This window comes from Pezoporus flaviventris, unplaced genomic scaffold (assembly GCF_033815535.1).
Source record: "Pezoporus flaviventris isolate CSIRO_AGI_PZ_B2104156 unplaced genomic scaffold, CSIRO_AGI_Pfla_v1 ptg000002l, whole genome shotgun sequence".
NCBI lineage: Eukaryota > Metazoa > Chordata > Aves > Psittaciformes > Psittacidae > Pezoporus > Pezoporus flaviventris.
In genome coordinates, this window is record NW_026892550.1 from 37,765,498 (window position 1) to 37,837,586 (window position 72,089).

Here is a 72,089-nt window from a genome sequence, read left to right on the forward strand (position 1 = left end):
AATGTGCAACAAAACCACTGATGTGGTGCTTCAATTTCAAAAGCCTAAGAGAAATTGTTGAGATGTCACTAGGAGCTAGACCCTCAATATACGTTGAATACAGCATTGGGAAAAAAACCCCAAACCCACAGCTAAAGGGAGATATGCAACCCAATTTTCAGTATATGCCCTTCAAAATGCTTTATTCTCTCTGTGGCTTTCCTCCTTCCCTCCCTTCCCGTGACAAGAATGCTAGTGTCTGTGCTCTCTTACTAATGTAACACTAGTGCACGTGCTGCTGTACTGAAACATCAACACCCTGCTCCTCGTCTCTGAGGCTTCATTGAACCCACTGCCTGAGCCACTCCCATCCCCATCCTCCCCCCCCACACCCACCCACCCAGGTGGCACTTCTCTGAAGGTCTGCATTCCTGAAGATACAGTACGTATGGCCAGACTTTGATAACAACAACTGTCAAATGACAGGTATCCCCCAACTTCTTAATGTGTTCAGGAACATTTATTTAATTTCAGCCTATTTTAGTACAGCTACCTTCCATTTCACTCTCTTGTCATTTCTCAGATTTTATTCTACCAGATATTTTGTTTTCAGAAACAGAAAAATGTTCTGATTCACTGCTGCTAGCAGTAGAGACAGATGTTTGACTTAGCTGTTCCGTGTCGGAATCGCTGTCACTTGGCAGTCCTCCTATCTTTTTTACCATGAACACAGAAACTCCTGAAGATGGATCATTGCATGCGCCAAGACCAGAACAAGATGCATTCTGACATGGTACAGACTCAGGCTCATCTTCCCTTCTAGGACAGGAACAGTTGTTTTCAGCAACAGTTTCACCTTCTTCCTCTTTTACTTTTGTTTCTGGTTTTGTTGCTGTAGGAAGTTGAGTGGAAGATGCATTCTCATATTTAACAGGAAGGATGGCTGAAGACAAAGGCTGACTACAAGAATTACTACCATCAGGAAGTGTCCCTGCACTTTCAGTTTTCTTAGATGAGTTCATAGGAAAGAGTGAACCTTCACAATTTGATTGACTCTGTCTAGAAGCAGGCTCCACATTCTCTGGAGATACAGGCTTCCCTATATTCAGAGGTGTTTCGTCAGAGTTCATCTGCTCTTCTTCAGTACCATTTCCAGGCAGAACCATGCAGGAAGTCAGTGAACCAGAGGTATTTCTGGCAGTATTTCCAAATGAAAACACTGGTGAGGGCAATGAGAAACAGGTATTTTTGAACGAAAATACAAAATTAGCAGGGAGGACGGGAGACTTGGTGGCATTCACCCCAGCTGCAGTCTTGGTCTCTGAAGTATTACAAGCTACAGCTGTGGCAGATTCTGAGGTGTTGGCTTTTTGTTCCCCTGAGACACATGGTTTCTGTGTTCCATATCCTGCAGTTTCCTTTGCAGAAAGTGTTATTTCTCTCACGTGAGATGATGTTTTTTTGTCAGATGGCTTCTCAGATTGGCTAAAAAATGGGGATTGTGGTAAAACCTTAAATGAATTGCTGACTCCTGATCCTGCAGAACCACCTTTTACTGAATTGCCAAAGGGAGATGAAAAGCCTGGCTTCTTGCTTTCTACTGAGTCTAAATCAGGACTGGATGAAGCATCAGAAACTGTGGGTCTGGCGAGAGGACCATGTTTTCCAAATTTGCTTTCATCCTGGTTGTTGGTTTTATCGGCATGATCACATTTTCCAGGGTAAAACTGAGGGAAAACGAATTTTGTGTCTTTGATTTTAAAGGAAAATGTACCTGCATCTTTAGTAAATGTGGGTACCAAGTTGTTACAAGCACCAAAAGTAAAAGGTGAAGGTCCCTCTGCAGAAACATCTAGACATTCTGACTTTGAAACAGTACCAGCTGCTGAGGCTGCTGGGTTTAAGCCAAATGAAGTGCTAGAATTTGTGTCTATATCATTGGAAACAGTAACTGCTGATTCCTGCATTGGCAATTTTTCTTTAGGTCCTAAGTCTTCAGAGCTTTCTACGGCTGGAGTGGCTGCTTCCTGGGAAATTCTCTCAAGAAATGATTTTAAGTCACCATTTGTTTCAGAAGAGTTCATATTTGTGGATGGGATGTTGTGATGACTGGCTCCAGAAAAGCTTTTCTCAAAGCCATCTGCTCTTTGCAGGATTCCAATTTTCACTTTATCTGGACTATTTGCCTTGGGAGGTGAAGATGCAAAAGGAGTTCCTGAGGATCTAGCCTTCAAAGCCCCAGCACCTCCAAATTTATACTTTTTATTTCCAGATAGAGTTTGTGTCTTGACCTCACTGGTGAGCTTCTGATGTTCCGTATAGAATTTGTAACGTAACTCCTACAATCACAGCAAAGAATCCCATTAAGTAAAAGGGCATTTGTGGATTCAGGCATTGCAAAACTCACGTAAGACTGAAGAAAAGATTTCATATTTCTCTAGCACCTATGATGTATATTTCCATTGCTGCTGGAAGGCAACAGAGCATGAGTCACGATGGGAAAACCTTGTTTTAAAACAACTGAACGAGATGCACATGAACCATGATGAAAGTAGTTTTAAAATAGAAGACTACAGAAAACCGTATTTAGTCAGCAACAAAACAAAAAATAGCTAAAAAATACCATCTTAGACATTAAGTGACACATTCTCAAATTGCCATGAAAAATAACCACCTGAGACAAATGTAAATGATGTTTTGGGTTTGTGGTGTTCAGCAGTTTTTTGGTGTTTTTGTGGTGGTGGTTTTTTTGGGTGGGGGTCTGTGGGTTTTCTTCTCCTAGATACAATAAGTATATAACTGGCATTCTCAAGAAGCTCAAAAAAGAAATGCAAAAGAAAAATAATTCTGTCTTTAAAGGACCAAAGTAGCTTTTCAATTTAATCACCTGCCACTGGTGTTCTTGGTACATGCATCATGTGATGCATTGCCAGCCAAGCTTTACCAACTATAACTAGAGTCACTCTGTACAGACAAAAATTCACTCAGCCACCCATATGGAACTCTTAAGTGAAAAAAATGCAGTTGTACAACTAGATCATTGGAAATGAAACCAAAAGAAGCTGGATTCAGTTTCATTTCAAATTAGTAGGAATTTAGGTACTCATAGAAGAATAAATTCTATTTTCTTCAGAAAATAGAACACAGGCAGATGACTTCCTCTTTCTACAAACTGAAAATGGCTAGACAAAGTTGTGTCATAATAAATAGCAAATTGGCCATATTTATAACAGATGTTCAATCATACCTCATGACTCATGTTTTGAGACGTGGACATTTCCGATATCGACATTAGGCGAGTACAAATCCTGCTGCCATCTGCCAGTGCTTCCTCCTGTCCTGCTAGAGGCTGAAAAGTGTTTTGCAGCAGACATTAGAATTCATAGAATCATAGAATGGTTTGAGTTGGAAAGGACCTTACAATGACCTAGTTCCAACCCCCTTGCCATGGCTAGGGACGCCTTACCCTAGACGATATTGCCCAAAGCTCTGACAAATTAGTAGAGTCTTGTAGCCTCATAGTCAGTAACTTACAAGAAACATGTTGGGTGTGTTCTTCTGGTCCTGCCATTGCTTTATGTTATTTTTAAATAGAGTCTTTTTTGTCGAGTCCTCATTTCCCCCAGAAGGTAGATCTAGTACAAAGAAAAGAATAGTGATGGAGAGCATATTAAGTATAGAAAATACAGTAAGGTTCCCGTGCATCTAAAACAGATTCCAATTAGTAAGTACTAAAAGTACATTGCATGAAGTGAGACCTCAATACTTGTCAAACTTTTGATATAAAGCCAGAGGCCTACGTAAGGCATTCTAAATGCCTAGAGATCTGTGCCCTAATAAAAAACCTATTGTTTTGTCCTATGAGGTAAAAGCATTTAATCAGAACATAGTTAACATCCAATTACACTACAACAGATGCCCGTCAGTTCAGCAACATGTTCCTTACAGGGGCAATACTGGTTATACAGGATAATAATAATATTTCCCCCAGGTTCCAAAAATGTAACTTAGGGACTTTCTAGAGAAAGCACATTCATAAAACATATTTAAAAGCCCTTGATTAATTTATCATCCATTAATTTGCTCAGATGCTTTTTAACAACTTCCTTGCTTTTGCCATGCAGATGGTTTACTAGCAATTCGCTCCACAAGTTGCAGGTTCCTATCACAGAAGAGTTAGGGTGGGAAAGGAACTTAAGATCATTTAGTTCCAACCCCCCTGCCATGGGCAGAGACACATCCCACTAAACCATGTCACCCAAGGCTCTGTCCAACCTGGCCTTGAACACCGCCAGGGATGGAGCATTTACAGCTTCCTTTGGCAACCCATTCCAGTGCCCCACCACCCTTGCAGTAAAGAACTTCTTCCTTATATCCACTCTAAACTTCCCCTGTTTAAGTTTAAACCCATTACCCCTTATCCTGTCACTACAGTCCCTAATGAAGAGTCCCTCCCCAGCATCCTTATAGGCTCCCTTCAGATACTGGAATGCTGCTATGATGACTTCCCAAATCTTGTCCTGTATTAGGTCCTTCTTCCCTACCTTTATCAGTGCCTTCATTAACAGGCATTAACTTCAAAGCCAAGATTTTATTAACCACAGGTTTGATATCCATCTTCTTTTGAGTACACTCTGGTGTTTTTTCGTAGCTGGATGCTATGTTCATCAGGTCAAGCTGAGTTTTCATTCTGGAAAAGAAAGAAAAAACAACACAGAACTTAAATGCTTTTCTTAAGGTTCACATGCCAACAACTAAATTACACCTGCCTATTTAATAAAAGAAATAAGTTTGAAAAGAAAACACAAAGGGGAAGAAGAAATCAGAAAAAGTCTTCAATTAAGCGTCCAGTTTCCTAAATCTTTTTTCTTAAAACTTACTATCTGACAATTCCCTTGAATTAGGTTTCATACACAAAGTTGCAAGATGTAGTGCCTGAAGCTAAGCAGAGATCAACACTCCCTCCACCTGTTTTTCTTAGTATGCTATACCTGAATCTAAATTATACCTTTTCTTCAGAGGGCATTGTTAATGTTAGTCTGAATCACAACATATTTTAAGGAACTCCTTTTCCAGTATTCTTTCTTAAACTCTGCTTAAAAAGTCGTAAGAAATGTAATTAAGAATCTTTAGGAAGAAATATACAGGGTATTTGCACTGCAGACAAAAATGAAGACATTGCAGGATCTCCATACATGCTCTTAAACTCAATGATTTTGGTTAAATCTGCAGGGATGCTTCAGTGTTCCTGAGTTTAAATAAGATATCTAAAAAATATTCAGTCACTGTGTATAATGAATTTCTAGACTCAGTTTTTTGCAGGATGCAGCTCAAAAGATTATCTCTAATCCTAGATAGCACACCACTAAAATTCTTGACAGATTTCCTAAACTTTGCAATACTGAGCATCCAAAAATCTGAAAGCATTATAACGTCTTAATTACTAAGTATTACTTTCATTTTAAGTCACTATATCTGACCATATCCAAAGTAACTATTTTCTTAGCTATTAATGTTAAAACTAACAAAGCATGAAAAAAAAAATATATACCTTGCATTCAAGCCACAGGCCACCTATAAATAAAACAAGAATTTGTAAGATACAAATTAATTTTACTCGAGCTCTCAAAAGATTATTGCCTTATCAAAACACTTCAGAGACTGAACTTGCATTTTCATTTCATAGAACTATAGGAAATAAACCTGTTAACATTTAAGAGGAAAAAGGAGAGCATCCAAATGTAAAAATAAAGAAGTGTGTCTGGGTCAATGATATACTTTGTAATATTTTGTGTTAAAGACAAAAAGCACTACTTCAGAGCCAAATGAAGGTATTCAAATAATGAGTCATGAAGTGTATGGTTCTCATTCATTTTGGATACTCAGGTATTTGTAAACATTCAAATGAAAGACCACTTTGTATTTCTTGGTGAGGAAAGCATCTGCTACCTGCTCTAATGGCACTGTTACACCAAGACTAAAAAAAAAAAGCTGTCTTTTAGTCTGAAATCGGCCAGATAAGGACAGTATGAAGTGCACTGCGTTGTAGTCAAATGACACTTCCCAAAGAATGGGCAATGAAAAGTAGAAAACCAAGTGGATTATAGACTGCTTCCCCCTAAAATCCTGGTAATTTCACTGTACTAATTCTTAAATAACAAAACCCCACCTCACTGAGTTGTGTGCTGTTATGGGGGGCAGGTAGAAGGTAGTGAATTTAAAGCATACTACTCACTGGAGTCAGAATATTCCTTCCAAAAGTGGAAGTCGCTTTTACTTTGGGTAAAAGTAAAATTTTCCTCAATAAGTTGTTACCAGAAACTTGAGCAAACTAAGTACTTTCTTAGCTTCAGATTTACCTGAAAGCAGCAAAAAGACCCACTACAGGAAAGAATATGCTGCGGTTTCTTAGGAAAGCACAAACCTTGAAACTGAACACAAAATTCAGTAGCTATTAAAGTATTTTGCTCCTTATCTACCATCTGCTTAAACTCTGTACAACTGCAGCCAGTGTTGGACATAAAACGTTATGAAAAGATGTCTCCTAGCTTAGGTAACAGTGAAGATAAAGCTTGTGTCTTGCGTTCCTCTAGCATTCATCTCTAAATCAGATTGTATGTTTTTTTCCTGCACTTCCCCTGAACACTGTGAGGGAGACTCAGGGTCACTTATACAGAAGCATATATACTACGTAACACACTGTATGTCAGAAGTACCTAAGCTAGCCTTAAATAGGCTGAGTTATTTCCACTGCACACATTTGTGCAAAGTTCACAGGTTTCAGAATCAATATAATTGCCTTAGTTTGGGTAACCCAACATGGTATCCTGCTGTGCAGCACTGACAAGTTACCAACCTGCCACCAATCTTTCCCCAAACAGCATTTTTAGTGTCTTACAAGTTCAAAGATGCAACAGAAGTGCTTAATTAACAAAGCACTTGAAAATAAATATTAAAAAGCAAGTAAATGGGAGAATTTTGAATGCAGTACTAGAAAATTACTCCCTATCTGCACCAAAACTTTCACAGCTGCTAATATAGCAAGTGTTACAGCAGCCCCTTTACAGTCAATTTAAGTAGTTTTCAGTGAACAGCCTAAATGTCTACTGAACTCACTAAATATAAGCTGCAAAGACAGTTTTTTCAACTTTTCTAAAATAAAAAATATGAAGTGTTAAATAATTTTAGTCTGTATTTTTCGTTTGCTGAATTTGTTTTCCCTGATCCAGTAATTTTCATAATCATAACCTACAATACAGGAGGCTATATTTGAGGTTCATTATACAACTGATACTAAATGATAAGAAAAAAGGCCATCACCTCTAGGAAACGCTGAGGATCACACTCATGGACAAGCTCCTCACAATCTTTCAGAAAATTTTCTATGGTCTTCTTGTGAGTTTCCTTCATTTTCTTCCAAATCGCAAATTCCTTTTCTTTTTTACTTCTTTGATTTTCAACATCTTCTAGCAATTGCTGTTTCTTCATTTCCAGAGTCTTGAAGATTTCTCCGAATTCCAGTGCAATCATGTCAGCGTCCTTGTTCAGCACCATCTAGAAGCACCAAAACATAAAACCAGATGAAAACACAGTAATAATGTCTTTAGACACTTTCCCTAGTCAGGATGAGGAGTCACTAGGAGTCACTTCCCTGAGGAAGCTCAGAGCACATTTATGCCACAAAAAAGCACCAGTATGCCCCATGTTGTGATTAACCTACCGTAAGAAAAGAAACAAAGACACACACATATATATATAATACCCAGCATCTGTAACTCACATCCATATCATTCAGTTGATTTGAGATTTCATTCGTCAGCTTCTCATTTATTGTTCTCATTTTTTTCAGACTGCTGAAGAAGATTAACTGCAAGACAATTGAAATGCTTATCATTGCTTTATCTACTCCATAAAGTAAATACATCTCAGTGGTTATCTACGATCATATCATGGCATGCTCTGTACAACACATTAAAGAAAGCCTGTGATTCAAAAGATCTCTTAATAGCATTTAGCGCTTTCCTGGTTCAGTACACAAAATTCTTTTGCTATTTCTCTCTCCAAGGAATGCTCACCTACAATACATATTGCTAGACTTGCTACAGGGTTATAGTTAAAACATTGATTCCCTCAGCCTTAGTTTTCCACCTCTCCCCTCACACACGTATCTATCTCAATGTAAGTGTTAACACTGTTATTCCAGTTCGACAAGCAACTAAACCATATTCACAGGCTTTTATGCTTCACACTGATAACACAGAAAGCTGTGCACAACTCAGTTACTGTTTGGTTTTGAACTAAGATTATCACTGTGTTTTCTTCATCTCACTACAGTGCCATTAAGATTTAGGTAAGAAGACTACTGCAAAGACTATTTCCCCTGGGTTTCCAGAGTGAAGTGTAATTGGTGATCGGAGAGGCGGGAGAGAAATCAGTGCAAAAGCAGCTCTTGGCTTAAAGAATAGTCAGTAGTGTACTTAAACCTTTACATCTATATGCTTCATGCAGCAGCTTCCATTACTGCATAGCAGAACCGATGCACGCCTTGCCACCCTGCACCCCATTTGCATAGGGCACAAAAAGCTCATTCTACCTAATTTTGGCAAAAAGCACAACCACTTGTCACTACAGTCAGCCAACCAAACATTAGGCAAGGCAGTTGCTTTCTTCATTCATTCACACAGGAGTGCATTTTGGTTTTACATTTATTATTAGTTACCTAACCCATCTGTTTCTAAATATGTAATTATCTGTGACCCAAATTACCTACGCCAGCTTAGACAGCCTATAAACAAAGTATCTGTGGGTGGGGCTTTTGTTTTGAACTTGGAAAAACTGGATCTGGACATGCAATAAACTTTCAGCATCGGTGTGTTTTATCAGCGAAGAATGCAGGTCTGTATGTTAAAACAAGACACTCCCTCCTTCATTCCCCTCCCCCGCACTTTTCAGATGCTTTTAATTTGGGTTCAGATCTGTTGGCACTGTAAATCGCCTGGTCCCCTGTATGTGGTGGATGACGTCTGACTGCACACCCCGGTATCCGCAAGCAAATCCGACCACCTGGTTCAAAGAGGCACAATCCCTCGCTGCTTCTCGCCTGCCCACTGCACAGCATTTTCCCCTGCATTTCTGAGTAGAAGCACCTCGGGCAAGGAAGGATACACTGTAGGAGCGCCCAACCTCCCAGCTGGAGCCCTGGCGCGGAGAGGAAGCGCCGCACTTACTTTCTCTTCCTGGTACACAGCGTCTATGAGGTTGACGGAGTGGAAGATGCCTTGGTGCTCCTTAGAGACGCACAGCCCACATCCCGCCTGCCGGCACATCCGGCAGTAGAGCTGCACCAGCCGTCCCGGATGTTTCTGGCAGGTTCCCCCGAGAGCCTGCAGGGAGAGTGGAAACCCCGGCCCCTGCTCTGCCTCTTCGGCCTTGGCGGTCCCGGCCGTGCCGGATCGGTAGAGCCTGACCAACTCCGCCAGGGTGGTGTTGACAGGCAGCGCGGCGGCACCGCCCCGGGGCAGCGGGCAGAGCTTCCTGCACAGCGGGCACGACACCCGGGCGCCGGCCACGTCGTTGCCAGCGCCCGAACCCACCCGGGAGTGGCGGGACTGCCCCTGACCCCGCTGCTGCTGCAGGCGGGCGGCCTCGGCCGAAGCCAGGCACTCCAGCACGCAGTCCCGGCAGAAGTTGTGCGAGCAAAGGGGCAGCGTCACCGGCTCCTCGAAGAGAGACAGGCACACGGCGCACGTCAGGCTGGCCTCCATCTGCAACAAGTAGGTGGGCAGCCGAGAACGGGGCCGCCACTCCTGCTGCCTGGGCTCGCAGGCGACCCGACTAGGCGTTCTCGACTCGCCCCGCTGCACCGGGCCCGGCTCGCAGGCTGCCCCCGGCTCGTCGCGCCGTCCCGCCGCCTCCAGCGTGGCGGCGGCGGGCCCCGGGGAGAGACCCCGATACCCCTCAAGCGTCCAACTTCAACCTCCGCTTCCAACCGCCAACTTTCCAGGAAGTGGAACCCGGCCGCGAGGACAGGGGCAAGGAGAGTCGCGCTGGCGATTGGGGGAAAGGCGAGATTGACACGGCTGCTGTCCAGTCAGGGCAGCCGGGGCCGTGCGGCACCGTGGGGGCGTGGCGCGGGGTTGTCCGTGTGTGACCGCAGCCCCGGCGGGGCGGTGAGTGCTGGGACCCGCCCCCTGACAGGTGCGTGAGGGCCGCGTGCCGGGCCCTGGCACCGCCGCAGCCGTGCTGAGACAGGCGCTGTGCGGGGGTCCTGCCTCGAGCGCTGAGAGGCTGCCTCGGGCTGCGCTCTGTGGAAGCGCGGCGCGAACACGGCGGTGGCGGTTGGGAGACGTGCGAGTGCGCAGAGCTAGAGCCGAGTAACTCCACAGGGCTGAGGTACGGCTGGTGTTAACTGCCTGGAACTACAGCTGTAAGATCATAACGTAATTTAAGATTGGGGTTGTGTTAATGCTGACATATTGGCATAGACTTACAAACTCATCGAAGGGTGTTGGTTGGAAGGGACCTTTAAATGTCACCTTAACTCCCTAGTTGTGGACAGGCGCATCTTTCATTAGGTAAGGTTTTTCAGACGCCCATCAGGTCTTTAACGCTTCTGATAATGGAGCATCCACATCTTCCACTAACAGGGAAATCTATTCCAGTGTCTCAGAACCCTCATTATAAACAGTTTCTTCCTAATGTCCAATCCAAGTCTTCTGTCTTTCAGTTGTAAACCGTTGACTCTTGCTGTGTCACTACAGGCTTTGGTAAAAAGGCTCCCCCCATCTTTCTTACAATGCCCTTTATTTATTGAAAGGCCGCAACGAGCTTTCCGCAGAGTCCTCTCTTCTTCACACTGAACAATCTCATTTGGAGGTGTGTTACCTACTACTATTCATCTCCTTAATTATACCATCTGGGGCATCCTGGAAATACCTCCGTGCTCTGAAGGCTGATACTCAGTTAATTATTAAAATGAGAGAAATGCAAATGGAATTTAAATGTTTAATCTTCCTAGAATTCTCTCAAAGCTATATAATGCTTCCTCTTCCAGGGGTTTCCAGAGCGTGGCACTAAATAAAGAATTGTTTGGCATACTTGATTTCAATATTTTCTTTAGTTTCAAATGGAAAGAAGGAAATGTTAGTAACTATGTGAATACAAAAGCACTCTTAATAGAATGGGGTAGGTTCATAGTTTGGTAGTAACTAAATATTTAAGAGCATAAAACATGAGGTATAAGAACCGTGAAAGAAATTACTTAAAGGGAGAAATTGTGCTGCTAAAAGTAAGTAAAACAAAGCTTTTCTTCAGTATGGAAGTGAGTAGGTTCTTCCAGAGACTATTGTCATGTAAAGTTTGGGAAGTTGTGAGACTAAATGATAAACATACTTTTACATGCAGTTATTTTAATTCTTGCTTCATTAATTTACATTAATCATAGAAACAGAAATATTCATCAGAACCGGAGATAAGAATCATGATCCTGCCAACATTTTTTCCTATCTCAACGAAGATCTAATATTAGCAAATGTATAGCAGTGATTTTTTCTGTTTAAAAAAAATCAGAACTACTCTGTTCTCATTTTTTAGAAACAGAATAGGGATCTCTTACAGTTAGTGTGTTATGAATAGCTTCAGTTTCTATTTAGAATAGATTTATACAGTCTTCAAAGTTCATCTTCTTTAGTAATCTTCAGCATCACCAGCACATATGGCAAGTAAAGCACTCTCATAATGCCCTGAAGCAAAATGCTGCAAGAAAAAAAAAGGAACATTTCTGTAACTGTATGTTTTCTTAATTTTCTTGGTGTGTGACAAGGACTAGACTGATGATGTGAGGTTTTGTAAAATACTGCACTGTTTCCCCAAGAATTCCAGGCTAAGATTGTTTTTAATTTCACATACCTTGGGCTTTGTCTGCTTGGCCACCTAGAGGCATTCTGCCTCTGAAAGGTAGGAGCAGATCTGTTTAATGCTTCTCAAGTTCAATACCAAAACATCACAAGCAATTTCTTAGAGTTACTGCACGCTTACAGTTGGATTAGAGCAACATAAAAAAGGTAAAATGTCTTAGCAAGGGTCATTTTTGTACAATTAAACAGTGTCATAGCAAGAGTACAAGAGGAATAATTCTTCTAAAGATTGAGACTACATAAATGCAGATTTTTATCTCAATTTTGGACAAAAGTGATCTCAAACAAACTTTACCAGACTGTGTGAAAGAAGGTGGTACCAAGTAGTGTAGAAACTATTAATGCAGGCTACTCCTCACCATATACTCTCCTACCCTGTTTATATCCTCCTCTTGCTATAGGGGAGGGACAAAATCACACAGAATGAGAGTAAGTTGAGAATTCACTGTGCCCTGACTGAAGTCAGCTTCAGGCACTGAGAAGATGGGTGGCATGTTTTAGAGTGAGGTGTCCCTGCCTGTGACAGGAGGGTTGGAACTAGATGATCTTAAGGTCCTTTCCAACCCTAACTATTCTATGATTCTAAGATACACTATTTTTTTTTACACATTGCTCTTTTTTATTTTTTTTTTTTTTTGTAAACTGAGTGATGGAAGGGAGATTAGCCCTCTGTATTTTTGTGGTAGGGCTTGGCACAGCCTCTGTGGTGCCATTGCCGAGTATACTCAAAGGTGTTTAAAAACTTACTTTAATGTCATGAAAGAGTGATTTCCCGTATCTCTCTTTGTATCGCTGTCGTATGGTCATCAGGTCAATCTCACTCCTGGCAATAAGAATCCTTATAACTGTTTTATTGTGAAACCCAAAATCCTAGAAAGAAAAGAAGATGAGAGCATACTTGGCAGTTGGACAATATGTGTTTGCCTATCTATATATGCTCATATTAATAGCTAATACGTAAGCCAATTAGTTAGGCTATCCATAAAGAGATCCAAGAAAGAGTCTAAGCATTCAAAGGTTTTATCCTACAGAGTTTTCACATACTCAAATAATATAATTCATGTTACTGGATAACAGAGATTCACCACATATCAGTGATTTGACCATGAATTGAAACTTTTGAATAGGAACACCTTATGAACTGTTGTCAATAGTCTTAGGTACTCTGTTTGTAGGCAGCTGTTGTGACTGTCGTGCAGTCCATTCAAACTATACTGAAGCCAGTAATCTAGCTCACAACTGCTGGCAAATGTGAATGCAGATCTTAAACCAGTGATTTAGAATTTACATGGCTTGTATTCAGCTATGTTTTATATTAACTGTGTCCAAATAATTTGTCATACTGTGGAGAATAGAGACATCTAGTGACAATGAAAGTCATAAGAAAAAGATTTAGGGTTTGGGCAACTGACGAACAGTTTGCATCGTTTAAATCGTAGTTTTATCAACAGCCATTGATTCTGAAATCCTGTTCTCAAAAAAAAAAAAAAGTGTTAAAAAACTGCATATAGAGAATTCCATACATATTTGATGCCTATGTTAAATCTGTCTTATAAACCATTATGGCCTATACACTTAAAAGATTAGCCTTCACAAAGTATACTTTAATTTTACGTAACATAATGCCTCATTATTTTCACTAGTGAATAAAAAAAAAAACAAACAAAAACAAAACAAAAAAAAAAGAAAATGTCTTCAGTGGCCTTTAATATGAAGACTTTGTAGGTGTTTCTTTGCATTTACCCACATTTCTTCTTCTCTCTCATTTGTTTTAGTATGTTAGCACATACACACGAAAAGAACCTGGGACATTGAGTCCCAGAAGAAAGTATGACCAATTTTGTTTATGTAACATTAATTTATGATTTGATTTTTAGTGATACTTTTGAAAACTAGAGACAAAAATTGCATAGTAAGAAAAGTGCACTTTGAGTTCTGCACAGCAGGGGGAGATATAATCCATAGAAAAGAAAGGTTTTCAAGTCAGAAAAAAAGAGGACGAAGTTACCAGACACACCTTTTTAAGGAATCTAAATATTTATACTTTTATTGTTACTGTTACATCCTAACTGTTGCTTAGGCACTGCTGCTTTGAAATTTATGTGTGCAACAATAGTTTTAAAACACACAATCACACCTTAAAGATTGATTGGTCTGATTTGTAAGTTCTTAAGAATAATCAACCAGACATAAAGATAGGGAAGCTAATTTGTGTGATAGGTGAAGAAGAAAGACTACTTACATGGATTGCATTATGAAGCCTGTAAGCAAAGTAGGCAGGCTTGTCACGAACACAGAGAACTAGGAGAGAAGAGTTGCAACAAGTAAACATAAGATTATTATAAAACAATTTCTGTTTGTTTTGGGCATCTATGATGTCATGTCCAGAGATATTTTGTAATTCCTGGAAAACTTGGGGAAAAAGAAAATCTTGCTTTATTCTAGTTCATTAATAATAGTCAGTACAAAGCTGGGTAGTGTTGTCCATGACTCATCTTAAAATCATTTACCTGTCTTCACAAACATAACTACATTTGTAATTTTAAACCTTTATTTTGGGTGGGTGCCCATTGCTGTTGCATCAAGGGACTTACTAAGTATCAGTGAATATACTCACATGATGTCTTTGTAGAAATATTATCATTATTCTATAAATGGAAAACAAAGGCACATAAAGCTTGGAACTTTTTTATATACCACTGAAGTCCTGAAAACTTTGCCAGTTTATTTAATGTGTAGATTCAGTTGGTTATGCAGTTATGATCAATCACACAATTTGTAATCAAATAGCAGATACCAGTTCTGCTCAGTGTGAAGCTAGTGCTGCACATATATGTTTTCAGATTTACACAAACGTGGAAAAATAGTTCACATATTCCTTTCTAATGATCTCTGGAAATCTGGTTACACAATATATTAAAGTGAATAAAAAGATCAGAAAAAAATACATTTAATACATCAGAGATACCATACTAGATTTTAAGAGATTACTGCTGGTGTAAAATAATATTTTTACGTTACCTATTGCAACCAGTAATTCTTGAAAGTATCCATCATAACATTCATTAATGGCATCTACGATGTCTTGCCCGGAGATACTTTGGAACTCCTGGAAAACTTGGGGGGGAATAATCTTGCTTTATTCCAGTTTATTAGTAATGATCAGCTTGCTTTTGTTTTCCTTCTTACCCCCAGTATTATAACTATGGAGTTATATATATACACCCCACCCCACCCCCGTTTATTCTCAGTGTTTCATTAGGCTTATACTCCCCAGGTGAGGCAATTTAAATAAATAGCCTGAAACCTGCCTTCCACGACATTCTCTCTTTGGGTTCTCCAGTAGACAATGAGTGCATGCCAAAGCCTCTGTTTCACTGGGGGCTTCAATAAATTCTCTATCTAGCAACCTCTGTTTACTAAACTTGTAAGAATGTCATGTCATTAAGACAACTTCCTTGCTCAGGTTGGCTAAAATTGGCATAATGCAGGTATCCAGACACACAAATACACAGGGCTTGCTTTCTGCTTTAGGAAAGGGGGAAAATTTTCAACTCACTGTTTACTAGAAAACTTACGGAGGATTGTATTACATGCAGAGCCCTCAAATCACTGTTGCAGAAAGAGAGCAGATCATGACAGAATTAAGTTGTTGATCCATGACAGCAATGTAGTTCTAAGCTACCGTTAGAAGTTGACATAAGAAATAGATCTGGCTGCATAGTGATAAACAGACTATTTTTCCACTGCAGAGCAAAAGACTTTTTGCCACCGACAAGGTACAACAGGTTTCTTTTCTACAGTGGAAGATCTGGATGATCTCACATAAATTTCTTGCAATCTGTAATTATGTCTGATTACTTATTTTAAATAAAAATGTTCCATTATGCTTCTGTTTCTGTGTGTATGTTTGTTACAACAGAGCAGATGTGGACCCTGAAGTGCTTCCATCAAAAACTTCTTTGAAACTTCCAGGGAAAAGCTACGACACAGTAACGTGTTTTCACATACAAACATTTGTTGAAGATACTCCAACTGCCTCTCCCAAGGTGTTTTCCCTCATAACAGAGTTACTTATGAAGAACATAAGAAAAATCTGCCTCATCATGCTGCGTGTAAACTCAGTGCACGCATAGCATATGCTTTTCTTTAGTCATGCATTCTTCTCTCTGTTACTGGGCATCCCGATGTCTGTCCTATCTACAGATGTCTGAAGTCATCAGGCTAAGTTTCAGAATTTTGCATTACTTCCAAAGTCCCATTAGTATCAGTGGGAGTTTGGGAACTCCAACAGTTCGCACTTAGGTTTCAGGCTAATACCCTGCTGCATACTGAGCTTCTTGGTGTGTAAACTGTAGTTTTACTAGATAGTGAGATTTTTCCTTTCCACTCTTTTGTTCAAACAGCTGAACTGCTGGATTACCCATCCACAACTGCTGGTAGCTCTTGTTGCAGAGAATCATTTGCAGCATGTTTTTATGTTCGCCTGTTTTTCGCTGACATGCTTCCCATAGAATCTAACATAGGGAAAAGGGAAACAAATGCAGAAGATTTTAAGTAAGTCCTAAATCACTTCAACATTCATAATTTTTTTTTTTTTTTTTGAGAGGAGCACATGTTTACCATTGCATCCTGAGCAGCTGTAGAAGGATCTGCATAACCTTCCATCCTTGTTCCCTGGGGGGAAAAAAGATACACATATGGGCTTTTAGATTGGATCAGTATATTCAGTGGTTGAATTTGTAACTGTAGAAAATACCTTCAAGTTGTGGTGTTGTATCTTCGCTTCCTTCAAGAAGAAGAACTCTGGAATGACCCATGGTCTTATGAGTAGAAGAAATGGAGGAAGTGGGTAAGCCTACCCCTTTTTTAGTCCCATTGTAAATGAGCTTTTACTTTACCACGCCCATCCCATCACCATTTCCAGTATTACTGATGCTATATTGTTTACTGTAATATATAACTATGAGGGGAAAACAAGGGTAAGAGTAACATTTGCCATTCACTGATTATTTCTTATCAGAGTTGCCCCAGACCTCTTCATCAGTATTTGTGCTGTAAGAAAATAAGGACTAATAATGTAGTCCCAGATAATTTAAATGTGTTCTTTTGATGAGTAAAATGTGTCTCATTTATTTAATATACATGAGAAGTGAGGTTGCTTAACCTGTAGCTCTTCATGTTTAAGCAGGGATAAATTTTCATTACTGGGGGAAAAAACATCCAACATTAGAAAATAAATGCTTCCTGTTTATAGTTTCTACGTTTGAAACATTTGCTCTTTATCTCTCTATCTCAGTAAAGTCTGCTGCTATTTCAGGTCTTACTGTTTTCCCCAGACATATATATTATGCTATACCTTGTGTATGCTGTTATCTCCTGGCAGTCTTTTTTTGTCACTATACTTTTGTTTAAAAAGGACTTTTAATATAATGAGCACAGTGACTATAGTGAGAATGGGAACTCAGTATCTGACAAAGTTGACCAGCATTGTAATATAATACTCCAAGTTGGTAACTGCCAGAGTTGGTGTGTTGATAGTGAGAATTTGACTCCATGCAAAAGTATTGTGATTTAGCATAGGCAGTAACACAAAGAACATAATGTTTTAAAAAACTATTTAATGCTTACTTTCATAGTCAAATGTGGATATATCTCCTTTTTTACATAATGCCTAAACTGAATTATGAACTGTATATCCTAACGATGGAGAAAAGAGGTCTTTAAAAATGAGAAGCTCATTTGTACATGCACACAGACTCCTTTTGAGATGAGACAGGTTGAGCAGAGGGCCAGCAGTTGAATATCCAGGGACTTACTCAATAAAATAGTCTGTTGACCTTTGCCTCCATCTGAAAGCAAAAGTCAAAGTAGATGAAGGAATTCAAGTTCTCTTCTTCTTTTGCTTTCCACTTTTTTGTTCAAAAGTGTAGCCCTATTGAACTAGCTGTAACCACAGTCACCTTAAAATTTAAGACTTCTTAAATATTATCAAAAGTTATGAATTTTTTAGAAATGCAAGTATACTACTTGTTCTTACGGTACCTGAGCAAGGTTCATGAGTGTATCTCTGAAGTGGCCTGAAGTCTCAGAATCGATATCTTGTTGAAGATCATTATTATATTCTAGGGTGAACCAAAAAACATATAATCTACATCACAAATGAACATATTCTGAATAGCACTAATCTAGCAAACAAAGGAAAAATAAACAGGGTGCAAATACTTGTCCATTTTCTGTGGTGATTGTTCCACAGTAACCCAAAGCAGGTTCTACATGGAGCTAGGTCTGTCTGGGCCCTGCCAGGTGCTTCTGCCTGCTGGGGGGCCTTAGCCTGTGCTCTGCCTCACCTCTCCACCCACCCATGGGTGCTGTGTGGTGGCAGGATACTCAAATGTCTCATCAAGGCAGGTGAGTGGAGCATCCAGCCTGAGTAAGGACTTTTTGAAGGAAAACAGGTACTGTACTTTTTTTGAATAAAGTATGCAGAAGTCTCTGAAAAGCCCCAAATGTGTCTTCAGAGTATTTCAAATGTCATAGGCAGCAATACACCTCAAAATCCCATGGTGTATTTTCAAATTAAAACATTCTGCTCCAGCCTTTTGAATATAGTTACGGGAGGAAGGGAACAAGTTAGTACTGAGAAATCATTTTTGTAGTTCAGTTCCTTCATATGTGCTAATACTTTGGGAGAACACATAGTATAACTACTACTTTGCACTTGTAAGACACTTTACGCATTAAGTAGGCTTCTTTCATCTGGAAGATCTCCATATTTGTTCTTGAGGCTAGTATATCAATTAGGCATTTTTCTTCTGTGTCTACTCCCTGTGTGGAAAGAATTAAGTATGAAAAGTTGTTAGCAGAAACCACAGCCTTTAGAAGACAGCAGTACTGTGCTTATCAGAAGTAACAAAACAATTAAAAGCAGTTTCTGTTGGAGCAAAGCAGAGTGTACTTTTTGCATAGTCTACCTGTTTAAATAGAAAATGATTTCAGATGAATAATAGAGCCCTGTATTTCAAATATATTCCTACTTGATCTGAATTTCAGCATGTAGATTAACAAGGGGAATGAAGTAAGACTGGTGTTGGCAGAAACATAATAGGTAGAATTTTAGAGCTTTAGTAAGAATTTGAAAGAAATCAGATTCAAAGATTGAGCATATATCCCCAGCAAGCAAGTGTTCAGGCAATCTGAAGTAGATATGAGCACAACTATTATGTTTTGCTTTTTTTTTAATTTTATTTTTATTTATTTAGGAATATTAATGGACTCTATGTCTACTGCAGAACTTGTTATTTAAGGTAAGCAGTATGGCCATGTATGCAGAGCTGCAAATCACTGTATTTTCCCATAAAATCTGAGTTAATTTTATAAACTTGAATTGACACAAAATATGCTGCTTCTAATAGACACAGGTGTGGTGTTGGTGAGTATTCTGTATTTAGGATAATGGGGAGAACATGACATTGGGCCTGAGCCTGGAGACACACATGGCCTGTTTTTCACTTTGGCTGTATAAATCCAGGTCAAGATAGAAAGTTAAAATCAAGATAAGAAAAATATAACTTTAGCAATCTTGTCAATAGTTTTAATAAAAATCCTGCCTGCAGTGCTACCAATGATATTTCACAATTCTTTAATGCCAACCACAATTAAAAATGAAGCAGTAGTCCTAAAAAATGCGTTGGTTTAAGTGTCTGAAGGACAAGAAAAAAACTGTTTTCTTTTTTGAGGTGTTTCTCCAATTAATTTTGTTTGTGACGTACATACATGCTTGCAGGATCAGGGCTTTTTCCCTGTATAAATATTTCTTCAGTTACTGAGTTTACCATGGGTATTAAATCGGTTGTATTTATTACATGACAAGGGTATTATTGATGGTGGTTTTAGCATACCGTTGAATAAACTTCATATAGCACTGTATTTCTGATGACCTAGAGTACTATGTAGTAGTACACTATATGTAGTAGTACACTATCTAGTGTATTAACTTCCAGCTGTTTATCAACTGTTTGAATGTAAAAAAAAAATAAAATCAATTTAACCTGTTCAGCACTATAATTAGTGACTGAGACTCTTAAGAAACACTGAATTTGACAGGTACCTTCAAGGCATGCCAGAGCTCGTGGGCATCATAGGAGGCAGGTGGATACATCAAGCCAACCATGACTTCTTTCAGGTGATGAGAGAGATTCTCCTTTAGGTCCGTTATCAGATCCTTGAAAATAAAAAGGCGTAGACAGGATCATTTCAGTAGTCACACTTGATTAGGACAACTTTAAAAATGTATCTGTGATTTTCTCTACAAATGAATAAAGATGAGCTATTGAAGATTAATTCTGGCTAAAATTAAGTAAGAAAGATATTCTTTTAAATAGTACCTGCTTCTTCTAATAGTATGGATGAGATGACAATAGATACACAAGCCAGCAGACCATATAGGATTGTTGATTTTTTGGTTCATTAGAAGACAAAAGAAAATTCAGGGCTTTAAGTGCTACTACTACTTAAAGGCTTGTCAGCTTGAATACCACTGCAAAGCATCTGCAGCTCCCTTGGCACATTCCCTGTGTGAATCCGTGGGAGCAAAGCACCTTTGGAATTCAAATCCCATGAACACAGGCAGTTTCTTCTGCCTTTTTCAGTGTTATCTACTATATGAATAATTTAAATCATCCATATTGCTTCTAATACATAAAAACACCTGCTTTGGATTACTGGTTATGTGCTCCAGTTTGTGTGTATATTACACTCAAAGTGAATTCACACCTTGTGACAGATGCTAAAGTAAGAAAAAGGAACCCTCTTCTTCCCCGGCATGTGTCTCGGTACTTGCTTGCCAGGTACCAGAGTAATGGATGGGAGTTTCCTTCTCACTCTCCCCTTTCCCAATAGCATCCTTCAAAACAGTGCAAATGCCAAAGCTTGTTAGTTACACTGTTACAGTTTCTGATTAAGAGGATACTTGTGCACTAATTTTTTTTTATGTGTCTTGCATACGGTGCTAGGCAGCTGTCAGATATTTTTGGACCTAAGTCTGAATTTAAAGGCGTACCAGAAACAGTTCCCATTATAGAAACTATTGTTTTCGGAGCTGCAGCTTTTTCAAGCCTGTAATTTGGTTTTGATACATTCTGAATATAATTAAATTAGTAGCTAGAACAGCAATGCATGGGGACATATCCACATTAAAAATTGAATTTATGATGAAGAAACATACGCAGTCTTCAGTGAAAGCACATTGGATGCATTTGGCAGCCACTAAATCACACATGAAGTAGGAATTCATTCATTAAGACTTTACTTCTGACTACATGCCTGTGGGAAGATGGATTAGTAATAGTTAAAAATTACTCCTGCAATCAGAACTAAGGGAAATACTGAAAAATAAGAGAACTAAGTTGTCATTAGTAACATTTCCTAATCATCTCTGTTGTAGAGAGCCTGGAAGACTAATTGTAAGAAGAAATCTTAGGGCCAGTTCAGGGTTTTACTTTCTTTTTCTATATTTATTTCTACTTCTGACGTGTCACGCTTTACATTTGTCAAATGAATGAGAACAGTAGCAACCATATTGAGCAGACTGAATTGAAATTAAAGAGGGTTTAGGATTGAACTGACAGGTTTACCATAGATGAAACTGAGAATGCTATAGTTGTTACTACATAGCTGTGTCTTCTCTGTTGTGCAGAGTTTGCCACTCATAAACTGGGACTGCCAAATGGCACATTTGCCCAATGCAGTGTGTCCCGTAATATGGATTACAGCCAGTGAAATGCTATCACCAGTGTGTGCTAAACTGTCTTCTGAAGTGTAAACTGTAGCATGTCAGGGCAAGACACATCCCATCCTAGAAAACTGCTCAGCTATCCAAAAAAGAAAATACACCGTTCAACTGGTGAACAGACAAATGGTGTAACACGCTACCACATCAGCAGTTACTGTGGAGTTTGTGAATGATCCATTTCTAGTTAACTCTAAGGCTGATGGCTACACGGTAGTATTTCTGCAGACTCACTGTCCTCACTCATGCTGATGGATTCAGTGGCAACTATACACTGACCTTCAAAGCATTTTCCAGTGAGCCATTAGGTTTTCAGTCTTCAGGAGAAGAAAAAAGTTGGATTTTTTTTTTTTTTTTAATTTTGGCTGTCTTCTGTGAGGGGAAGGGCATGTCTGGTCAATTTAATCAGAGCATTTTCTTTACCTTTCCAATACAGCACTTTTCATCGCTAGATTTCACAGGGATTTTACAAAAGGTGTTGCTGTTATTTTTGTCCTTATATACTTATTTTGTCCTTATATAGCTGAGGTAACTGAGGAAAATGCAGGCATTTTAACATTCCCAAATTCATTTAGTTAGCAATAGTAGATCTAAAATAGAATGAGGATAACTATCTCTGTGTATGTTTTTATATATAGTAAATATGGGTAATTTTTTGGGGGGTTTGTTTTGGTTCTTTTTTTTTAAAAAAGCTGTCTTTTTATGTCTTGAAAGAAGCTTATGGAAGGTGGAAGGGAGGACAGACAAGCTGGGAAGAATACAGGGACATTGTCTGGAAAGCTAGGAATCAGGTCAGGAAAGCTAAGGCCCAGTCAGAATTGAGTCTGGCCAGGATGGCCTCACGCAAAGAGTTACGGTCAATGGCTCAATACCCATTAATTGACCAGTAATAACTTGTGTCCCTCAGTGGTCTTTTGGTGACATCTTTGTTGGTGACATGGGCAGTGGGATTGAGTGCGCCCTCAAGCAAGTCTGCTGATGACACCAAGCTGTGTGATTCGGTTGATACGCTGGAGGGAAGGAATGCCATCCAGAGGGACCTCGACACGCTTATGAGGTGGGCTGATGCCAACCTTATGAAGTTTAACCATGCCAAGTGCAAGGTCCTACACCTGAGTTGGAGCAATCCCAGGCACAGCCATAAGTTGGGCAGAGAAGAGGTTCAGAGCAGCCCTGCAGAGAAGGACTTGGGGGTGTTGGTCGATGAGGAAATGAACATGAGCCGCAGTGTGCGCTTGCAGCCCAGAAAGCCAACCATATCCTGGGCTGCATCAAAAGGAGCATGACCAGCAGGTTGAAGGAGGTGATCCTGTCCCTTTAGTCTGCTCAGTGTTGTGTGCAGTTCTGGTGTCCTCGACATAAAAAGGACATGGAACTGTTGGAACAAGTCCAGAGGAGGGCCACGAGGATGATCAGGGGACTGGAGCACCTCCCTTATGAAGATAGGCTGAGAAAGTTGGGGCTGTTCAGCCTGGAGAAGAGAAGGCTGTGTGGAGACCTCATAGCAGCCTTCCAGTATCTGAAGGGGGCCTACAAGGGTGCTGGGGAGGGACTCTTCATTAGGGACTGTAGCGACAGGACAAGGGGTAATGGTTTAAACTGAAACAGGAGAAGTCAGAAATAAGGAAGAAGTTCTTTTCTGTAAGGGTGGTGAGGCCCTGGAACAGGCTGCCTGAAGAAATGGTAGATCTCTGGCAGTGTTCAAGTCCAGGTTGGACAGAGCCTTGGGTGACATGGTCTAGTGTGAGGTGTCCCTGCCCATGGCAGCGGGGTTGGAGCTAGATGATCTTAAGGTCCTTTTCAATCCTAACCATTCTATGTTTCTACGATTCTAAATTTTTTGAAACACCTTTTAGGGATTCATAAATTTAACATTAAGCAGCTCAGACAAGTATTGTGCTTAGATTATGAATGGAATTACATGGTATGATGTCTGAGAATGTTGGTGCTTGAGATAAGAATATAAAACAGTGCATCAGATACAACTACTTGTAATTGCTGGTATGGTGTTTCTCTTTGGTGTTTCAACCCAAATGCAATACTACTTTACTATGTGTTCCAAAAAACTTTAAGAAGTAATGCAGAACCCTGCAAAAGCATATAGACAAAGAAATAAGTCTGTCCAGAAATTCTGCTTTGGTCAATAAAGGAGGGGAATGAACTAGGAACTGGTCATGTCCCCTTTCTTTAACTTTGTGAGTGGCAGATGTACTTCTGCTGTTATATAGATGACAATATGAAACTTTCAGAGGTATCAGTAGTTACATGAGCAAAGTTGTGTGCCAGTCTGTTGGTGTCAGCCAGCTGCCTGACAGGCTTTTGGTTCCAGTGACTGACCTGAGAGAAGGGCTGAGCAACTGCACTGGATACAGGAGAGACAGAAGTAATGAAAGTACAAAGCGCTGTGTCATACCCTGCCGTACATGTCTCTGTACGCCTCAGCAATCATAAGCCGCTGTGAATTGCAGCGCTGTGTGAGGATATCAATCAACACATCTTTTTCACAACCTGTAATGGAAACACGAAACAGACTCTAAATTAACAAAGTGTTGTTACATACTTACATTCATGATTATTCATGTTTTGTTCAAGAAAATTAAAGTTATTTCTTGAAAAAACAGATAAATGGATTAATATCCTGCTGGTATGTACTAACATCAGTGATATTTACAGTGCTTATATACCTTTCATTTGCTGGAGTAATACTAGCAAAAAGTGAAGTAGCCTGTTATTATCAGGTGCATCACCATCTCTCTGAAGCTCAATGAATTTTGAAAGCATCAATAAAACAGATATAGAGGCTTTCATCTATTCAGAACAAGGCACATTAGCAGAGTTTGTGGCTGAGCCTGGGAAGTCATACTTGTATGCCTTATTGATATTGAATAAATTGTCATTTCAGGATTAGGGATCTCTTATGGGGATGAAAAATTATGATCAGACAATTTGAAGAACTGAAAGATACATATTTTCAAAGGAACTGTATAAGTTATGAAGTTTTTAAAAAATACAATATTTTCACCCATTTCCAAGGGCATATTATTGAAGGTTACCTATGATCTTTTGCTTCATGGCAGGAGAATGCTGCTAAACTTCTATAATGAATTAGTATTTCCTGCTTATAAAAAAAAAACATACTCTGAAAACCATTGTATAACTTAAAAATTTTCTTTCGTCCCAAAAGTTGGCTCTTGAAAATTTCAGATGCCTGAGTATTTTAATGAAATCCAGCATAAATATATCTCCAGGTATAAATCAATTGACTTTATCATATTTGCAGCAGAGATGAATTAGGCTGGAAAGCATGGGGATCAGCTAGCATCTGAATGGAGTAGAGCAGACTCTCAAGTTTCTACCAGTCATTGTTATATGGGCATGTATGTATGTCTTACAGATACACATTCTGTTCCTATCACAGCTTCTTTAGGCAGATTTTATTATATGATCTATAACTGACAGGCTTTATTTTGACACAAATGTAATTGGACATTGAATATATATATATTTTTTTTTAAGCTGGCAGAGGAAGTCTCTATTTGCTCATTATGCAGCAGGTTGAGTTCTCTTTCTTCTGAATCATCTAGCCACAATTACATCAGCTTTTTAGTAAGACTGATTTAACATCAGTCTGATTCATTTCTGTCAGGCTCACAAAATGGAAGTATTGCTGCAACTGTACAAAGGATTTCTTACTATGTTTTTTAGAAAAGAATGATTACTAGGAATCTGTACAGTTTATATCATCCTACAGTAAAAGACAAGAATAATTCAGGAAAGGTTTAAAAACCGAAATAACTTTATTCTATTGTGTAGTACCAGTGGTATCAGTGGGACAGTATGGGACTGAACATTCTCACAAGAATGAATGTCATGTGCAAGATTCAGGGTGAGGTTGTCAGTTCCTGTAAAGGTTATAGAGACTTAAACTTCTTTGATGCTGAACTTTTTCTTTTGCCAGGGGTCCTTTAAATTACAACTTTGTTCCATGGACTTTGTTAGGTAAATGAAAAGTGAGGTTAACACACATGGATTTACAGTATTAAATGAAGACAATCATTTCTGGATTGTTGTGTAAGCGGCGTGGCATTAAAAGTACTGTTTGAAGTTTAGCAAAATGTTTAAAACTTTTCATCTGTAGCCAACTTAATCGGAAAGATACTTCAGATTCCCCTTGGTCAATAATTCTCATTGTGCTTCATTTGACTGAGTCCTTACATTTCCATTAAAGTCTGAGTCCTTACATTCCATTAAAGAAACTGAAAACAGTGCAAGATTTGGTGCTGTACAACCTTGTGAAAAGCCCAAGGGATATAAAAATTTGGATACGGGAACCAATTTTAATGTGAGGAAAATGTTTCAGCTAGTAAAAAAAAAAGGAATCAATATTCTGACCCTCAGCAATACCAACAGTGTTCAGCAGGAAAACACAAAGATCTAAAAAGAGAACAATGCTTTGATGAACAATTTTTTTTCTTGGTACATAGACTGAAAGCAAAAATTACTCCTGAGTGATATATAATACTGTAACTTTCTACTCCATTTATTTTTATTTCTTGATGACTGATTAAAAGACTTAACAGTCCCTGCTAATAATTAATTCTTGAAGTTACAATTACAAACCTTTCCTTTTTTGGCCTTCACTGTAGTGACATAACACAGAATTCTGTTTTCTTTTTCTTATTTTCTCCAGCAAAGCATTCATTACTGTAAGTGTTGGTACAGATTTTAGATTAATCTTAATCACCTCTTAGTTTCTGTAAATGCAAATATGTTATTTGTTTGGACATCACCAGTGTCTTATTGTGACCTTGAAGAATCAACAGATATTTGGTGACATTTTTAATTTTATGAACTTTTGCCTAATGCTTTTTACTTTCTGAGAACTTTCTAACACCCCCATCCCCCCAACAACAACAACAAAAGTGTTAGGATTAGTCATGATACTCACTGATTCCCTGTAGGGCTCCTCCTAGCAACTGGGCATCCATAACAGGGTTAAAATTTGGAGCAGGAAAAATGGTTCCTTGTGTCAGCTAAAGGAGAAAGCAGCCTTTAAATAAGGTGTTTTACATCTGTAACACTTCATATATGATTCTGTTGAAAACCAACAATGATAATATTAAATTATCTTTGCTTCATGGGGAACAGGATGCAGAAAGTTTTGAATTATGAAACAGAACCTAAACTTGCAGTAAGTCCTGGGAAGACAGACGATATTTGAGGAAGTCACCCCTAGCATGAGTTAGGCCTAAAAAAAATCCCCAAACTAATTCTAAATAACTTTTTTTCACTATAATGTAATCACATTTTTGTTCCTCTCTTCCAACCTTTTTCTAAAATTCCTATTTTATCTTTCAAAGTTAATCCATGATTTCCCTGACAGTCTTCAATATTTATTTCTCATGATATTTCTAATTTGAAAGGACTAGTGAGGAAATGATAAATTAAATGTATAGGTGATTTTTAAATACATATATAATACATAATCTCTGTGTAATACAGTGTTTTTTTAAATAAATGATGTTACTGTAAAATGTCAGGTAGCTTTCTGATATTCCATGTAGAAGTCAGCACTCTTTTTCTTTGTAACTCATTAAATTACAGTCACTTCATTCTCAGTGATACTTTATTTCATTTTTAAGAAATCTGTGAATAATAAACAGAACTGGTGTATTCATTTGAATAGAGTCACAGGCCCATACGTATACAGAAGAAAATAACTGAGCTTGAAAGTCACTTTATATTGTCCCCTGGTTAACCTCGTTAGTTCCTCTCAGGGTTCTACCTGCTTTCCAAGATGCACCAAATATAAAGATTATCTTTTATAATGACTCCTTGTCTCAGTCAGTACATGATTAAAATGACACTGTTGACATGTACATTTCAAGGAAAAATGGGATATGTTTTATAAGTACAAATTAGGTATTTTATGTCTTTAGTACTTCCTGGAATAAGGACTTGCAATAGTTACACTAATTAATTTATTTGCCTGCTTTACATACACTTCAAAGCCTTTTGTATGTTATGCCTTCTGTAGTAATGACATACACGTACAGATTTCATGTATGGTCTCTAATCAAGGCTTTTCTGGCTTGCAATTTTAGCAAAGGAATTAAAAAGCACCAAGCAAGAAGTCAGTATTTTAGATTAGAATGAAAACATAATTTCTTAAGAAATTTTATCATTACTTTAGACCCCCCAAGCCAAGGTAGGGGCAATAAATTGTCAGGGGCTAAGTGAGGAAAAGAACGTATGGTCAGAAATTTAAGATTTTTAAAGAAGTCGCTTGAAAAAGTACTAACAAAGCAACATGCCTTTACAAAAGGAAGAAAGTACTCACTAGTAGAGAAATATTCTCCTGCCTTTTACTTATTTAAATACAAGGACCTACTTTTACAACTGAACATAAAATGAATAGTGCCTTTTTACTCATTAAAACAATCAGGAAAATTATGAGGAAAAAAAAATCTTGTGGAGATATGGAGATAAATACTGGCCATAGAGAAGACGATGAGACCATAGCAGTTTTTTATAGGTTGATGTATGTTGTCACATCTAAAATGAATTGCAGACTCATCCTTAAGATATATGCGCCATCCCATCCTCCTTTGTCAGCGTGGGAATTGTTTCTGTAGCCTGGGCTTCACTTGTCGCTTAGTGTATCTCTAGGGTAGGGCTCTGCAGATACTAGCCTCAGAAATTGAGAGTTTATATCCTCATGACATCATAGTTACTGACAGTACCCATACTTCTTCAGATCTTGCTCACCAGAATTTTCCTAGGCACATGCCATTTGCAGCCGTACAGAGTTGGAGTGCTGTTTGGCTAGGTGGTATGTGGGGCTCCATTTCCTCCCCCTTGTTAGCATGTCAAATAATGCTGTTCTTAGCATTATTTGGCATTATTCAGTCATCACTCTCTACAGCTCAGGAGGTAGAAGTGCTTGAGTTCTGTGCCTGGTGAACTGGGCAAACCAGCTCAAAGCTTATTAATAAACAAAATGCCTGTGGAAGGAAGTGCTAGAAGAAACTGTTAGAATGCAGAATCAAAAATATATATTGATACGTGTTCTGAGTTAGAAAAAAAAATAAATTTGGCTTTCTTACTTATGCTCCCTGAAGTACCTGAGACAAAAATGCTCATCAGTCTTGAGGGGAAAAACAGAACAACTGAAAACCCAACACATTATTAAATATTATGATAAGGTTGTCAAAAGAGAAGACATTTTGATGAGAATAATAATAAAAAATAGTAGGATGCAAATGGATGAAGGAAACAGATATGAGATTCAAAGACTTTGAGCCTGCACTCTAAACAAAAGGTAGAAAGCAGAAGTTTATCTGGCATTCCATGTGAGTGCTCTCTGAACCTGTCACAGCCGTTGCTGGTGTGAGTTCAGCATGATTACACAGTGAAAGCCTACCACTTGCTGTGTGTTGTAGCCTTTTTCTTCTATGTCCACTAGCAAATAATTTAAGAGTGCTGTGTGATATTTACTGTGGAAAGAAAAGCCAAGGAGATTTACTGGTAGACAGTTCAGTGGAGACAGGGATTGATTCTTGGATGCTGCAGTACTGTCTGTGCCCCTCTGAAGTAAATCCGGGGTGGACAATCTATACCCCTGTCACAGAGGACCGGGCCTTAGGGCCATGGCGGCAGGTGGCGCTACTGTCCTGTGGTGACAGGTTGCTACACAGCAGGCAAGAAGGAAAAAATTGCTGCAAAAGCAATGCACAAACCAAGAGGTTGATTTTCTGAGCAACTGACTGCCCTACTGCCCTTTGATGTAGTTTTATGGGGAGAGCAAAAGCATGAAAGAGATGGTGTAATTTTAAGTTGTGGAGCAAGACTGAATGCTTACAATAATCTCCTGTACTGAGAGATAAACTTAGAAGTTGTGGCAGGAATTTGTTTTTCAAAGATTTGTTACAGTCTTGTCATATTAGAAACATCTGTGGTCACAACATTCTTCTGTTTGACATTCCTCAGGAAAACAAGGAAATACATCAAAACAGCAGTCATTTTGGGAAAGCTGGGGCTCTGCTTCCAGGATGTATGGCCCAGGGTGCAAAATCATGTTTCCCCCCAAATTATACAGGGTTTGCATGTCTAGGAAATGCAGACATAGCAGCAGGGTTCATCACTGCACAAACTGAGGGGGCAGAACAGTAGAGGCATTTGGTAACTGAATGAAATTAGGACAGATTGAATTTTGATCAGGGAGCAAGCAGCTACATGGGAATAGGTTGTTCCTTTCCATTATCTTTGATTAGAGAATTCCTACTGCCCTGTTTGGAAGCAGGTCATTTTTAGTGTTGACTGAACACCTGAGCATAGTTACAGGTACTGCTACTTCACTTCATTCATTTTCCCTGAAGTCAGCTGTGACTGACCATAAACTCCTGTAATTGAACAAGGCTCAGAGGGGCTGGGTAAGGGCAGTGTGCCCATGAAGCTCCGGGAATAATGCAGGGTATGACTCACCACAGATGCTGTGAGGAAAGCTGATTTTATCTCAACACAAAGGGGACTGAGGGTGGCCTTTATTTTAGATAAACAGCTATCAAGAGTTGAGTGGATGAAGTGGTGGTGTGAATGTTTATACCTGACTTCATTAAAAGGGTGTGAATGTCTCCTTAAGTTAGTCATACCAGCATGAGGGGAATCAATACTTGTGAGTCTCAGCCCAATACAGTGTAAATACCCAACAACTAGCAAAATAATTCGGGAGAGAGCAGTGGGCTTGAGCTAGCTTTCCAGTGACTGGGGATGCCTAACACTGTAGCAGTGAGCATATCATAAAAAAGGAATGGGGATGTCATCAATATTACATTTGTATTGTATTTTCAGTACATTTTGTACTCCTCTGCTAGATTGAAAATCCTGAGTAAAATTACTTATCATGAAACAAGTAAATTTGATATTTTACAATAAAACCTCTATGCATGGAATATCTAAAAGAACCTGTTGAAAGAATATTGCACTGTTGACAGTAGGATGGCCAGTTTCGAGTCTATGGCCATTTTGTTTTCCTCACACATCTTTTTCTCCCTTAAACTCTAAAAAGCATAGGGAAATGGATAGTATGATCTTGTGACTTTTCTTCCACATCCATCAGGATGGTCACTGCAGGGATGCTAAGGCATTCCCCTGTTGAGATTTTCCTTATTTAATGTTTAGTTTTAAAAATACATTTAATTCTTCCAAATATCCACAGCATCCACTGATGCTGAACAGCAAATGAAATTTATGTGAAAGAAAAAAGTTGCCTACATAGAGAAGACATAACCTTTAAACACCCTCCAGTGAATAAAATGTCCAACTGGGTTCTGAGTAATTCAAGCAACAGCTCCCCATCGATTAGGGTGAATTATTAGGAAGGCCAAAGCACTGGTACCATCACCAGATTCCAACAGCTTTGAGGCAGCAAGCGCATTACAATAACTCCTTCTGAAGATTAGTTGGAAATATTTCACAGGACCAGAGAGCACATCATAAATCAAAGTGAATAAAAGCTTGCAGAATCGCTACAGCTTCCTCTGCAGAATAGAAAACATGAGGTGGCAACTGCTATGAGACAGACCATTGAGAATTACGGTGATGATCATCTTAAAAAAAAAAAAAAAAGGAGTGGAGGTGTGTCAATGCACCCAATTCATGCTTTTATCAGAAGCCATCCTAGATAGAAACAGCATAAAAACCAATCATTGTTGTGCCCAGCAAGAGCAGTAGTAAATTATGAGAAAAATCAGTACGGAGCATGTTCTGCACCTTGAGCAGTAGACTGCTATAGAATAAAGACAAAAGAATTCAGAAGAATAGGATCAGCAGAACAGTGGCTTAAGGAGGGAGAGAAAGGCTAGGATTGCACTGACATCATCTCTCCCATCTCTCCCTTTCTTAAGGAATAATTTGACAATTAAAGTCATTATTGTTTAATTGTAGTTCAGCGCTTCTAGATTATAATGTTAAGAATTCAATTCCAGCATTTCGTCTACAGGCTAAGTTTCTTTGATTTATAGAAAAGCAGGCACTTTGAAAGTTAAACTTTTCTGATCAGAATTATAAACGTTAATTCAGCTTTAGTCTGCTGAAATTTGCTTTATGAGTGAAACTTTTTAATAGGAGAAAATCTCCTAAAATACCCCAATTTCCCTATATGTCCTTAATCATTAAGCTGTTTTAAGTCCCACACATGTTTATATTAAAGAGGCTGGGACTATTTCCGTTATCTGGAGGGAAGGCAGGCCCTTCTGTGACGCTGGGCTTAATATACCTGTTTCCTTCTACAGGACAGTCCCATTGTAATTACTTAGCTGTAACCAGCTGCTGTATACTTAATAGTAAATTCAAGGCAGAACTATCTCTCTAGACTGAAGCCAAGTATGCTCTGTGTCTGTTTTCTTCAAATAAAAGTGATTCAGAGGTTTGCTGGAGTACAAAATAATTAATTGACATGGTTGCTGAAATGCAGACTGCTAAAGTCTGAAAGATGGCAAGACTTGGTGAGAGTGTGGAAGAAAAGATCTAAGATTCATGCTCACATCAACTTTGTGATCCTGAATTTCACACTTAAAATGAGCATTATGTTGCTGTTTGCAGTTAGCAGAAATTACATGTTATGGCAAAGCAATGAAAGTTGTGTTGCCAGTTGTCTTGATGATGTCAGAGGAAGAGTTAGGGGTATGTTCACAGAATATAATTCCTGTACATACAGTGCTGTCCAACCCACGTACACAGGTAGAACAAAACTATGATTCAGAAGTAAACAGAAATTTGAAAATTGAGAAGAGCAGGAAGACATTTCTGGACCACGTAACAGTCTCAGAAATTTAAGTCTCATGATTAGTGTCAGTAGAGATCTTTTTTATTGATTTCAGGCAGCTTTGGGTTGTGCCCTTAATGAGCAAAACTCTTTTTACTTTGCTGAGTAAAGCAAGGAGAGCTTGTTGGTGGACACTGGAGGGTCTCCACTGTGATCAAAAGGCTGGAGCAGGAGCACTTGCCATGTGAGGAGAGAATTGGACTTAGCCTGGAGAAGAGACAGCTTTGGGGAGACCCAGCAGGTGCTCTGCAGTACCTGTGTGAAGAGCATCAAAGCCAGGCTTTTTGCTGAGGTACATGATAAATGAAAGGCAGCAGTCATAAAACCAACCAGGGAATGTTTTAGCTGGATGTGAAGAAGATATTTTTTTATTGTGAGGGTAACCAAGCAGTAGAAGAAGTTGTCTGAAGAATTTGTGGAGCCTCTGTCCTCAGAGGTTTTATTAACAGAACTGGGCAAATCTCTACCACCTTGTTCTGAATGCAGCGTTGACCCTGTTTTGATAAGGAGGCTGAGCTAGATTGCCTACCAGCCCTCCATTCAATCTAATAATTCTATAATTTCTTTCAAGGCCAAAAGTTAACAGGAATTTTGCCAATAACATTTTTAAAATTCTAAACATTATCAAACACTTGCTGGTCTCAGTGGCAAGGGATTGAGTAATACAGAAACTTGCATTATGCTCTGGGGGCCCATCCTGTAGGGTGTACACCAATTCCAGACAGACTTTGAAGAATTACAAACTTTTTGCAGGATCAGGCACAAAACTTAACTTTTGTGTCTGTGATCACTGGCACCTACTGTACATAATGTAACTATTTGAGTTATACTGGTAAGCATTGTGTACTTTGTCAGTATAAAACCACTATGAACTTTATGAGCAATTTACTTATGCATTTTCATTTCTCAAAAGGGGAACTGGTGAAGGTACAATGATCATAGAGCCTAAGAGGTTTGACTGTTAGGAGTGTCAGACTTTGATACTTGCACAGAAAATAAAGTTGTTGTTTATGGTGTTAAGTGAGCCTAGCTATAATGTCTGTATGGAAGCTATAGCAGGTCAGTTTATCTTTGCCAGTCATAAATTAATCATGTTAAAAAAATGTTTTTCCTAAGTGGGTCTGACTATAATATAATAATCTAGAGCAAAGTGGTAAGCGAAGTGTTCACTATTCCACCAGTTTCGGAATGTAGTTACTTCCCAAGGGGATGTTAGCATCCACTGCAGTTGCAGACCTGAACTTCTAAGCATCCAGAACCAGAGTAGAGTCAGTGCAGATAGGTCATTTCAGCTCTTCCATGGCGAATATAGTCATTAAAAAAAAAAAAAGAAAAAAAAGAGGGAATATCTAAATATTGCCTTAAGGAAATACTGTTGGTGTAAATGTACAGAACTTTGTCAAAGTCAGTAAAGCTCTGTTTTAACACAAGATGATGGTTAAACTTGGATAATGTCCTAACTCCTCTCTTGCACAGATATCCTTCATATATCCTCATTACTAATACACTGCATGTTCCCACGATCTTCATAATGAACCTTATAGAAACTCATGCATTCTTCTCTGGCTTTTCCCAGATCTGCAGATATTTAGATATATTAATTAGGTACAATGGACAGAATACAATAAAGTTTTCCTTCAAGTTGTCTGCACTCGCAAATATCCCTCCTCACAAGTGCATATATAAGTGTTTTGCTGACCAAACAATGTCCCCTTCAGTTACTTTGTTTGGGTGCAAGAATGTGGATTTTGTGGATATTAGGATGGTGTGTTGTTTTGAAATACATTGTTTTGTGATACGAGTTCTGTGAGTACTGTGGCTAGTAACAACTGGTTTCTAACAGGTTCTTTTGACTCTCTCTTCCTACTTCCTCCAACCACAAAAGCATGTAATTTTCCCTTCTTGTTCCTTTAATCAATATCTACACTCAAAATCCATCAGGTTCTTTCCGAGTAATCTCCTGGCTAAGTCCAAAGGATGCATGTACTGCTTGCCTAATAAATGCTAGGCAAATAGAATATATGACTGTTGAGTTTAAACTGCTGTGTTTTTTTTTAACTGGAAAAAGAATTTGTATGCCTCGCCTCCACTGAGAAGTGGTTTCAGAAAACTTCAGAAGAGATTGCCATTCCTCTGCCAAATATGATAGAAATTCAGTATCAAGTTCAGTTGCTGGTAGGGACAGATGGATGGACAAATATGCAGCCAAATTTTCTGAAGAATCCCAAGGGGAAATGCCTGGTATGGTCACTGAGAGAAGAATTCCACAACTTAAAAAACTTTTAATTTTGGTATCTGGATTCTAGCATCCCTCATCACAGGCACACTGTTCTGGTGGAACACCCTTTGCAAGCACAGTATTCAGCGTGGCAGGACTTTCTGCATTACAAAGAAAATGCTTTTAAAGAGCAGGTGAGGAAAGTTATTTTTGAGAGCAATTTGGCCTTTTTATGGATTAATTTAGACCAGACGCTGTATGGGAGCATGGAGAAATGGTTTTCATACTGTCTTTTTCTGCAGCATCCTAAAGAAAAGGATACTTATTATTTAGTAGGAAGAAAATCAACAATATTTTGCTTTTTTCTCACAAAGTATCCAAGCACCTAAAGGTGAGGCAGGCAGATCTCCAGAGGTGATTCAGGGATTCTTGACTTCAGTGATTTTAATCCTCTTTTTGATATCAATATACCCTCATCTACAAAAAAAACATCTTTTCCCAAAGAGGTGGTGCAGGTGGGCTCTTCATATATGTATCTATGTTTCTCCACATGTGTATTTAACTCTTTTGAAAGGAGCTGATTCCGAAACAGCCATGCAGAAAGAACAGGTTTGTGTGGTGTTAGTGGAATGAATCAAACCAACAAGAGATTGGAAAGAGACTGAGAAATGATACTTGCACTCTACCTTCCTTCTGTGCGAGAGCAAGAAAGCTGCAGCTTTTCCAGACCAAAGCTATAAGCAGTTCAACAAAAGTATCAGTAAAAGCTGAGGCTGCTTTTATCCAATTATGTGTAAAGTTCAGGCAATTCAGTCTTGTGATGGAAAAAGCAATCTAAAGTATGAACAGCCTTCTAATAATATTTGTTCAGTAAGTCATTCTGCTGATAACAAAAGTCACACAGTCAGACTCCTTAGTCTGAATGTTCCCCATAGGGAATATCCACTAAAATAAAATGCTTGCTTTATTAGCTAACTACATGGTATAAGCTGGCTCTACTTTTGCAATGACATTCTTTGGGTGCAACTTTATTAAATAAAAATGTCATGAGTATTTTGATTTACTGTGAGTTTATTGTATATGTTACACTTCATTTGAATAATATATGACACAGTAATGGAAAGGGTACTTGTAAATATAGAAAATTCTTTCTTCAAAGCCTCCCTTCTTTCCCTGTATATGGATTTTAGAGAGGTCACAGATGTAATCTTTTCTAATTTTTGGTAGTTTTACCTCTGTGGTACTGTGGGGAGCCATTTTCTGTATGTAATCTCTGATAATGTCATCCTGCATTGCTGCATCTGGCAGAACTGCTGCTGTTCACATTTTGTACATCTCGATCTTGTTCATATATAACACATGTAACTACTAATAAGGGTAACATAAAATATTAAGGAGGTAATCTTAAAGAACCAAGTAAATTTTGAAAGTAATACTTCCATTTCTTTTTTTCATGTTTCTTATGCTTCTGAATAGTGGTATATTAATGTTTTGGGATTCTTTGCAAGTATACTTAAGTCTAAAGTATGCTGTTAAGACTTTTCTCAATCTAAGGTTTTGTTTAGAAAGAGTAGACAAGAAATTAATGTGACAGCCTCACCACTCAGTCTTGTGTAAGCCCTGCTTTCTTGCTTGCTGTTTGCTACAAGTGATTTTTCTGTTTTATTGCTAAGTCTCACTGAGAAAGCTGCCCCTGCTCCATGACTGCCTTTATGTTGAAGAGCCAACAGACACCCAGGAAGAACATTTGTATGGGCTCTGCACTACATGTCCTGTTCTGTCTGTATGCCTCAGCAGGGAAGTCTCCTCCACTGGTTAGGACCTAGTGAGCTAACTCATACAAACTACGGGTTTTTCTCCATTCCCATCCCACAACATGGAAATGGGAATAAAGAATAAATATTTACCCAAACTGAGAATCCATCACAATACTTTTCAGAGAAAGCCTGTAATGAGTTTTTGATGTCTTTCCTGAGGCCAATAATGGACCCCATTGTCTACAGTTGCTTCTTGCTCTCTTACTTCTGTGATTACAAAAAAACAAAAAAAAAGGGCTAATCAGTGTGTCTTTATATGTTCAGAAGCAGAGGGAATAGAGAGGTGTTATTCACACCATCTATTTTGGAGTATTTTGGTGCACATCAGAAGATTGAAATTAGGAACTTAAGTTCTCGCTCTGCTCAAGTGGTCTGAAAGGCTGACTAACGCATAATTATTACATTAATTAAGCCTAAAATAGCTGATCTAAATAACTCACACAGTTAAGTTTTTTATAATGGCGTCAGACTATTGTGATAATTATTACAAATCTTAAATAAATACCAATTTTAATGACTTTAAAGGAAAATAATTTCTTCTATATGTTATTTGATAATGGATTGCCAGTAATATCAAGCAACATACTATATTCAGATGCAGTGTTGATTATTTATATACAATTGGTCTCAGTAAATTAGTAGAAGAGAGGAAACTGAACTTCCTGACTTCTCCAACTGAAATGGATCTACCTGTGTTGTCAGATGGAGATCTTCTTCCTGTCTTCCTTTAATTATAAGGAATAGATTAGTTGCATAGTAATTAAAGGAAAAAGTAAGAAACAAAGAAGAAAATCCCTTTTCAATTCTTAAGTGGTCTAGTAAACCATGCAAGATCCCAAATTGCAGAAGACCAAACACATTAGTAAAGCCCATTCAATACGTATTGCATATATGCAATATAATTTTATGGCAAAAAATACCTTATGGATGATTGAAATATTTAGTGCAGTTATATTTTCAAATAAGGAAAGAAAAGAAGTGTTTATCCTCCAGAAAATGCTGTATTTATCAGTAAATTTATTGGGAATGCACATGCAAAAAGCATTTGAGAGGAGTGAATCATTATTCCTATTAATAGTAATTAAAAGAAAGTCCTTAGAGAACATAACTATCAGTATGCTAGGTGCAAAAGCAATTTCACATTTTGCTGTCATGAACTAATGATTATAGCAGCTTTCAGAATGGAGATTTAATGCTGCAGAATGATCTGTTGTTTTCTTGCAGAGTGCTAATGAAACCGTTTAAAATATTGCTACATTTATTGATGAGGAACAATAATTGGCAGCTTTCCTGTGTGGTTCTGCTTTGTAGAGGTAGCATTTCTTTGCTTAGGAGTACTTTTCACCTTGTAAACAAACCCAAATGTTTATAAATTATAAAGTCATTCACTTACTTTATACAGTTATAGACCGTATTGTGAAAATACAAGCCCACCAAAATCATGCTATGAACCAGTAACTTCTGAATAACGCACATTTTTATGTTTAATAGAGTTAGGTGGTAGTATGCACTTTCGTGTCTTATGTAGCAGCTAAGTACAAGTATAGAAAACTCACAGTCTCAGAAGGAGATAAAAGACAAATTATTTTGTCTCGAAAGATCTAAAATTGTAAGAGTCTTTATATTTTAATCTTAATTTCAGACACTTCATATGTACTACAAATAACCCCAGAGTTAGACCCAAATCACAAATAAATTCACTCTGAGATTAATTTCTACGAGTGGAGTGAAATAGATCCCAACATGTGTGACAGCGACTCAAGAGCTATGGAAGTTTTGAAAGATTTCGAAGAACAGATCATTATACTCACATAATCTCCACAATACATTCTTATGCGAGTCTTCAAGTTCTGTTGAGATGAAAATAGTAGCTTTCCTAGAATTAAACTAACAGTTCAGTAAATTGAATTGTTATAGTTAGCTCTTACTCTATTTTGAAGAATTGAAAGAAACCATCCAATCAAACTGATACTAAGTACTTTAGGCTCCAAGGTAACAATGAAGCGGGATTGCAGCTTGGTACTGTACGTCCTCGGGTTCTGTAGATTCGCTGTGTACTTAGTCATTAATCATATGTGAATAAGTATGATTATAACGTAAGTAAACAGTCATTAGCACGACACCCTCTGTTCTGCTGTGTTGATTTTAAGAATCAGAATTCAGCTAGTCACAGAATGAAACACTCACCTATAGAAAGTGCTTGTGTTAATGATTTACTTTTCAGATTGGGTCTGCTCTAGTTCCTTTTTTCCTTATGCTGAAATTGCTCAGCTCATCACTTTTTCTAATGACTATTTGTTACCTGGCACACATAGGAAGATGTTTTATAACCCTCATGTGTTACCTGGAGTGATTAGGGCAGACCCTTGGGCCCAGTGGAACCATGCAGATGAGGGTCTTTTCATGCTAATTACAATTTCTTAAATCCTTCAAAGAGCTGATTAAAAATCCCATAACATTGCTCTATTCAAAGACTTACACAGAATCCTGACTATCCAACTGACAGCAAACCAGTGTTTTTCATAGCTAATAACATGTATTTTTCTGTTACTTATTACTATGGTAAACCATTAAGAAAATACAGAATATGCAATAAAGGTGCAGAATCAGCCTGCATATCCTGTAGTACATCATGAAAGGAATGCATGTGCTACCATTATCCTGATATGGTACCTGTATAAGGAGATAATTTTTCTGCAGTGGTTGGACAGGAATAGTAGCTCGAAATCTGAGTTAAATTACTTCAGGTTTGTTTTTTTTTTTTAATTAATGTATTCATCATGTTTTCTAGCACTTACTAAAAGCTGGTTTTTTTTTTTAATTTTTTATTACAATTTAGGAAGACTTTGGAAAGAATAAAAAATAGTTTACTTTGTAGCCTTAATATCTTAGCAAGTCTTCTAATTGTTAAAAACTCTGTGCTTTTATGAACTCAGTGGTATTGATTTGAGTACAAGCTTTTGCATGTCAGCCTGTCTTATGTATAAGGACTACATGTGTGTACTTAGAAATAGTTGGAAGAGTTTCACATATGCTTGTAAAACATGTGATTCAGACTGGTGTGTCTTTGCTTTCTCCTTTTTCATGAGGGCTGTGGTAGATACTTTTCTTCATTAGATTTATACCAAGCACTGACTTTCATCTCTGTATCTCAAGTGGTCCTTGAGGATGGCTGGGGAATATAGTCCCACTGTACAACTAAGCAAAATGTTCCATAAAGAATCCGGTCTGATCAGATGGAAGATGGCATATGCTTAAGCTGGTGCCTAGAGTAGGAGCCAGTCTCCTGGCCATACATATTTTGTAGTAGTGATAAGAATAGGAGAACATTTTAAGCCTCTCTTTTTCAGACTGTAGTTTTACATGCATTTCCTTGCTGTGATTAAAACGCAATATAGTTAATCCTCAGTACAGACAAAATGGATTAAGTTTACAGGACTACAGTAATGTTTTAGTTTGCTTGTGTCAAAACTTTCAGTGGTCAGGAAGCATGGGGTATAAATAAGTAGATAAAATTTAATATCATGAACAATATTATGAACAGAACTTATTGTGAAATACTAATACGTGGCATATAATGTGAGGAAAACAACAGATTGCTGAGCTAAATTCTGGATTTAATGAATCTTTCTGAGGAAAGCTGTGAGAGAGTCTAGAATAATGGCAGAGAATGCGTTCAACGGATGGGAAGGTTTCAACCTCTTTCTCTGTGAGTGTCCTTTGTCTGTCCTTTCCTGTCATTTCCCCGCCAAGGCAGGGCTTATGACAAGGAAATGCATAGCCTATTTGTCCACGTAATGCTCAACAAAATGGATCCAATATTTGTGTTCCAGAGTGAACATGTTGAACATAATCTCACCTTTATATTTCTTTCAAGACTTGGTAGGGCAGAGGTATGAATAAGGGGAGGACCTTATCCTGTCCTTAGGTAGAAAACCAAAGAAGTTGTGTTGCAAATGGTTTCGGCAATCTCACATTTAAAAAAGATATGGACTACTTGGAGAGACTGCAGAAGAGAGGAGAAATAATTACTTACACAGGGAGACAGGAATCGCTAGGTTTGTTTAGACTAAAGAATAGTGATGGAGACCTTAACAGTTCAAGAAAATAAAAGCTGTTGCAGGGGGAAGTGGAAAAAGAATAAATTGTTTTCTTGTTCATAGTGGACTGGACAGATGAAAGGCCTTTTTCTGTTTCCTCCTCCATCTAATCTTTGCAATTCTTACCCAGTTACAGGGTGAGATTTTTATTACTGTTCTGGGCAACTGGTTGCTTTCCTTCCTCTTTCTTGGCAAAAATGTTCCTGTTTCTGTTCCTTCTTAATTTTCTCCTCTCTCACTTTGTTATCTGTTCTATCTTTTTGGAGAGACATAATTCTTTTCTGTAGGAGTGACGAGGGGTCAGTTCCTCTTCACGTCCTCCCAGAAAATGGGATTTTTCACCTGTGCTAAAGGTTCTTCCTCAAACTTCCTCTGTTCTGCTCACTGGTGTGCTTAGCCTTAGACGTTGCAACTGATAATTTCCATGTTGCTGTAATGGAAACCCTGAGTAAAAATAATGAGACATAATTATTTTCTAATTAGAGATGCATATATTTCTAATCCAGAATAGTTTATTTAAAGTGAAAAGTAAAAACGATTTAATATGAAATTATTCTATATGTTTCCCCTGAAAATTAGGTTCTAGCATGTCAGTTGCATATAAATTAAAACAAAAATTCACGTTACCAGTATAATAAGCTTCAGGTATTGCTCTGGAGTCTCTTCCGATAATCAAAATGTGGATGCTAACAAATACATCTGTACTGCTGGTTATGTCTATTATTACTGCAGTGCCAAGCAGTAATGTGTTAAAAGCATGGGACTTTTTAGTCTGTGCTGATGAGCATATGGTTTACATGGTGGAAAGAAAACCTGAATATAACTGGAGCTGGTGGAATTGTTAGCCCCCACCAGAGTAGACAATGCATAAGCACACAACAGAGGTCAAGAAGAAGTAGTGGAAAGGTAAATCGCTGGCTCTAGTGTAATAGTAATAGTCTTGGGCATTTGAAAAATGTGACAACGGGAATTATACTCAGTGTAGGAGCTTACAATCATGTGGACTAATCTTACTCACCATGATTAAGCAAAGTATTTGGTGATAAATACAATGAATCACTGTTAGATCTATGAGTCAAATTTAACTTCTCAACTCCCAAGTCTGTATTTATATTACAAAATAAATTTGGACACTTATCTACCTGTCAATTTGCCCATATGGTTGCCGGGGCAAAATTCTGCCCTCTTTCTGAGCATATGTATACGCAGGAGGCAATATCAAATACAGTGAGCACTGTGGAGCTGGTAATCTGAGCCTTGGAAGGGTGACCACCAGCTGTAATTTGGGATGTAGCAAGCAGCAGAAGGGTGACCACATGAAGGAACTGGGGTTTTTAAAGAAGAGAATAGGGTTGAACGAGACAGCGAGTAATGAAAAGTTAGAGTGTGCGTAGCTTTCTAAAAACAGCAGAATTGTTATTACTTACTGAATGTAAAATTATGCTTTTAACATTGTGTTAGTAGAATTTATAATTGCAATTTGTGGTGGTTCATCAGAAGAAGAAAGTGAAAAAAGTCTGGGCCTACAGCCCAGACTTCTCAGTCCTGCATGTTACTGGTTTGAATACTGTGAAATTATACTAAGCTTGCACTGATGTTTTCCTGATGGGAAAGGAACTGAAAGAAGGTTAAGGAGCTGAAAAGAGTTTTTATGACCTTTAAACCCAGAGAGGATTTGTGTGACTTTTTTTGGGACAGGCATACTTCATCTAAAAAACCCCAATCTTTTAGCATGTCAAAGGCACAGATCCCTGATTTAAGAGAAAGTACTGAAATTAGTGAAGTATAATAATTTAATTTCACACACATACAAAATAATTTGTTTCTGTGAGAAGCAGTTAAAAAATTTTTGAGTGCAATGAAAGGATTGGCAGATTCTGGCAGTCTCTGTGCAGTAGATTGCAGGTCTCGTGGATGACATCCCCCTCTAGCTCTACTGCCTCACAAAATACCCCATTCTCAAAGCTTGGTAGCTAAATGAAAAATAACTGTACATTTCCAGCCAAGAAAAACTTTTAATTAAAAACCTATGAAAGCTGTATAAAAGTATTTCAGCAGAATTCCTGTCATTTTTGGGATGGTTGTATTTGAATAACCATGGACACATTTTTAAAAGAAGTTTCACAGTTAAAATTGGAATGAAGGCTATAAAAAAAATACCAGTGACAGTGGCTAACCTAATACTGCAAGGAAAATCACATTATTTCAAAGTATTTTTCACTTAGCTACCATGGAAGGAATTTTTCACCATAATAAAACTTCCCAATTATTTGCTTAAAAAAAAGAGGAAAGGGAGGCAGCTGAGCATAATTAATAGTGTTAGCATGTAACTTTAATGGCAATGTGTAAATGCCAGTAGGATGAGTATCTGACCTTGGTATGATCTTCCTACAGGCATCTAACTTCCTCTGTGCACTTTTTTTGGGAAGCAGAGTGTCTATGCCAAACGGGCAAAAAGCATGTTTCTTGAATCTCCGTTATTACCATAGCAACTGATAATTGGTATGAAGAATTACTTCACTTGTAAACTGAACTGATTTTTATCCTTTATACCAGAAGGTATTTTGTTTACAGAAGTTAGTTTAAAATGTTTAGGCATGAATAGCATGGTAAACTGTGCAACACTGACGGAGGGAAATGTCATTTTAATTGTTTTTATGACTTTAAATGCAATACTTATTTGTCAAACAAGTACATAGCACTTATATTGCCTCAGACATTGAGTATACAATCAAGCCATTCTGCTTTGCTTAATTTATTATTCTTTTCTTTGGAAGTTATTTGTTGTTTTTTTTTTTTTTGTTTCGTAGTTTATGTCCAATCCTTTGTTTATCTCTTAACTACTGTATTTCTCCAGATTACAGTAAATCTGAGCAAAAGATTAATGACTGAAAAGAGTAGACTTTCAAAGGAGCAAATTAAAGGTCAGGTCTTTCCACAACCATAGTTATTTACGGGTTGTATCTCATGCTGAGCTCTGTTCTGCGTATTTTGCCACTGCTTAGTGAATTATCCTGAAATTTGGGGAAGTTTTTATCAACTTCAGGCTTTGTTGAATATTCTCCTTAAAGGATCATTTGCTTGAATGAAAACTGTGATTAACTTCTTAATTCCATTTTTGGATCGATGTCTTGCTTCAGAGAATTACCTGCTAACCGTTCATATCTGTAGCAGATTGTACTCAATTATTATGTTTAATGTTTTGATTTATTGCATGCTCTCCCCAGAAAACTAGTATTTTTCTCTTATTTTCCAAATGAAGAAAACAGTGATAAAAGTGTCACCTAGGAAGCAGTAGCAAAGCTGGTAGCAGGTGTCAGGGCTTTCAGATCTTTTACTGAAACTGCTCTCCTACAGTTAGCGCAGGTTCCCATTTACAGGAATGCTGGTCTAGTAAAAGCAGTCTATGCCTATATCACAAACCAGTATCAGAAGACTGGGACTTAACGATCACGCATAAATACCACATAGTCTAGTTGGTGTAAACTGTTCTAGCTTTGATATGCTTGAGTGGGAAGGCTTATTAACTCAGGCTGAAGACAGTGCCAACAGCTCTACTGCTTTTGGGACATGAGGTTATACATAGAATCACAGAATGGTTTGGGTTGGAAGGGACCTTAAAGATCATCTAGTCCCAACTCCTCTACCATGGACAGGGACACATCCACAGCTTCTCTAGGCAACCTGTTCCAGTGTCTCACCACTCTCACAGTAATGAACTTTAATCTAAACCTACTCTCGGTTTAAAGCCATTCCTACTTTGGGTATGTAGCACATACCCAAACATTGCCATACACACCCACTTTGGGTATGTGCTACATTGAGGATTTCTGTGCCATGCTCTGTTGTGTGATAAGCTCAGCTTTCTTGCTTTTTTTCTTGTCTAGCTGTAGTTCAAATAATTGTCTGCTGTCCATTTGAATAGGTGTGCCCATGTCTACACTTAAGTCCTGATGCTGACATCTCTCTCAATTACACTTCATGCCTACTAATGTAAACTGCAGAATACATGTAGAGTTCTCAAAAATATGATTGCCATGGAAATTGAAATGAGCTATATTGTAAAAAAGCAGATGAAAGAACTTGCATAGGAATTTAGAAAGAAGTTTAGGAAACAGAGCTGTACTTTGAGGCATGAGGGGCCTTTGCAAGGGTCCTTATAGAAAAAGGCATATGTGTGCTCCTTTCACCCTTAAAATGTATGAAAATGCTTTCTTTTAACTTTGCCCTAGGAGTTCTTCTCTTAGCAATTTCCCTCATTTCTCTTTGATAGCTCAGAAAGCTAAAGCAATTAGCATTTGCAAGAAAAAACCCTAAGCTTTAAATATGTTCCCCATAGGAAGGAAATATTTGTATCAACTCAGACAGATTCCTGCTGACCTAGAAAAGCTGGCTGTTGTCCAGCACTATATGAACTGTTTCTTTATTTTGGCTTTTTGTAAAAGAATGTCAGGCTGTTCAAAAGTAGTTGGACAGGAGAATTAGAGTATTTTGTGGAGAAAATTAATTTATGCCTGGAGCAAACATAAACTTACAGAATATAGCAGATCTGTGGTATATTCAGGAAGTTACGTGGTGAGGTAGTGGAAATACAGGTGAGTGGAAAGGAGTCCTCCTATGAGTTGTTCCCTTATGCTTAAGCAGAATTGTTCTGAATACTACTTAAAACATTCTTCTGGATGTTCTGCAAGTGTTAAAAATGCTTGTTTTATTAATTTAAACAAAATCCACTTTTGCTAAAATGCCATAACAGAGGAAAAAGTTATTCCTTTGAGAAAATATACACAGAAAGGATGAAAAATTAGGAAGTGTCATAAACCACATAACTATCCCAGGAGTAAGAGTCCTAAAGCTGCTGCCTATTGCAAAATGAAAAGGAAATAGTCACCGAATTTCTTCACTACTAATTTGTGTAGATGGCAGCAATGTTTCATAGCATTCTTGGTCCATTGGTGTTCCAGTTTAAAATTAATATCGTTCTCTGGCAATGCAGCTATATAAGGATGAACTCTTGGTTTTGATTAACACAATATTTTATTACTAGTTTTGTTAGTTTCATGGCTGATAAATCATATAGACGTGTAATTTATCTGGTAAGCTTCAAAGTAAATCAGAGTTATACATGCAGAATTTACTACAAGCATTTCAAGGATATGATACATTTTACAAAGAACATTTAAGGTTTACTTTATACACTGAAATGCTCACTATGCTCCCATAGACAGCACATTACTTTTTTTTATATATAGATATATAAATAAAATACAAAATATTGTGAATTTAGGCAATTTGTTAATCCCAGCTGTGTTTAGAAGATGTAGCTGTAACTTTCTACATTGATGCCCGCTTTAAATATTGTAAGTTGTCATGTGTTGTAAGTTATACCAAAACCAGCATATACAATGAATCAGTGTTTATAGACCACTGATTTACACAGGTGCTTGTAGAAAGCATAATGAATGTATGATTTCTTTTACGTTAAGCTGTCAATTTACAGTGCTGCTTCCATTATGCAAACACTTGATCTTGCAGAGGGCGGAACATTTCTCTCCTGCATGCTTGTGCTGGCAACGGATGTTGCTCATCTCCCATGCAAGCTCTCAGAAAGAAGCATAGGGGCTGTGGGTGTGTTTGTGGGACAACTACAATTCATCTGGAGAGCGTAGCTTATTTGTGAGCTTTTGTTTCTTGCAAGGAACTTTTCTGTCGCAATGACATGCTTAAATCCATTAGCACTTCTCCTGCCATAAAGACTGAGAAATACAATTAGCAAGTTGTTTACAGCAGAGCTGCAACTGCTGTGACTAAAGAGCTACAGATAGAGTGAATCAACTTCTGTGAGAATTGTTTTCCAAAGATGATAATAAAGGTTTGATATGATGCTATAACTTAGTCTTGATTAGGTCAATGTGAAGCTCAATATTATTGCTTCACTGTCAAATTACTTCACATAAAAGTGATGATATTTTGCCTACATTATTCCAGACTGTTAAACCTGTTCTTACATCTTTTAATTCTGAGCAGTTCCACTAGCCTTCGAGCCTAGAAGCTGCTTGAAGCTAAGCACTGTTGAAATTTCATTTATTTGGGTGCTTGCATCTGAAGGGAGGAATGATAATAACTGCCATACTTAAGGTAGAACAATTTTCTGCTTGGGAGTGAAGCCAAAAGGACATACATGAAATGTGGTGCGTGCAGCAGAAGAAGGATTAATTAATTAATGCTGCTTCTTTAATAGCCTAGTGCCAGTCGTGTGGTTTTTAAAATCTTTGCCAATGCTGATAGACACAACTCATGCATAAACAGGTGTTGATTTTATCTGGCTTGTGCATTTTGTGTTTGTGTTCTCCTTGTTGCCCTAGAAACTGGAGTAAGGTTGACACTAGCATATGCACTTTCATCTGAAAAAAATAATATTATTTATGTCTAATATACCTAAGGCTGAAAGCTTGGAGGCATTACCAATCACATAAGCCTAACTTTCCAAAGTTTGCCATGAAAAGTAAGAATAATCTTAAACCCCTCTCCTGTGTGGAGAATATGGCTCTTTGTTGTGCTAATTTGAGATTATGGGTTATGATTTCTATATTTTGGTCATTATTTTCAGTTTTGTGAGAAAGAATTGATAAAACCACAAAATGTGCTTTGGGGTGCATGGTTTGTGTTCTTAGATATGCAATCAATGGGCTGATACCCCATGGGAAAGTTAACTCACCTGTCTGTTCCTCCATCTTCCCTCTGCAAGTGTGTATGATGATATTTTTTATAAAGTTACTTAGATGCTATTCATGAAAAGCAGTAAGTAAGAACACATATGCACATATGGCTTTATCTTGTGTGCAATATATTATCCTGTGAGTATAAATAACTTACAAAGCAGGAGGCAGGAAAGACCCCATTAGGCTGAAAATAAACACTGTGAAATCAACTTCCAGTATCTCCATGGCAAGGAAGACGAGTCCTGTTTCTTTTAACATTGGTAGGAAAATGAAAACTCTGTTTATGATCTGTCTGATTTCCATATTGAAAGATCACCATTAATTGTCATGTGCATTCAAAGGCAAGGTAGCCTCCATTCTGCAGAATTTGTGTACATCCAAGCAAAATTTTCATTGTCCTCAGTACGTGGAATCTTAATTTAAGCCTGAATATGTATATAACCATACAGAGTTTTATTGTGCAAAAACTTGTGCAACTTGGATTACACTTCCTTCTCATTCTTTCCAAGCTCATGACATTTACCAAAACAGCTTATATGTTCCTGCAGTATTTAGGTAGTCAGATGAACACTTCTCCACAGAGTAGACATTAGTGCACGATGCTGTGAAAGCCATTTTTCAGACATTTTTAATCAGTATTTAATATTTATTCCTTTACTTTTACTCTCTTTTAATAGTTTCCTTTTGCGTACCTATCAATAAGAGTCCTACTCAGTAACAGTCTTTGCCTTTTGTTTTTGTTGTGCAGAATGTCTGATAATGTTCCCATCAGTACCCTTGGTAGCATTCAGTCGTTTCTGCAAAATCTGTCATCCGAACTGTAGCCAGTGAATCTATTTTCTCTGTTCTGCTTTTTGCTCTTTTCTGTTGCATACTGTTTCAAAATGTTGCAGAGATGACTCATGTAAACATTGCAGCCATTTCCCTTGAATGCTATAGTCTATGTTTTTGATTCAGTGTCATGCTCTGACACTTTCCTCACCACTGACTGATTGACTGAAATTTCATAGAAGAGGCTATAATTTGAATACAGCCTTGTGTTTACATTCATGACAGCTGTTTGTCTTTGAACTTTTAACTACTCAAAACTTTGATTACAGGTGTTTCCTTGTTTCTCTGGCCCTAACTCGTGTTACTGTATTTTGGCATTTGTGGCGTATATACAGCTCAAAAGTTTAAAGCAGCCTGAGTCAAGGCAATGCAGCTGTGTTTTGTCAGAGCTGGGCCTTGAATTTGTTAAGCAGCTAACCTCCAGGCTGAGAGGTGGTGGGGAGCTGGCAGCAAGGATTGCAGGGCAAGGGTTGAAGCACAGACCCTTGTATGCCCTCAGCCTAGTCTGGATGTAGGATGCTCGAACAGCCATCCAGTGTGTCTACTAACACTGTTTGAGAAGTAGCATACTGTCTATTAATCAGATCACTGAGAGTAAATTATGTTATTAAACAAGGTTTAACCATGAAAGAATGGGTTTGTTTTATCGTACTCATGTAAGGATGAAAACATTTCTGTGACGAAAATGGGCATGGAAGGCGAGCACACACAACCACATTTCAGAATACATTTTTCAAACATATTTGTTTGCTTTAGTTTGGTTTTAGTTGTTTATTTGCTTCAGTGTTTTTCTCTTCAGGAGCATGACAGCCTAAATGAACTGTTGTACCCCAAGGCTGACATCACCTGTGAAATTTTCCTCATCCTCCATGCTTCTGTTGCCAAAGCGCTTTCTGCCTCCTCCACTCCCTTTGCATGGCAGGGTGTGAGAAATGCAGAGAAAAAATAGCTTTGTAACTCCTGCTATTCCTTGGTCAGTCTGCAAAACATGGGCTTCCTTTCCAGTCATGTAAAAGATTAGGCAGTGGAAAATCACAGGCTAATAGATGTTTACTGTTCAGTTGTTCCTTCCCTCCTGGTGAAATCTTCTTCATTACCTCTTCTTTTGTGTCTCAATTAGCATGCATCTTTCAGCTTGCCTGGCTTCTTCTGTCACAACTCCCTGGAGATACAATAGCATCTTCATAATCACCTCACTTGACTGAGTTATTCTTCTGTAAGCTTCTTAAATGAGCCAGATATGTTACCACAGATAATTAAATGGGAAAAGATGATGTTGACATCCATGTACTTCACTGTGGTCCTTTCTGAGGACCCTGCTGTAGCAACAAATGCCCATTACTGGGCATTACCGTCTAGCAATTGTCTCTGTGCCTTGTGCAGATCACTCACCACTAGGATCTTCTAAATTGGAGGAGATGGATGAAGATTTAAGAGCTCTCAAACCCTTTTAAAGGAGATGAGACCTGTTCCAGTTAAAGTAAGTTGCTCAGTGCCTTTTCCAGTGGAGCACAGCCACCATCTGCAGTGTATGGGTTAGCTACCAAGTGCTAGCAGCTGGCAGCGTTGATAGCTCATGCTTCCTAAGACAGGATGGTTCAGGTGCTGCGCTGTGATCTTAGCACAGACCTCGCCTATTATTCAAAAACTTCAGCTGCTACTGATTGTCCCAGGAGTGCAGTGCCAACCCAGCCCAAGCCCAGTCCCCCATCAGTGTTGTTTCATGAGTGCAGAAAGAGCATGGCACATACTGAAATTAAATTTCTTTCATGAAGGACTATCCTCATCTTCCTTATCTACTGATTCTGTAGCTAGTGTCAGGGTCTATGCTGCTAACAGACTCACTATAAGGGCTCCTTACAGGGCCTAATACACAGTAACTGCCTCAGAAATAATTTTGAAATAATTTGTGAGGATTGATATTACCACTGAGCATTATGTCCTTTTGTTAATTTTTCTGTCTAGAAACATCATGAAACAGCTGGGTAGGAATTAGAATAGTGGCAGAGTAATTGAGGGAATCTGTGTATTTTCCTTTAAAGTTCACAGTTACTTAGTGATACCCGGTTTCTTCTACAGTGAAAGAGTTCTTACAGTTTTGGGGAAAATAGGCCTAGAAAAATTATGATTTGATCTTCAGTATGAGACTCTCAGTTATGCAGGTACTAACACCTTGGTCATTTAAGAACAATATTTAATGAGCTACAGTTCAGGAGAATTTGATAAGTTGTCAGACCTTAGGAAAACACAATACTTTAATATGCCTAAACATTTTTCATGAAATGGAGCTTTCCTGGTAAAAGAATTTCCCTTTAGGTTTTACCAAGTACAGTGCTCAGGGGACTAGCATGTTTAACGTATCCATCCTATAGTTTTACTTCCTTTTTTTCTTTTTTTTTTTTTAATAAAATCCATTTTCAACTCATGCCAGCCTACTTCTGATGAATATGAATTAGCTTCAATTTGTTTAGCTTCAGGAAGGATACAACTTAGCTGGCTTTGGAGCAGAACTCTTGGGAAAAGTAAACACCTGAGTAGCATGTACTTGCACAGTAGTAACTTCCAAACCAATGCAGCTCTGCAGCTGTGTAGAAACACATGCTGTATTGTGTGCGGTTCCGCAGACTGCTAAGAAAGCATGGTTTGGACTTGCAGTTAATGCTGTTAATCTCCATTAAGAGTGCTGTGAAAATCTGCCTAAATTTTTAAAGTGGTGTATACTGTATGTGAAGTTACGCTGCTTTTGTTATCATTTGCACTTTGTGATGATCTGGGCAGTGCTTTAGAAGAAAATTATTGAAAATGATCCATCAGCCTGTTTTCCAGATAACTGCTCACATTTTGCTAGTTAATATGCAGTAGTGCTTTGACGCTTTTCTGGCAATGCTTGTGCATTCAGAAAGGATAAATAGAAGCTGCTGAATCCTTAAAGGATGAAGTAGAACTTGTGACAAGTATTGTCTCAGTCCTCCCACAGCTATATAATTGTGAACACTGTGTATTGGAAAGGAGGATAAAGCTACTTCACTGTTCTGTTAACATCCCACTTCTATTTAGTATAGGAAAAGAGAAAAGTGTAGGCAACTGCACCAAATGTTTTATTATTTATATTTAAGGGAAATGACACTAGATGCTTGTAATTAAACTCCCATGACTGAGTCCTTGGCTACAGGCTGCAATTTGAGTATTTCCAGTACTGAAAAGAAGGGAAGGGAAAGAAAGGGAGAAAATTGCTCTAGGGGGCTGGCAGATAATTTATTGTTTCTTTCCAGATTTTGGGTATTTCCAACTATTATTTCTTTAGTTGTATAGGTATAGTTTGAAGGGAAGGAAATGAAAAATCCAGCAGAACAAATAGTATTTTCCTTGGGTGACGTACAGCTTCCATGAGATTTTTTGGGGAAAAATTCCAGAATCAGATCATCAACCAGCACACAGGTGGAGCCAAACGCACTGTGCTGTCAGGCGTCCTCTCTTTGCTGTGTTTTTCTCATGCTTCTGCACTGTCTGGCTAGGCTGGGGAGGAATAGCCCAGGGGCCAAAATACTGTTTTATAGTCATTAGCATTTCAAATGCTGCACTTAGATGAAGAAATAACAACACATTCCAGCATCCACTGCATATATGCTCCTTTTCCATATAGAGATATGTCACTTGAAATCTTGCCTGATAAGCTAAGCTATAGTTCTAGGTATTAATGTCCTAAAATTTTGAGGTGGTAACAGTTCAACATATGGATGCAATTGAAAACTTAAAATCCTGTGCTCTTTTTTGCCCTGTTCTTATTTATGGTTCTCAAGCAAATAATTAGAAGTACCATGTTATCATGACAACAGAACTTCGATGTGAAGTGGATTTGATGATGTACTAGTGAAGTTTGTTTTCAAGATTTTGGAACTAAAATATATGAAATTTAGTTCCCAAATCTGATTTTCATGACTAATCAGGTATCCTGATTTTTAAAGTAGCTCCACTTCTGGTGTCTGCCTTCAAATCTTGGCAGTGGCATCTATGCAGAAATGGAGACAAACCACTCCTCTTTTTGAAACTTGTCTACCAGCAATTAATGACTTGTTTAAAAAACAAAGCAAAATAGAACCAACCAAAAAACACTGCAAATGACTGCAGATTTGAGTCTGTAACTAGCAGATTTTCAATAAACAGAAGCAAATAAAAAATAGTAGTTTTTGAAAGGAAAAGCTTTTGTTTTCTGTAACAAATATGAAGTATGAGCTGAACTTTTGTAAGATAGAAATATGTTACAAGTGTGATGAGATGCCATAGAGCTGAGAATCTAAAAATAAATAATCTTAAGTAGCTAAAATGTTAAATGGAGCTGATTTGGCTATAGTAGGTAGAATTCTATTAGCCTCTCTTCTGAGCAGTAATGAAACGGTGACAATCTTCTTGATGCCTCTAGCTAATCAAGAGTTTGAAGAAAGAGAAGTCAATAAATACATAACCAAGTGGGTATAGGGAGTTACTTTCTCTATTCACAAGCTGCATGTAAAACTATATTGAGTAATGAGGTATAAATCCCATCATGCAAACAGATACAGTGGCTGCTGTTGTAGTGTTTTTATTTGGAGGTTTTCAGTTTGAGGAATTTTCTGGAGTGGAAGAACTACAAAATAATGGGAGCTTTCAGTTTTGCAAGAGAACATAATTGAAAGAATTGAGATCTTCTGCACAAGCTTTTTAAGTCAACAGCTACTCTTTTTATCTGGGCCTAAACGAAAGACAAAGCTCAGAGCCAGTTCAGAAATATGGAGAAGAGAACCTGCCTTTGAAGAGGTGATGCTGGGAGGCCCTGACTTGCTCTTGGCAAGGGGAACATGAGTTAAGGGTGCATTTTTTTTCCCTTGCAACTTCCAAAGAAAAAGCAGGAGAGCTGTTTTATTTTGTTTCTTTATTTTAAATAAAATTAGTATTTTAAGTGCTGTGATTGAGACTAGACAGCAAAGTAGTCATGTTATAACTTTATAAAACCCAGATCTATGCAAACATTGAGGAAGGGGGTGCCACATACGAAGAAGTGAGTGAAAGCTGCTCTAAGTAGATCAGTGTGTTTTGCTCCAGTACATTACTGAGGGCGACATTGTTTTGAAAGAAAGCTTGTGCCAGAAACTGTCTGCACTGGAATTATAAATAGTTTTTAAATTTGTTTTGTCACTTGCTTACTTCTAACTTGATTAATACTGTAATTCCTCATTTCTCACTCTGGTTTTGGAGTGACAGGTGAGTTTAAGTCCATTTCTATTTGCCACAACACTTTTGAAATAAGCAGAAATTAATGTCTTTCTTTGAATAATTACTGGTGCAATTTCAAACTGTACTAAGATTGTTATAAAATATTTGGACAGGGAGGGAGGGAGAATGTTGCCAGCCAGGTAAATTTGGATAAATTCTATAGTAAAGATATGATGGTTTCTGCTAGCTCATGACTTAGACTCTCTACCATTGAGTGAAATGTGACTGTCTAGCTCAAACCAGAATTTGTTGTTTCACTTTCAAACAAGACCTCTTGTTTCTGTCTCTCTCTGCTCTTAGAGAGAGCTCATGTTTACAGTTCGCAAGATCACGTTAATTTCCATGACAACTACTTTGGAAGTCAAAAGTACGGGATTAGTAATTCTTACATGGTCAAGCAAAAGAAGAACAGAGAAAAAAACCTGTTTATGAAAGATGAGTGACTTTATAGATTTTCATAAACGACGGCTTGTTTTTGACCATGACAGTAAAAGCATGTCAGACCAATTGTGTATCTATGACAGTTTTCTGACTCTGAGAATGGCCAATAGTATGTACTTGGAAAATAGTGTAAAAGAAGGCCAAGAATATAGCAGGTTTTATCTTGGCAAATTCTTTGTGGATTTTTTCCATATATTTTTTATGCCTTTTTTTTTTCTTTTATTTAAATTCAATCATTATGGCTTACTCAAAGAAAAAGAAAGAAAAAATACATGTGGGTTTAGGTAGTTTGTGCATCCAGTTCTCTGTAGAAAATGTGCAATATTTCTTTAGATGTATTGGGAGGTTTTGGTGAAGTTAAGTCTGGCAGGAGTCAGAGAAAGATAAATGTGGGGCTGAGGAGAGAGGAAGCTTTGGGAGACTGGCATGAAGGGCTGTGAAGAGACTTGTAGGAGCTCTGAGGGTCTGTGGGAAGAACACGAGGGAATCAGTGAAGCTCAGAAGTGATGTGGGAACAGGCCAGTTGGTCATGGTGGTCTGTTGGAGATTGCTGGTGAAGGGAAATTCTTGGTAAGGAAGGTGAGCTGGGAGTGCGCAGAGGATCTTCAATGACTGCGGAAAGATTTCCTTCTCTTGCTCGGAGGCCAGCCTGTCTCTCTACCAGTATTCTGTGATAAAAGACCACTATACCTGCACTTGCAGTGACCTTCTCCATTGCCATGATAATCTCCACTGCCATAGGAGGATGTTAGCACATCCTTCCAGTGCTCCTAGCGTCTCTTGGGTGGCTGCTCAGGAAAGCATAAGCCCAGGATTGGGCTGGGGCTGGGGTCCCAAAACAGTAGCTATCTCTGAATACAACTTCCTAACTCTTGTTCAGGGACTGCAGGAAGAGGGAGGCTGGTTTGGCTGTACAGGTATGCATAGTATTCTAACAGCTGTTCCCTGTTTCCTTGGTATAGGTGAGCAGCTAGTTAGACAGCTGTGTTTGACTTGCTTTGGCTCAAGGTGGCATAAATTTTCTCTGGAAAAAATAGATATCTATTGCTTGATCTGATCTGTATTAGAGAGCAGTAGTGGCAGAGTAACTATGACTACCTTTACCTGTCTTCATTTACTGCAGCCCCCACCCCCCAAAAAGAATTGTAAACTGCTGCAGACTTTGGCTGTGAACGTATTGTCCAGAATAATGCATTAATAGAAATAGATTAAAATACGTTGCTATATGCTGAGACAAGGGGGGGGGGCACAAAATTACAAAATGGAATATATAAACCTTTAGAATCAGTTCTAAGTAATGTTAAGTTTCATGGCTTTGTAACAATAGCAATGGAAAATTACTGAGGTGCATGATACATAGAAAAAAAAGTAGAGTACAGCTAGAGAACATACTGAGAATACTTGTACAAAATAAATTGTTATAGTTGACCTGCTTGTCAGCTTGAAAACTTTGTTGGCAAGTTTGTTCCTGGAGTTTTCTCCGAATCAATGCGTAGGTTTTTTTATATAGTTTTCTGTTGCTGGGTATAGTGCATAATATTAGTTTAATAAGAAACTCAATAGGCACTGATAGATTTTAAATAAAGTATATGATGTCCTCAAGATCTAAATTTATGAGTAAGAAGTAAAAATGTTGGGTTTTATTAGCTGAATTGGTTTACTGTTAAGGTCTTTGTTTGCTGTGTTATTTAGATGAGAACAGAAGTAGGACTGAAGATAAAACCACCCTATCTGCCATGTTGCATGGCAGGCACAGTCATGTGATGCTCATAAAAGGTAGCAAGAGCTGTTCTTTGCAATACAGATTATGTGTCACCAATACCCATGCAGTTCCTGTGCTGTCGCACTGCATTGGAAAGCTGTGAAAGCCTGGTATTGCTAAGAAAAAGCATGTATTCATTAGGAGAAAATGACAAACCTTTTGGCATAATCTTTGCTTACGTTGTAGTGGTAGCCAGTGGATCTGCTTGTGTGAATGTAGTGATTTACTGGTACTGCAGTAGTAACATGTAAGGACCCTAGCAGGGCCATGCAAAACCAAGGTTCACCTGTATTGCAAAACACGTGGAAAATACTGAATGTGTGTGAAAATCGGTGCTCTTTGTCTTAGTTACCCTGTATGTACTGAAGTGACCAGTTTAAGGCATCATTAAGTCCTGCTTGCCTAATTATTTGACATTAACTAACTTGCACATTTCACTGGTTACTTAATGATCTATACAATGATGACATTCACATTTTCTAGACATGACATGTTTTGTACTTCTGCAATATCAGTTTATTATAAATGCTTACAGCTTCTGAATTGCTGCAGTTCTACTCAGTTATTGTCTGTAAGAGCTACATAGGTATATAAGAAAGTCCATAACTAGAAAAGTGTTATGTGGCTTAGGTTAATGAATGTTGTGCACCACTTTTGCTTTCTTGTTGTTAGATACTTGCACTGCATTTGGGTTGATTCTAGTCCATTAAGCCTTGTAAACCAATATGCTGCTGCTGTGTACACTCATGTATAAATTCCTCACGAGCTGAGGGGGAAGGTGGTCTTAATGGTGTAAACTAAACTGTTTCTGTAGAAGTGGAAGATTCAGCTTCGCAGAAGTCCTCTACAGGCTAGGTGTACCCAGCTGACAATGCTGCACATGAAAAGAAAACTAACCTAAGGGAAGAGGGCAAGTAAACATTTTGTTTCTTGGTTAGGAAAATTGTTTCTTAATGCTTACTAACAATAGTAATGACAAATGCAATGGAGCGAGGGGAATGAAGAGGGGAAAGGAAACAACAAATTCTACAAGGAAGCATGCATATAGTTTATACTGTTGAAGAGCAGTATGCTTTTTGTGTGTGTGTGTGTGTGCAAACAAAATCCATCATAAAGGTAGTTCCCAAATACTTTTTCTCTTTGGGAAGTCTAGAAAGTAGTATTTCAAGTATCTGTAGAGTCATGTGTGAAAGAGTGTACTTGAAATGCATTGTTTACCCTGAGATAACTAAAAATATTGTGCAACTATAACTTTTTAGTGTTTTGACATTACAGGCACCTTTTATGATGTGACTGTGTGCCAGAAATGAGAGTTTAGAGCATTAAATGTCTGACCTAAAGCCCACTGACGTTAGAGGTAAACTCCCTGGTCTTCTGGCCTTGTCCTCAGCAACCACAGAAGACCTTGTGAGCAAGTCCTTGTATCTGTTGAACTGATTCAGACCTATTATATGCTTCTCAGAATTTTCTTTAATTTTCACTTAATTCTGTTCCCTGATACTGACCTTCATTTGCTCTGTTTGTCCAAAGCCTAATTTAGTGTGTTTAAGCAATAACAATGGAGGCCCTGGGCAATTTCTGGGGATTAATGACTGATTGAGGGGGTTAATGGCCTGAGGCGATGACACAGGGCCATTAACTTCATCTAAAGAAAATTTCTCAGGAAATGTTTTAAACTGAACTTGTTGCTTGGCACTCTGCAGCTGTGCCTGAATTGAGGGAGGGTCACTCAGTGGCAAAAGCAATTACCTATAAAGTTTGAATTGGATTATTAAAATGTACTGTTACAATTTTGGTTTATAGCAGCTCTAAAAGGCCTGAACTAAAATGGGGATAAGGCAGGAAAATTGGAAGCTTTGTTCTGCAGTGTTCTGTGCAAAAAACAAGGTAGTGGACAGTTCCTCTCAAGAAGCTTTATTAGCTTAAAAAACAGCCAAACCCAAAAAACTATTACACAGCTTTTTAAAGGAAGTGATTCCAGTTTCTCTTACGGTTTTGAATATTGCACTATTCAGAAGTATTCCAAAATACATCTTTAAATCAGAATTGCCTTCTGAAAGTATTTGATACCCATGACCTTTTAAAATTACATTTCCAAGTTCTTAACTATTAGCAGAGATACTCAAATGCATGGGAATTAGAGATGTTATTTATAAGTTGTTCTAATCAAGGTAAGCATGTATCATGAGCACTAAATTTACTCCCATACAACTGCTTGGAGTAAGGTGTGTCCTTACTCCCAGGTTGTGAGTCAGATTGTTTGAATGACCTGCCAAAGCTGAAACAAGAATACTCTTCCTTGGAACTTTACAAAACTTGGTGGGATGAGCCCCTGAGCAACATGCTCTAACTTCAGAAGTAGCCCTGTTTTTTGCTGGGGCTTGGACTAGGTGATCCAAAGATATCCTCCAATCTGCATTTTACCCTTATTCTTTGCTTCTCCGTGTGTGGCAAAAGCAGGAGTTGCAGTTCAATCCTGCTGGTCTAACAGGACCTTGAACAAAATGAACACTATATTAATAGCATAATAATCTCCTTTAAATTTGTGACTTCCAGTGGGATATGGGCTTCTGAAGTCTTTAACAGATTTTGAAATTCTTTCCTTAGGTGTTTTGCATCGTATTTAGGCTAAAGACATGTCTGCAAAACTCTGATTAGTGGTTATGCTTATGTTTTTTGCTGGTTTTCACCATGCTTTTGCTGGTATTCCTGTTTTTCATAGTTGGTAGGGGAAAAAAAGTTAAATGGCTTTTGTCAAGGTAAGTGCCTTTGAAAAGTACATTTGAAAGTGTACATTTCTGTGCACAAGCAGCAAGTCTGTAGTGTAGCATACCTCCTCACAAGCTAATTCCAGGTGTGCTGCCACAAGCCAACCTCTTCTTGTAGAGCATGTACTCTTTGCACTCCAGCCCTGCAAAGCTGCTTTTCTATACTTATGCTTCCTATTATCATGTAATATATTTAACATGCTACGTTTTTGGTCTGCAATGCCCGTTACTTCTGACCTTCACTCTACCTTTTCAGCCTTCACTCTACTTCTCTTTCTGGCTTAATATGATAAAGGACATAATAAAACATTAAGAACAGACATGTCATATGAATGAGCCATGAATGTCTGTACCAGCTGAGGAATTTTATGCCTAGGTTTTTAACTAGTGTTGCATCCGCAAAGCTTGGGTGATACCGATCACTAACTTGTTTGCAGCTTCTCCAAATAAAAGTCACAGCTGATAGCTTTTGCTAGGTGTTGAAGAATCATTAAAGTGCCAGTTATTGTAAATTTTTTCCCCCTTGTTAACATAAACTTAGGGAAATTGAGTAATGTATTACACCAATATTCTGAGTTTTCTGCTCTTTGAATTTGCACCATTTCTGAAATCAGATTTGAAAGGCAGCATCAGCATTTTTAGTGACGCTCTTCTTTACCTTTTTGAAAAAGAAAAGACAATTAAATGAACATAAAGCTTGTGAAAGGCTTTTACCCCAACAGCACAGACTTCATTCACAAAATTGTGGATACTTTTTCCTGTATTATTTTGAGAGTCTTAAAACTCCTTAATGAGCTATGTGAGCAGCAGATAACATAGAGCTGCACCACATACCATCTGAGTATTTTTTAGAGATGAATCACTGCAATGTATTTAAAAAGTGGATACAAAAATCTCTGAGAAGTGATTCAAAACTACTGGATTAATCTTTATTTTTGACCCAAAGAAGGCTTTGAAGTGCCTGTTTGGGTAGGGAAGCTCTTAATAGTTTCTTAGTGTAAGAGTTCTTCAATCTTTAGCAGATCAGAATACTTCCAAATGATTATGCTGTTGAGGATGAGTGGCATTCAGTGATCATTATCTCTTGTGTTCCTTTGTTGGTTTCAGATGTAGTAGTGTCTGTCACATTAAGCTGCAAGATATGTCCATATGGGATATACTGAAAAGCAGACAAATTATATAAGTGTGGATTAGAACATTGTTCTGTGTCTGTTTCTGTCCTGGGTTCAGTAGTAGCAGTCATTTTTCTCCTTCTTGGTAGCTGGTGCAGTGCTGTGTTTTGACTTTCGGCTTGGGAACAGAGCTGATAACAATGATGTTCTGGTTTGGCCAAGGACTTTGTGAGCCTCATGCTCTGCCAGGGAGGAGGGGAAGCCGGGAGGAAGCAGAGACAGGACACCTGACCCAAACTGACCAAAGAGGTATTCCATACCACAGCACGTCATGCCCAGGAGGTAACTGGGAGTTAGCCGGTAGGGCTGGGAGACTGCGGGGTTGGAGGAGGTATCGGTCGGTGCTTGGTCGGGCCTGGGGGGTGAGTTATCGGTTGGCTGGTGCTGAGGTGTTGTATTCTCTTCCCTTGTTATTTCCTTTATCATTGTTATTATTGGTGGTAGCGGTAGTGATTTGTGTTATACCTTAGTTACTAAACTGTTCTTGTCTCAACCCGTGGGAGTTGCATTCTTTTCGATTCTCCTCTCCATCCCTCTGGGAGTAGGGGGAGGGCAAGATGGGGGAGAAGTGAGTGAACAAGTTGTCTGGTTTGGTTTAAACCATGACAGTTTCCCTCCAATCATATATTTTGGTGTCAGTGTGGAACACAAAGAAACTATATAATATTTAGCTAAATTTGACCGTAATCAACACATGGAGATTTGAGAGCCCCACTGCCTTTTTGTCTGATACTCCTGATGATTTTGCTTTACACGCTTACATTTTCTTCTAAATCTTCTGGAGTCTTTTGTTAACACCTTGGTAACTGCAGGTTTAATTCTGCAGGTCCTTCTATGAGCATACCAGGTGTGGAAGCCCTGGCCCTGCTGGGGTAGAATGGTATCTGTGTTTTGCAGAGATGATGCTTGGTTTCATTGTGCAAATGTTGAATGAAGATATATTTGTTTCTCTTGTGAGATACCATTTTGTAATTTCACTGCCTCTCTGACTACTCTCGTGAGGAACTAAGCCTATGTTGTTGTTGCATCTGCGTAACAGCACACAATTTAAAAGAGTTTTGACTGTATCGACTGAAGAGGAAGTTTCTTTTTCTACTTTCATTTATTCCAGGTGATGGCAGTAAAGGACCTTTGCTCTTTCAGCATATGCTGTGGACTGCAGAAAGCTTTCAGACTCCTAGCCCACCTCCAAGGGAAAGAACTCCCTTCTTCCATTCCTGTTTCTTCCTTGCAGCTCATTACGACATCCATCATGAGATGGAAAAACGGCATGGCTTGGATTGGAGACTGTTTGGTTTGTTTTTTCTCATTCTTAATAATTAATAAACACTATCTGTTTTTCACTTGCCTTTCTCTGTGTGGGCCTCTCATACTGTATATGCTAGTATAACCTTTCAATATATTCCCCATAATGCAAGTTGTAGTGTTTGCTTTTGGTCTTAAGATATTTAAAACTGCCCCATGATGTTTAGCACAGATTGTGTGTTAAGGGACAGAAAGTGTCCCAATAAAGCTGTTTATCTGGGATTTGTCACTCAGGCAGATGGTAATATTGCAAAGTTATGTCAAAAACTTTTTCAAAATGAAAAGCCTTGCAGTAAGCCTGGAGCATACCTGCTGGAACTGGAACAAATCAGCCATTCACAACTAATGTTTTATTGACAGTCTAAAGGAAAGGAGGAAAAAAAAACCCAGACCAGAAAACACTTACAAATGGTTTTAGCATGTCCTTGAAACTTCCTTTCTTAAGCTTATATTTAATGAGCATAGGGCAAGATAGAAAAGTGACTAGCTTCCTACTTCTCAAATAAGACATGGTGATGCCTGTTAATAGAGGATGTGTTTCACCTTTGGTTTTGATTATACTGAATAGGGCTCTCACGCCATCAGTGGAGTGGGGAATGAGTGAGATGTTTTCCTCATGGTAAAAGCAGGGTCAGGAGCATCTGCTGAAATCTTTACTGCTGTAGATTAACTCTAGGGATGGTACCTGGGCCTCCAGATGGTTTTGTTCATCTCAAGCTGTGTGTAGCTTAAGGCTGGCAGTGCTGTAATGAAATCAGCCTCCTGTTTTAATTCAGATGGAAAATAAACTTTTGAAGCAAGTCTCCTGGATGTGTCCTCTTACTGAGCTTCGGTTTGCATTGCAAAGCAGTTTCTCAGAGTGTGAGCTCAACTGATTTCAGGCAAAGCTTAGCTGGAAAATATGTTGCAGGAATGCATCTAGTGCACTCTGGTCACAACAGAGTTGGACTACAGTTAGCACAAAGGGAAAATCTTCTGAGATATTTTCAGTGTAGATGTTAGGTCCTCAGCACCAACTGTTTTGCCTGATAGATCTCCTTTTACTGGGCTGCTCTACTTGCTAATGCAGACTCAGCTTGTGGCTCCCTCTGGCAATGAGAATATTCACACAACACATGGTGTCAGCGGCTTGTGTCCCTCAGTTCAGAAGGAAATTTAACTCCACTTTGTCACTATTAACCAATTTGAACAGGCTAGAGATTTGGTAGAGAACTGTGTAGATCCTCATGTACAAATCTCAACATACAAACTGTGATCATTTTTCATTCAGCATGTAAAAATATAGGAAGGTAAGTCAAATATTTTCCTTTGAAATAGTTTGCTTTGAAGTCAGTAGAATTCAAGATCTTCAGCTGCAGGAAGTTAGTTCTTTTGAATTCATGGAAGGAGCTTGTAAACAGGCTACCATAGAAGTCCAAGCTAGACTTTTTTTTTTAATAGTGCCAGTTGACCTGATATTTTTCTTTGACTGGAGAGATGATTGACCAGTCAAAAGAAACTGAAAACATCTAATCTGCATAGATTTCAATAAAGCATCTGATATGGTGCTATATGGGAAAGCAGTATGTAGATTAAGATGGAGACTGAGATAAAATGTGGGAGTTCTGTATGTAACAGATTAAGCAGAAAATCAGTTATACTGACAGAGGAACTACTAAAATAAAAGGAGGTTTCAAGTGGTGTTTCTCTGAGCATGGGTTTGGGACTCATCATGTTTAATAATTTCATAAGTGATTGAGGCACTAAAAGTGCACTTCTTAAATATACTACTCAATGTACATTTGCAGTGTGTTGACAGACCCTCAAGAAAATGTGGAGAGTAAGAACAGAAGCTGCACAGCATTAAGAACAAAAGGAGCCTAAGTGTGATGTAATTTAACAATAAACCTAATAGTACAAAGCATGGGGCAAACACTTAAGAATTAGTAAAGTAAGGATTACTAGTAAGACTATCAGTTCTGTTTGTTCGTGTTCAGGGGATATGGTGTTTAACTGGAATGGATAGAAAGAAGGGTTAATGCTTTTACAGGGCAATAAAGAGTTTGTCTCAATGGGACAATCAAAAAAAGCTTCTTAGCTTGGCAAAATAAAGACTGAGAAGTAAGATGACAATCACTGAGTATTTTAGAATGATAAACATGGGAGTGAAGATCATTTTTGGGTAATGAATAGTGTTGGCGCAGGAACAAATAAGTACAAATAGTGCCTAAATATATTTAAGCTAAATACAGCTAATTGGAGCAGCAATAATAACAGTAGTAGTAGGTTTTCTGATACACTAATGACTAACATTCTGCACTCCAAGTTCTTTCTAATCTTACGGTTTTATTAACTTGTTCTACAGTAGAAGAGTATGGTATGAAGGAGAACAGGATACAGTTTTTTCAAAATTAGAGATTCAGTCCAATTTGTGCACAAAGATGTTCCTGAAGTATTTGGGAGAGTAAGCAAAACATTTAAATAATCCCTTTCCCCTCTTTTATTATTTATTACTGGATAATTAAGTTATATACAGAAATACAACTACTCTGCAGAAGATGACCTTTTGTTAGCAAATCCAAGTTTCAGGTATTTTAAAACTCCTGTGTAGTTAGAACTGCCAACTATTGTTGCATTCAAAATCTTGTTCATGGGCAAACCTGAAACACACCTCATGTAAAGCCAAGAATTTATTGCAAACATAACTGAAATCTCAGTAGTCTAATCCAAGAATCATTACTGGTCCAAATGTAATTATTACAAAAAAGGAGAAAGAATACATCTGTGCAGAAAAAAATTAATAAATGAAAACAGAGTTACAATTGTTATGCACACACTCTTTATGATGGAAAGGGTCAGAAACTGTTCTGCTTTCTCTTCTGCTACAGTTCTGTGACATTAAGTCAGTGGTTTCATTCTGGTGGTGGTAGGGGTGTTACAGCGGTTTGTCAGTGTATGCACTCCTTTGCTGGGAATAACAACATGTTCATGTTGCTGGTTTCTTCTCCCTCACTTTGGGATCTGTTTGGGGATGTTTTTGTGTTTGCTAACACTCTGTTATGCCTTTGTGGTTTTTTTCATTGGTCATCATTCTTTATTCGTTTGTAGTGCCATTTAACATCCAAATTTTTTGCCTTTCACATGTGTTGGACACGACTTCTTTCTTTGTTCTTTGTTAGACATAAGACCTTTCATCTAGTTCCAGGTCCACTTTTCTTTTAGTGACCACTGGTGAGTTGTTTATAGGTGCGGGTTTTCCAGTACCAGGTCTGTGCCCAATCTTTTATTTTCTCATGCCTGTACTCCTCTCTGCTTCGTTCTATTTCTTCACTTCTCAAGCCTCTGCTATTGCACTAAGCCTGTATTGCAAAGGGATTGTAATGTCCCTTCCAACTCAAACTGTTCTGTGATTCTACGATTCTATTTCTCTGTATCTATTTCTCTGTTATCCATAAACATCTAATTCTACATGGAATAGCTTCTTGTTATTGCTATCTGTATGAAAACTATGATTGTACTATAGAAGATAAACACAGGTAAACCAAATCAGCTCTACAACCTGGTCAATTAGGAAAATTTGCCGTTAGAGCTAACCAAAGTAAAAGGAGTTTGCACTCAGGTCAAGACAGACAGGGTCGAACAGACCAAGCTGGACAGTTCTGAAGCTATGCAAATTCAGTACACAGCACGCAGCCCATTATTACAGGGCAATGCAGTTACACCATCTTTACCCTGAACATATGATTTCACGCTACAACAAAGTCTTTACACAAGCTGTCATTAGCTCAGAAACTGGGATGAGGAGATGCAGGCATGATGACCAAAATTAAATTAATGATTTATTTTTGCTATGAGGAAGCAATCTGCTAATTTTCCATCACTTCTGCCACTTGAATAATATAATCTCCAAACACTGTGGACACCTTTCTGGGGCCTGATTTGTTTCAGTCTGTCCTTGCTATCCTAACGAGGTTGTTTCAACCTGTCAGACTCTGTAGCATATTTATACAACATTTTCTTTTGCATGTATTCTGAGTTTGACTCTCGTTCCATGGAGAGCTGAGAGCAACTGCCAAAAGTAATTTTATTTGTCACCTTTAACAACCATCAGAAAAATGGAGCTGTGTCTATATATGATGAGCTAGAAGCAGTGCAAAGCTACAGATGTGACCAGCTTCATGAAGAAATTTCTCTGACTATCTGAATGTTCAGGATTTAAAAGCCTCTCTCTCTGGTTGCACTGTGCAGCCATCCTCCAAAATCACCTATTTAGGGGGGATAAAACCACTTAAGCCTAGATTCACGACAGCATAAGGAAGTAACAAAAAATTAAGATCTACGAACTGTTTTGCAGAGGCAGATTGAGTGAGGACTCTTTCCGAGGTTTTGCCTCAATGCACTTCAACATAAGGCCTGTTTTTTCCATTTTGTTATAGAATTCCAAAACTTGTACAGTTAACTACACAAATACAGCATCTTCAACTTTCCATTCTTCTTTATCGAGGAACAGCTTTGCTAAATTGCTTCTACATCCTTTGTGATTGTCCTTTACCATTATATTGTTTTGCTTCTTGATCCATTTCTTGGGTTTGGGTTTTTTTTTTGTCCTCTATCAACCTTTAGAAAGAATAAAATCACCCTTTGTGAAGCTTTCTCAAAGCAGTGGTAGGGGGACATATGCTTAGTGAGCCACAGCATCTGTGAAAGAGCCATTTTCTCTTAGCAAGGTACAGAATGATAGTGCCTCCCTTTCTGTTTATCAAACAGTTTAAAAAGTGAAACTCCCTATTTCCACCAGCACGGCGAGTAATGGGCAGCATGTGGTGTCGGAGGAGTTCAGTTCAGTGTGTGACATCACCAGTTTTCTTCAGAGCAGAACAGTTTCTTCTGAAGAAGAGACTAACATCACTGAGCAACAAGGTCATTGATGAGAAAATCTGGTGCGAGTCAGTGCTTCCAGGACAGCTGAACTCTTGCGCAGGACAATTTGTACTCCTAAGTCCTTGTAACCAAGTAAAGTGAGGCTTGAGACTAGAAAGAGGCCAGGCTGGGAAATAAGAAACGAGAGAAATACAGCTTGTACTGTGAGAAGATGTGTCCAGCAGAAGTGGCAATCATAGAGAAGGATTTATACTCCAGTGGAAGTCACTCTTTTGTCAAGAGAGTCTCTGGATAGGAGAGGTATGTGAGCTAAATATCTGAGGTGGTGATGGAGAGCAAGAGTACACTTAGGGTTCTTGAGAGCAGGTCTAAGTATAACTGCAAACAGTGTGAATTGCTCGGGGGCTAAAATGCTTAGCCCTGCTGTAAACCTGGTCAGTGTTGTGTTATTTTTAGACAGTATGAGAAACACCTGTTATCAAAACTGAGTGATTATTCGCACTGGTTGTTTCATATTATCTTAGGTTAATAGCTGTTCGTGGCTTATGAGTATTTCAGTTTCCTGAGTGACATCTTTTATTCAGATGTAGATGTTGGCTGAATCAATGACCTCTGGGATGTGCACAAGCACGTTAGATTCTTAATCTTATTTTGGGATTGATTAATAATACCTATGTGTGTGCATCAGTGTCTGCCTGTCACCCTGTATTTACTCACAAACTGTTTAGCTGCCTCTTCTTAGCTCTGTCTGCAGCTGATGCTATGCAGGAATGATGAAGTTTGCTGTTCAAGGGATGCCAAGCTAATCTGCAAACACCCCAAAACGCTAAACATGCATAACTGCCAGCGGTGTTGAAGGATAGGGGAGTGGCTGGAGGCAGGCAGATTAACACGGGAGCATGAGGGGATGTGGCTGTGAGGAGTATGAGCTTAGGAGAAGGGGTCCTGGAAATCACACTTCCCAAAGGGTGCTCAGTTATAAGATGTGGTAAGTATCTGTCAAGCATGATACAGCTGTGCTGCTGGGAAGAATGTGAGATGCTGACAGCTCTTGCTCAAATCAGTGAGAGTGTTAGGTGCCAAGAACCACCCAGGCCAAAAATACAGGATATAAGTGCATTTAATGATGAAAATTTTCTTTCATGGGTTCCAGGACAGCACATTTTCTAAAACTATGGAACAAATGTATATCGTCTTTACGATTTGCTTTCTCCCAGGTCAGATGAAGGGGGTGGGAGAATATCTAGAGTCACCAACAGGTGGAGCGTGAAGTGAGGGATGAGTCACTTCTGTTTCATCTGCTACTAGAAGAATTTATTCTTGGCAGGAAAATAAGAAGTCTGCATCTTAACTTGATTCAAAGTGTAAACTGGAGCTACTTTTTACTTCTTGACTGTTTGTTGCCTCCATGATGAGACCTGCTGACACATCATCAAAAGATGTCAGACAGAGCAAAAATCAGCAGGAAGATAACTTGAAACTGCAAAATAAAATAATGTAAAAGACTGTTCCATACCAAGGAAGAGTAATTGAATGTGTGAATAGTAGGCAAACACCCCCATTTAAAAAAATGCTGACATCAGGTATTTCTCCTTAAAAAAGGGATTATGGAATAAATCATCTGTCTTCAATTTCTGGCAGTGGAAATGTAAGAGATCTTTGGGAGGAGGCTGGTGCTGTAAAAAAATAAAGCCAAATTGGGATGAAATACTAATGAAATTACACAGCAGACAGGGAATAGGGTATAAAATGAATTGTCACTGTTCTCTTGAAGTTTATTCCTTGTAAGGATTTGGGTATTTAACAAGGAGAAACAGTAACGAAAGAGGAGCATACATTATCCTTTTCTTTCCAAACAGGCTGTTGACAGGTAAAACTTGATCTAAGAGATTCGCCAACACAAAGATCTGAAAAATAAGAAAATGATGTATTATTTCACTGCCTACTATTTTCTCATTTATAGCTATGTAAAACATGTAGCTATGTAATTTATCATAGAAAACATTGTATATAGTAGGAGGAGTCTTAATAGTGGCACTATGTGCGATACTATAAGGTTCTAAGACAAATTTTTGACCTAAAAAGTAGTAAGACTGCAGCACATAGTTTTACATGAAACATATATGTACTAGAAAATTATTACTGTTATTCTGGATGGCAGTGGTACTTTTTCATTAGGATTTTCCTCCATGCTGTACAAATTTGTATGATATTTTTAGCACTTACTTGAACTAAAATATTCTTGCAAGGAAAAAAGCTTCATAAACAAAAATAATGCAATCAATATTTACTTGAAAACATGTTCACAAATTATTTTTTGTTATATTTGCCTTTGTGAACCTACGTGGTCCTTATTAAAAGAAACAATGAAGCTCAGTATTTGAAAAGAATCGCCAAGAAGTAGGATTTATGTTTATATGTATCTCCATTGTACTGCTTGCTATTGCTACAGATAGGATTAGTTGAACAATCTGTATGAAAATCCAACTCTGTAGAACCACCATTAAGATCTCCCTTGTGGAGATCAAGTATTGCTCTCAGGAGCACAGAAACCCAGGGGAAAGGAAGGCTAATAAAACTGGGGGGAAGAAAGGGTACAAGCAGTGGTCACATATTACACGTCCATCTGAGATGCCATTGCCTGTAAGAAAATAGCTAGTAAACAGTATATTATTTTATGATTCTTCCCACCTCTTCATCCTTTTAGTACTTGGAGTTCTTAGCAAAATATTTCTGTAAATGTTTCCGTATTTTTAACTGTCTGGGGAGAGTTTGAATGAATATTTTAAGCCAAACTAGCTCAGATGAACTACATAAATCACATCATATATTTTAGTTCCTGTGAGAGATGAATGTGATCCTTCCACCTTTGAATATTTTGCCTGTGTGCATACCTGTTGTGCATATGCAGTCACATTTCAATATTGAAAAATTGTGCACTATGTCATGTTTTCAGTTCACTTCAAATGGGTGTATGTGTCAGGGGAAGGGAGAAACCAGCACAGTGCTGGAACAGTCGTACAAGTTAATTGCATTATTTACTCTCATGCTTTACTGCTTCCTACCATCTTTGTTTTTAATCTCACAAAGTTGAATTGCTTCTGTGGTGAGGACAAGTATAGCTTGGGTCTGAACTCCTTGTAGCAGCTGTTCTCCCCTCCAGGCTAAAGGATTTCAATGCTCTTTTGTTTAATAATCAGTAAATTAGTGGAAGCTTCAGTCAGCAACATAAACCTGTGGAGCTCAGATGAACAGAGGATAGGCTATGGCATGTGATTAAATGGTTTTTGAGGTGGTGGAGAAATGGAAAAGTGGCTGTGATTAATGAGCAGTGGGTAAAGCTGTGTATGTACAAATGTACCCTGGAGAAGCAGGAGCTGGAAGCTGGGTTCTGGCCAGAGGCACCATGCTAGAGCACAGTTCCCAGGAGCTCTAAGAGTAGCTTCAGGTTAGGTGTGTCCCAGACAACCTGTTTGACAAACCATGTGGCTCAGGTAGGGTCAGTGTTACGATTTTTGAGAAGCTACAAATATTTAAAGGAGGAAAATACTTTTTTCTCCTTTTATCTGTGTTTTTAGAGAGTTCACCAAGATGAGGTAAAGGCAATGATTAAATGAGTTTGTTTTGTTGTTTTTCAGTTGCTTGAATTCCTTGGAAAGACACACTGATTATCATATCCTCTATGGCCTTTCTGATAGCTGTCATAGACATAATAGTTAGTGACTGCTAAACTACCAAAAAAATGAATGTTTTTTTCTTTACGTAATATTGACTCTTGGTCTTAATCTGCAAGGTATAGGAAAGCATTAAACTAGACACAGTAGGCAAATTAATCTGTAGTTAAACATACATCTCATTGCTGGGGCAGTACATGCTATAGGTTCAACAAATAGCTGCAAAAAGTTTTCTTGAAGAGTTGTGACTGGATTTTTTCAAAATAACTAGACTGGAGCCACAGATTTCTAGTGATTTTGGCTAAAAATGTCTAGATGGGTGTAAAAGTTATTATATGAAGAAATGATAACTTAGGTTTTCTGCCCATAATTCTTCTTGAGAAATGGACTTCTGTTGCTCTGTAATATTTTTTATGCCTGGAGTCCTTAAAGGAAGCAATCTGAAGAGACTGCATGGAATAGGAATACCAGCTGTGAAAGAAAATAAGTGCTGGAACTAGCTTCCTTCTACAAACCCACACATTTTTTGAATAAACAGAAGAAAAATTGGAGCCTTTAGGAGCCTAATTGGTTATTTCCTGTCCTTCTACTGTCACGCTCCTAAGAAAAACTCAGAACTCCTGGTTAATGTTGGTGTTTATTGGCTTACAGCTTTCAGTATCTAATTTGTTAAATGACTTTTTGGTTCTGATACTTTTTGTCTTTTGCTACCTCATAGTCTTTGCTGCTTTCAGGGCCACAGAAGGAATAATGCAAATAGGTAATTATTAGACTGAAATAACTGTGAAAACATCAGTCTGAGGTCTGAAAAGAGCTTTTGGTGTGGTTTAAGAAAGTAGTATAGATTAGCCCTCACAAACACACTGTTTTGCTAAACAGAAATGTCTTGTGCTGAGAAGCAACATAATCTGTGTGGAAGTGTGTAGAAACAAGCAAACACAACAAGAAAAATAAACAGGAAAAAACCCCACACCAACACCACCCCACCCCCCCCAACCCTTTCAAGGGATGCTCAACCTCCCAGAAGTAGGGGAGATGAAAACAAATAAGGATAGTCAGTCATCCTTCAAACAATAATTCTTGAGACAGTTTTATTGGCAAGGTAAAAAAATACTTGTCTGAATGCAAACTATTAATCCACAGTTTCTTTTTATCTTGTTCTGCTTGATCTGTGAAGATGCTGTCTGCATTCCTTCTGTATATCTTGCAGCTCCAAGAACATGTAACAACATGCTGCTGTTGAGAATCACAAGTGACAAAATCTTTTAAACTTTTTTTTTTATTTAAAACCACAGTTTTTCAAGAAATTAAGTTGCTAAGTGATTTCTGGGAATTTGACAGATTAGATTTGTTTGTTCAATAGTTACCATTTTACTACTTTGCTTGATTCAGAATGTGAGCTACCAGCACTTTGATCAATGAACTGAACAGCTATCTAGTTTCATTACCCAGTAGTTCATTCAGATGCATCTGTATCTCTGAAATCTTGTACAGCAATACAAGTTAACCTCAACAAATCTACTTGTGCTTTTTATTCCAGCTCTTTACAGGGCAAGATAGCTGTTAGAGGCAAAATTCCTTCTAAGCTAGGCTCATAAAGACCTATTTTAACTAGCTAATATCAGAACAGCCTTCAAAAGTAACAGACGGTGAATAAACATTTGAGTTATGAAGCTGTGATGAGCTCTGAGCCAATGCAGATACTTCACAAGCTGTAGATGAACTTGTTTAATGCTCTGGGTGGGTCTATTTGAAATCTGTTAAGTTACTGTCTGTTTCTGTATTGCAGACCTCTAAGCAAATTTGTTTTTATTCACTTAGGACAAAGTAATTATGTGTGTTGGAAGTGTCAGAAATGATTTCTTTTGTATCACTTCTAAAACTTACTAAAGGTTGGTGTTAATGAATACTCTTTGAAATAGATCATCTTCTGTCCTGGATCAAATTCGTCCTTGTTGTGGGAGTGAAATGGCACAGTACTCAGGGATGATTAAAATAGCTGAAAACAAAGCTTTGAGGTGGATATATCTTTTAAAACTGGTACATGAATGAAAAAAAAAACAAACTACCCAAAACCAAAAAAGAGGTTGGAAGTGGTGGGTGGGGTGGGAATTCCCTCATCAGAGGTCGTTTTGAAGACACTTTTGCACTCCAAATCAGAAAAACGAGTCAGAGGACATTAAGTTACTTGCTGCCTCTGGCAGTAATCTCTAGTTTCCGTCAACATCGGCTTCAGGGCTTAGAAAGCCCATGCTGGAGAGCCCAGTCTGCTCAGAATTCTGCAGTAAACGTAGCTGTGCAATCCAGATGTCTTAAAAATTATGCTTTTTTAAAAAGTGTGCCCTTTTCTTCTATGAGCCACCTGTGCTCATGTCTACAGCTTGGTTGGAACAGCTGGCCCTGAATCTCCAATGATTGAAATTCCTTTTGTTTCTCTCTCACAGCTTTAATAGCAGTTGTAGTTCTTTTTTCTGTTTCTGATCAAAGGTTACTACTGAGAGCTGACATGGAGGAAAAACAGTTTTTGATCTGCAGGTTGGCATAGTATATTGATCTGCTATGACTGTTGCTCAGTTTAGTTAGTGCATTTGTTCCTACTTAAACTGGTGCTACACTTCCCAGGCGATGCACCCTGCAGAGCAGCCTACATTTTATCACTTCCA

At 38.3% G+C, this 72,089-nt stretch overlaps 2 protein-coding genes and 1 long non-coding RNA gene across 4 annotated transcripts; 1 reads left to right on the top strand and 2 right to left on the bottom strand.

Moving 5' to 3' along the window:
- Positions 1-477: 477 nt before the first annotated feature.
- Positions 478-50,147, bottom strand: LOC133280558 (uncharacterized). Of its 2 annotated transcripts, none has more exons than XM_061475380.1 (8): positions 50,142-50,147; positions 7,760-7,841; positions 7,300-7,533; positions 5,531-5,553; positions 4,524-4,669; positions 3,514-3,614; positions 3,227-3,328; positions 478-2,318 (listed from the first exon to the last, which is right to left on the bottom strand). In XM_061475380.1, exons 2-8 carry the CDS (start codon positions 7,817-7,819, stop codon positions 552-554), a joined length of 2,433 nt encoding a protein of 810 aa, XP_061331364.1. In that variant the 5' UTR covers positions 7,820-7,841; positions 50,142-50,147; the 3' UTR covers positions 478-551. The 2 variants fall into 2 exon arrangements, with proteins under 2 accessions (XP_061331364.1, XP_061331355.1); XM_061475371.1 differs by lacking the exon at positions 50,142-50,147 and adding an exon at positions 9,207-9,906 and having other exon boundaries at positions 7,760-7,846.
- Positions 10,402-19,100, top strand: LOC133280553 (uncharacterized). Its single transcript, XR_009747226.1, has 3 exons — positions 10,402-11,934; positions 16,507-16,746; positions 18,151-19,100. It is a non-coding gene; the product is annotated as an uncharacterized LOC133280553 (long non-coding RNA).
- On the bottom strand, positions 11,605-38,490 carry ANXA10 (annexin A10). Its single transcript, XM_061475352.1, has 12 exons — positions 38,356-38,490; positions 26,633-26,717; positions 24,098-24,192; positions 20,005-20,118; positions 18,632-18,722; positions 17,940-18,019; positions 16,518-16,571; positions 16,318-16,411; positions 14,916-15,011; positions 14,137-14,195; positions 12,642-12,764; positions 11,605-11,733 (listed from the first exon to the last, which is right to left on the bottom strand). Exons 1-12 carry the CDS (start codon positions 38,371-38,373, stop codon positions 11,665-11,667), a joined length of 978 nt encoding a protein of 325 aa, XP_061331336.1. The 5' UTR covers positions 38,374-38,490; the 3' UTR covers positions 11,605-11,664.
- Positions 50,148-72,089: the final 21,942 nt, after the last annotated feature.

Bases quoted from the DNA above. Each gene is read 5' to 3' on its own strand.
- LOC133280558 (XM_061475371.1), bottom strand. From the start codon at position 9,743: ATGGAGGCCAGCCTGACGTGCGCCGTGTGCCTGTCTCTCTTCGAGGAG. The intron at 3,615-4,523 runs GTAGGGAAGAAG...TCTTTGTACTAG, and splicing joins TAATGAAGGCACTGATAAAG to ATCTACCTTCTGGGGGAAAT. The intron at 2,319-3,226 runs GTATGATTGAAC...CTGTGATTGTAG, and splicing joins CTCAAAACATGAGTCATGAG to GAGTTACGTTACAAATTCTA.
- ANXA10 (XM_061475352.1), bottom strand. The intron at 20,119-24,097 runs GTATGACACAGC...TTTATTTTCAAG, and splicing joins ACAGAGACATGTACGGCAGG to GATCTGATAACGGACCTAAA. The intron at 15,012-16,317 runs GTAATCCAGCAG...TTCCCCCCCAAG, and splicing joins CTACCAGCAGTTGTGGATGG to TTTTCCAGGAGTTCCAAAGT.